Below are 72,089 nucleotides of genomic sequence, written 5' to 3' on the forward strand. Positions count from 1 at the left end.
TGATTTTCGAAACTGACGTTAGGAAAATTCTGCGAAATGTGAGTAAATGTTTCTAGGTGAAAACATGTCTTGTAAGGTGGATGAAAATTTGATAATCCACATGCTCACACTCATTAAAGGATGATTGTCGAATCCTTGATGCATGTAACATGTTCAGAACACGGAATGTCACGGTGAGTGAACTACTTAAATTACATATCTTTTGGGTAGAACTGGCTCCAAGAACATTTTCTGTGAAATCAGCCTCATTTTCCAAACTGGCTTTAGGAAAAACCTGAGAAATCTGAGAAAATGCTTCTAAGTGTGAATATGCCTTGAACGGGGAATTTAAGTCTGGTAATCCACGTAACCAACTATGAAGGGAATACTTTTCGAATCCGTGACTTATTTAGCGTGTTTGGAACATGGAAATTTATGGTAATGAAACTACGTAAATTAAAATTCTATTGGGTAGAACTAGCTTGAATAGAATTTTTCTGAACAAATTGCATGATTTTCGAATTTGACGTTTGGACAAAATTTGAAATGAGAGTAAATACTTGTAGGTGTAAATATGCCTTGTATGGTGGATGAAAGTTTGGTAATCCAAATGCTAACATCTCTGTAGTGAATATTTGTCGAAACCGAGATACATGAAATGTGTTCAGATCACAAAATGTCATGATGAGCACATCAATGTAAATTAAATGTCTATTGGGTAGAACTCGCTCCAAGAGAATTTTTCTGCAAAATCTGCCTCATTTTCAAATCTGGTGTTAGGAAAAATCTTCGAAATATGAGAAAATGCTTCTAAGTGCCAATATGACTTGATTGGTGGATGAAAGTCCGGTAATCCATATGTTAACAAGTGTGTAGTAATATTTTTCAAACTGTGATTTTTGTAGCGCATTCAGAGGACAGAATTTCATGGTAAAGAAACCATGTAAATTAGAATTCTATTGGGTAGAACTAGCTAGAATAGAATTTTTCGGCGAAAATTGCTTGATACTCAAATGTGATATTTGGATAAAGCTGCAAAATGTGAGAAAATATTTGTAGGTGTAAAGATGCCTTTATGTAGGAAGAAAGTTTGGTAATCCACTTTTTCACAACATATTAAAGAATCTTTTTTCTAACCCGTGATGCATGTAACATGTTCGGAACGTGCAATTTCACGGTGATTGAAACAATGTAAACTACTTGTCTATTTGGTAGAACTCACTTCAATAGAATTTTTCTGTGAAAACTGCTTCATTTTTGAAACTGGCGCTTGGAAAACGCTGCAAAATCTGAGAAAATACTTCTAAGTATCAATATTCAACGTTTTGTGATGAAAGTTCGGTAATCCAAATGCTAACAAATCTGTAGTGAATATTTTTCGAATCCGTTATGCATGTAGAACGTTTGGAACACGGAATGTCACGGCGAGGAAATTTATGTAAATTACATTTCCCTAGGTTAGAAATCGCTCCAAGAGTTTTTTCCTGAGATAACCGCCTGATTTTTGAAACTGGCATTAGGAATAAGCTGCGAACTCAGATTAATCAATTGTAGGTGTTAATATGCCTTGTATGGTGGATGAAAGTTCGGAAATCCGCATACTAACAACTCTGAAGAGAATATTTGTCGAATCCGAGATACATGGAGAGTGTTCAGAACATAGAATATCACGGTGAACGTATGTCGGTAAAATACATGTCTCTTGGGTAGAACTCAATCCAAGAGTTTTTTCTGCGAAATCTGCCTCATTTTCGAAACTGGCATTTGGAAATTCCTTCAAAATCAGAGAAAATGCTTCAAAGTGTCAATATGCATTGTATTGGGATGGAAGTTCATAAAGCCACATGCAAACAAACCTGATGTGAATAATTGTAGAAAGCCTATGCATGTAGCGTGATCGTATGATGGAAATTTCCGGAGATGGAATCTATGTAAATTTCATGTCTATTGGGAAGAAATCGCTCCAAAAATTTTTTCTGGAGAAAACGGCCTGATTTTCGAAACTGGCATTAGGAAAAGGCTGTAAATTCAGAGTTAATGTTTCTAGGTTTAAATATGCCTTGTATGGTGGATGAAAGTTCTGTAATACACATGTACATAACTCATTAAAAATGTTTGTCAAATCCGTGAAGTATGTAGAGTGTTCGGAAATTGGAATGTCACTGTGAGGGAAGCTATGTAAATTACATTTCTATGGGAAGTACTTGCTCCAAGAGAATTTTTTGTTAATCTGCCTCATTTTCAAACCTGGCATTAGGAAAACATTTTGAAATATGGGAAAGTGCTTCAAAATGTCAATATGGCATTTATGGTGGGTGAATGTTCGGTAATCCTTATGCTACCAACTCTGTAGTGAATGTTTGTCGAATCCGTGATGCATGTAACGTGTTCAGAACATGGAATGTCACGGTGAGTAAAACTAGGTAAATTACATATCTTTTGTGTATAACTCGCTCCAAGAGCATTTTTTTTGCCAAATCTGCCTCATTTTCTTATCTGGCATTAAAACTAACCTGTGAAATCTGAGAAAATTCTTCAAAGTGTCAGTAAGCTTTGTATGGTGGATGAAAGTGCTGTAATCCACATGCTAACCACAATGTAGTGAATATTTGTCGAGTCCGAGATGCATGTATCGTGTTCAGAACACGGAATTTGACGGAGAGGGAATCCATGTTAATTACATGTCTATAGGTTAGAACCTGCTCCAAGAGGTTTTTGCCGTGAAATCTGCCTCATTTTCGAACCTGGCATTTGGAAAGCTCTGTGAAATCAGAGAATATGCTTCTAAGCATCAATATGCCTTGTATTGTGATGAAAGTCCTGTCATCCTCATGCAAACAACTCTATAGTTTATTTTTGTCGAATCTTTTCTGCATTTAATGTGTTCGAAACATGTAATTTCACAGTGGGGGAATCTATGTAATTTACGTACCTATTGGGTAGAACACGCTCCAACAGTTTTTCCTTTGAAACCTGCCTGATATTCGAAACTGCTATTAGGAAAAAGCTGCGAACTCAGAGTTAATGTTTCTATGTGTCAATATGCCTTGTATGGTGGATGAAAGATCTGTAATACACATGTACATAACTCATTAAAAATGTTTCTCCAATCCTTGATGTATGTAGCCTGTTCGGAACACGGTCTTTCTCGGTGAGGGAAGCTATGCAAATTACATATCTATTGGTTAGAACCCTCTCCAGGAGAGTTTTACTGAAAAATCTGCCTCAGTTTCGAAACTGGTGTTATGAAACGCTGTGAAATCAGAGTAAATGCTTTAAGGTGACAATATGTCTTCAATGGTTTATTAAAGATTGGTAATTCACATGCTAACAACTCAGCAGTGAATATTTGTTGAATCCTTGGTGCATGAACCGTTTTTTAGGAACACGGAATGTTACGGTGATGGTATCTATGAAAATGAGATGTCTATTGGATGGAACATGCAACAAGAGGATTTTTCTGCGAAAACTGCCTGATTTTCGAAACTGACGTTAGGAAAATTCTGCGAAATGTGAGTAAATGTTTCTAGGTGAAAACATGTCTTGTAAGGTGGATGAAAATTTGATAATCCACATGCTCACACTCATTAAAGGATGATTGTCGAATCCTTGATGCATGTAACATGTTCAGAACACGGAATGTCACGGTGAGTGAACTACTTAAATTACATATCTTTTGGGTAGAACTGGCTCCAAGAACATTTTCTGTGAAATCAGCCTCATTTTCCAAACTGGCTTTAGGAAAAACCTGAGAAATCTGAGAAAATGCTTCTAAGTGTGAATATGCCTTGAACGGGGAATTTAAGTCTGGTAATCCACGTAACCAACTATGAAGGGAATACTTTTCGAATCCGTGACTTATTTAGCGTGTTTGGAACATGGAAATTTATGGTAATGAAACTACGTAAATTAAAATTCTATTGGGTAGAACTAGCTTGAATAGAATTTTTCTGAACAAATTGCATGATTTTCGAATTTGACGTTTGGACAAAATTTGAAATGAGAGTAAATACTTGTAGGTGTAAATATGCCTTGTATGGTGGATGAAAGTTTGGTAATCCAAATGCTAACATCTCTGTAGTGAATATTTGTCGAAACCGAGATACATGAAATGTGTTCAGATCACAAAATGTCATGATGAGCACATCAATGTAAATTAAATGTCTATTGGGTAGAACTCGCTCCAAGAGAATTTTTCTGCAAAATCTGCCTCAGTTTCAAATCTGGTGTTAGGAAAAATCTTCGAAATATGAGAAAATGCTTCTAAGTGCCAATATGACTTGATTGGTGGATGAAAGTCCGGTAATCCATATGTTAACAAGTGTGTAGTAATATTTTTCAAACTGTGATTCTTGTAGCGCATTCAGAGGACAGAATTTCATGGTAAAGAAACCATGTAAATTAGAATTCTATTGGGTAGAACTAGCTAGAATAGAATTTTTCGGCGAAAATTGCTTGATACTCAAATGTGATATTTGGATAAAGCTGCAAAATGTGAGAAAATATTTGTAGGTGTAAAGATGCCTTTATGTAGGAAGAAAGTTTGGTAATCCACTTTTTCACAACATATTAAAGAATCTTTTTTCTAACCCGTGATGCATGTAACATGTTCGGAACGTGCAATTTCACGGTGATTGAAACAATGTAAACTACTTGTCTATTTGGTAGAACTCACTTCAATAGAATTTTTCTGTGAAAACTGCTTCATTTTTGAAACTGGCGCTTGGAAAACGCTGCAAAATCTGAGAAAATACTTCTAAGTATCAATATTCAACGTTTTGTGATGAAAGTTCGGTAATCCAAATGCTAACAAATCTGTAGTGAATATTTTTCGAATCCGTTATGCATGTAGAACGTTTGGAACACGGAATGTCATGGCGAGGAAATTTATGTAAATTACATTTCCCTAGGTTAGAAATCGCTCCAAGAGTTTTTTCCTGAGATAACCGCCTGATTTTTGAAACTGGCATTAGGAATAAGCTGCGAACTCAGATTAATCAATTGTAGGTGTTAATATGCCTTGTATGGTGGATGAAAGTTCGGAAATCCGCATACTAACAACTCTGAAGAGAATATTTGTCGAATCCGAGATACATGGAGAGTGTTCAGAACATAGAATATCACGGTGAACGTATGTCGGTAAAATACATGTCTCTTGGGTAGAACTCACTCCAAGAGTTTTTTCTGCGAAATCTGCCTCATTTTCGAAACTGGCATTTGGAAATTCCTTCAAAATCAGAGAAAATGCTTCAAAGTGTCAATATGCATTGTATTGGGATGGAAGTTCATAAAGCCACATGCAAACAAACCTGATGTGAATAATTGTAGAAAGCCTATGCATGTAGCGTGATCGTATGATGGAAATTTCCGGAGATGGAATCTATGTAAATTTCATGTCTATTGGGAAGAAATCGCTCCAAAAATTTTTTCTGGAGAAAACGGCCTGATTTTCGAAACTGGCATTAGGAAAAGGCTGTAAATTCAGAGTTAATGTTTCTAGGTTTAAATATGCCTTGTATGGTGGATGAAAGTTCTGTAATACACATGTACATAACTCATTAAAAATGTTTGTCAAATCCGTGAATTATGTAGAGTGTTCGGAAATTGGAATGTCACTGTGAGGGAAGCTATGTAAATTACATTTCTATGGGAAGTACTTGCTCCAAGAGAATTTTTTGTTAATCGGCCTCATTTTCAAACCTGGCATTAGGAAAACATTTTGAAATATGGGAAAGTGCTTCAAAATGTCAATATGGCATTTATGGTGGGTGAATGTTCGGTAATCCTTATGCTACCAACTCTGTAGTGAATGTTTGTCGAATCCGTGATGCATGTAACGTGTTCAGAACACGGAATGTCACGGTGAGTAAAACTAGGTAAATTACATATCTTTTGTGTATAACTCGCTCCAAGAGCATTTTTTTTGCCAAATCTGCCTCATTTTCTTATCTGGCATTAAAACTAACCTGTGAAATCTGAGAAAATTCTTCAAAGTGTCAGTAAGCTTTGTATGGTGGATGAAAGTGCTGTAATCCACATGCTAACCACAATGTAGTGAATATTTGTCGAGTCCGAGATGCATGTATCGTGTTCAGAACACGGAATTTGACGGAGAGGGAATCCATGTTAATTACATGTCTATAGGTTAGAACCTGCTCCAAGAGGTTTTTGCCGTGAAATCTGCCTCATTTTCGAACCTGGCATTTGGAAAGCTCTGTGAAATCAGAGAATATGCTTCTAAGCATCAATATGCCTTGTATTGTGATGAAAGTCCTGTCATCCTCATGCAAACAACTCTATAGTTTATTTTTGTCGAATCTTTTCTGCATTTAATGTGTTCGAAACATGTAATTTCACAGTGGGGGAATCTATGTAATTTACGTACCTATTGGGTAGAACACGCTCCAACAGTTTTTCCTTTGAAACCTGCCTGATATTCGAAACTGCTATTAGGAAAAAGCTGCGAACTCAGAGTTAATGTTTCTATGTGTCAATATGCCTTGTATGGTGGATGAAAGATCTGTAATACACATGTACATAACTCATTAAAAATGTTTCTCCAATCCTTGATGTATGTAGCCTGTTCGGAACACGGTCTTTCTCGGTGAGGGAAGCTATGCAAATTACATATCTATTGGTTAGAACCCTCTCCAGGAGAGTTTTACTGAAAAATCTGCCTCAGTTTCGAAACTGGTGTTATGAAAACGCTGTGAAATCAGAGTACATGCTTTAAGGTGACAATATGTCTTCAATGGTTTATTAAAGATTGGTAATTCACATGCTAACAACTCAGCAGTGAATATTTGTTGAATCCTTGGTGCATGAACCGTTTTTTAGGAACACGGAATGTTACGGTGATGGTATCTATGAAAATGAGATGTCTATTGGATGGAACATGCAACAAGAGGATTTTTCTGCGAAAACTGCCTGATTTTCGAAACTGACGTTAGGAAAATTCTGCGAAATGTGAGTAAATGTTTCTAGGTGAAAACATGTCTTGTAAGGTGGATGAAAATTTGATAATCCACATGCTCACACTCATTAAAGGATGATTGTCGAATCCTTGATGCATGTAACATGTTCAGAACACGGAATGTCACGGTGAGTGAACTACTTAAATTACATATCTTTTGGGTAGAATTGGCTCCAAGAACATTTTCTGTGAAATCAGCCTCATTTTCCAAACTGGCTTTAGGAAAAACCTGAGAAATCTGAGAAAATGCTTCTAAGTGTGAATATGCCTTGAACGGGGAATTTAAGTCTGGTAATCCACGTAACCAACTATGAAGGGAATACTTTTCGAATCCGTGACTTATTTAGCGTGTTTGGAACATGGAAATTTACGGTAATGAAACTACGTAAATTAAAATTCTATTGGGTAGAACTAGCTTGAATAGAATTTTTCTGAACAAATTGCATGATTTTCGAATTTGACGTTTGGACAAAATTTGAAATGAGAGTAAATACTTGTAGGTGTAAATATGCCTTGTATGGTGGATGAAAGTTTGGTAATCCAAATGCTAACATCTCTGTAGTGAATATTTGTCGAAACCGAGATACATGAAATGTGTTCAGATCACAAAATGTCATGATGAGCACATCAATTTAAATTAAATGTCTATTGGGTAGAACTCGCTCCAAGAGAATTTTTCTGCAAAATCTGCCTCATTTTCAAATCTGGTGTTAGGAAAAATCTTCGAAATATGAGAAAATGCTTCTAAGTGCCAATATGACTTGATTGGTGGATGAAAGTCCTGTAATCCATATGTTAACAAGTGTGTAGTAATATTTTTCAAACTGTGATTCTTGTAGCGCATTCAGAGGACAGAATTTCACGGTAAAGAAACCATGTAAATTAGAATTCTATTGGGTAGAACTAGCTAGAATAGAATTTTTCGGCGAAAATTGCTTGATACTCAAATGTGATATTTGGATAAAGCTGCAAAATGTGAGAAAATATTTGTAGGTGTAAAGATGCCTTTATGTAGGAAGAAAGTTTGGTAATCCACTTTTTCACAACATATTAAAGAATCTTTTTTCTAACCCGTGATGCATGTACCATGTTCGGAACGTGCAATTTCACGGTGATTGAAACAATGTAAACTACTTGTCTATTTGGTAGAACTCACTTCAATAGAATTTTTCTGTGAAAACTGCTTCATTTTTGAAACTGGCGCTTGGAAAACGCTGCAAAATCTGAGAAAATACTTCTAAGTATCAATATTCAACGTTTTGTGATGAAAGTTCGGTAATCCAAATGCTAACAAATCTGTAGTGAATATTTTTCGAATCCGTTATGCATGTAGAACGTTTGGAACACGGAATGTCACGGCGAGGAAATTTATGTAAATTACATTTCCCTAGGTTAGAAATCGCTCCAAGAGTTTTTTCCTGAGATAACCGCCTGATTTTTGAAACTGGCATTAGGAATAAGCTGCGAACTCAGATTAATCAATTGTAGGTGTTAATATGCCTTGTATGGTGGATGAAAGTTCGGAAATCCGCATACTAACAACTCTGAAGAGAATATTTGTCGAATCCGAGATACATGGAGAGTGTTCAGAACATAGAATATCACGGTGAACGTATGTCGGTAAAATACATGTCTCTTGGGTAGAACTCACTCCAAGAGATTTTTCTGAGAAACCTGCCTCATTTTCGAAACTGGCATTTGGAAATTCCTTCAAAATCAGAGAAAATGCTTCAAAGTGTCAATATGCATTGTATTGTGATGGAAGTTCATAAAGCCACATGCAAACAAACCTGATGTGAATAATTGTAGAAAGCCTATGCATGTAGCGTGATCGTATGATGGAAATTTCCGGAGATGGAATCTATGTAAATTTCATGTCTATTGGGAAGAAATCGCTCCAAAAATTTTTTCTGGAGAAAACGGCCTGATTTTCGAAACTGGCATTAGGAAAAGGCTGCAAATTCAGAGTTAATGTTTCTAGGTTTAAATATGCCTTGTATGGTGGATGAAAGTTCTGTAATACACATGTACATAACTCATTAAAAATGTTTGTCAAATCCGTGAAGTATGTAGAGTGTTCGGAAATTGGAATGTCACTGTGAGGGAAGCTATGTAAATTACATTTCTATGGGAAGTACTTGCTCCAAGAGAATTTTTTGTTAATCTGCCTCATTTTCAAACCTGGCATTAGGAAAACATTTTGAAATATGGGAAAGTGCTTCAAAATGTCAATATGGCATTTATGGTGGGTGAATGTTCGGTAATCCTTATGCTACCAACTCTGTAGTGAATGTTTGTCGAATCCGTGATGCATGTAACGTGTTCAGAACACGGAATGTCACGGTGAGTAAAACTAGGTAAATTACATATCTTTTGTGTATAACTCGCTCCAAGAGCATTTTTTTTGCCAAATCTGCCTCATTTTCTTATCTGGCATTAAAACTAACCTGTGAAATCTGAGAAAATTCTTCAAAGTGTCAGTAAGCTTTGTATGGTGGATGAAAGTGCTGTAATCCACATGCTAACCACAATGTAGTGAATATTTGTCGAGTCCGAGATGCATGTATCGTGTTCAGAACACGGAATTTGACGGAGAGGGAATCCATGTTAATTACATGTCTATAGGTTAGAACCTGCTCCAAGAGGTTTTTGCCGTGAAATCTGCCTCATTTTCGAACCTGGCATTTGGAAAGCTCTGTGAAATCAGAGAATATGCTTCTAAGCATCAATATGCCTTGTATTGTGATGAAAGTCCTGTCATCCTCATGCAAACAACTCTATAGTTTATTTTTGTCGAAACTTTTCTGCATGTAATGTGTTCGAAACATGTAATTTCACAGTGGGGGAATCTATGTAATTTACGTACCTATTGGGTAGAACACGCTCCAACAGTATTTCCTTTGAAAACTGCCTGATTTTCAAAACTGCTTTTAGGAAAAAGATGCGAACTCAGAGTTAATGTTTCTATGTGTCAATATGCCTTGTATGGTGGATGAAAGATCTGTAATACACATGTACATAACTCATTAAAAATGTTTCTCAAATCCTTGATGTATGTAGCCTGTTAGGAACACGGTCTTTCTCGGTGAGGGAAGCTATGCAAATTACATATCTATTGGTTAGAACCCTCTCCAGGAGAGTTTTACTGAAAAATCTGCCTCAGTTTCGAAACTGGTGTTATGAAAACGCTGTGAAATCAGAGTACATGCTTTAAGGTGACAATATGTCTTCAATGGTTTATTAAAGATTGGTAATTCACATGCTAAATACTCAGCAGTGAATATTTGTTGAATCCTTGGTGCATGAACCGTTTTTTAGGAACACGGAATGTTACGGTGATGGTATCTATGAAAATGAGATGTCTATTGGATGGAACATGCAACAAGAGGATTTTTCTGCGAAAACTGCCTGATTTTCGAAACTGACGTTAGGAAAATTCTGCGAAATGTGAGTAAATGTTTCTAGGTGAAAACATGTCTTGTAAGGTGGATGAAAATTTGATAATCCACATGCTCACACTCATTAAAGGATGATTGTCGAATCCTTGATGCATGTAACATGTTCAGAACACGGAATGTCACGGTGAGTGAACTACTTAAATTACATATCTTTTGGGTAGAATTGGCTCCAAGAACATTTTCTGTGAAATCAGCCTCATTTTCCAAACTGGCTTTAGGAAAAACCTGAGAAATCTGAGAAAATGCTTCTAAGTGTGAATATGCCTTGAACGGGGAATTTAAGTCTGGTAATCCACGTAACCAACTATGAAGGGAATACTTTTCGAATCCGTGACTTATTTAGCGTGTTTGGAACATGGAAATTTATGGTAATGAAACTACGTAAATTAAAATTCTATTGGGTAGAACTAGCTTGAATAGAATTTTTCTGAACAAATTGCATGATTTTCGAATTTGACGTTTGGACAAAATTTGAAATGAGAGTAAATACTTGTAGGTGTAAATATGCCTTGTATGGTGGATGAAAGTTTGGTAATCCAAATGCTAACATCTCTGTAGTGAATATTTGTCGAAACCGAGATACATGAAATGTGTTCAGATCACAAAATGTCATGATGAGCACATCAATTTAAATTAAATGTCTATTGGGTAGAACTCGCTCCAAGAGAATTTTTCTGCAAAATCTGCCTCATTTTCAAATCTGGTGTTAGGAAAAATCTTCGAAATATGAGAAAATGCTTCTAAGTGCCAATATGACTTGATTGGTGGATGAAAGTCCGGTAATCCATATGTTAACAAGTGTGTAGTAATATTTTTCAAACTGTGATTCTTGTAGCACATTCAGAGGACAGAATTTCACGGTAAAGAAACCATGTAAATTAGAATTCTATTGGGTAGAACTAGCTAGAATAGAATTTTTCGGCGAAAATTGCTTGATACTCAAATGTGATATTTGGATAAAGCTGCAAAATGTGAGAAAATATTTGTAGGTGTAAAGATGCCTTTATGTAGGAAGAAAGTTTGGTAATCCACTTTTTCACAACATATTAAAGAATCTTTTTTCTAACCCGTGATGCATGTACCATGTTCGGAACGTGCAATTTCACGGTGATTGAAACAATGTAAACTACTTGTCTATTTGGTAGAACTCACTTCAATAGAATTTTTCTGTGAAAACTGCTTCATTTTTGAAACTGGCGCTTGGAAAACGCTGCAAAATCTGAGAAAATACTTCTAAGTATCAATATTCAACGTTTTGTGATGAAAGTTCGGTAATCCAAATGCTAACAAATCTGTAGTGAATATTTTTCGAATCCGTTATGCATGTAGAACGTTTGGAACACGGAATGTCACGGCGAGGAAATTTATGTAAATTACATTTCCCTAGGTTAGAAATCGCTCCAAGAGTTTTTTCCTGAGATAACCGCCTGATTTTTGAAACTGGCATTAGGAATAAGCTGCGAACTCAGATTAATCAATTGTAGGTGTTAATATGCCTTGTATGGTGGATGAAAGTTCGGAAATCCGCATACTAACAACTCTGAAGAGAATATTTGTCGAATCCGAGATACATGGAGAGTGTTCAGAACATAGAATATCACGGTGAACGTATGTCGGTAAAATACATGTCTCTTGGGTAGAACTCACTCCAAGAGTTTTTTCTGAGAAACCTGCCTCATTTTCGAAACTGGCATTTGGAAATTCCTTCAAAATCAGAGAAAATGCTTCAAAGTGTCAATATGCATTGTATTGTGATGGAAGTTCATAAAGCCACATGCAAACAAACCTGATGTGAATAATTGTAGAAAGTCTATGCATGTAGCGTGATCGTATGATGGAAATTTCCGGAGATGGAATCTATGTAAATTTCATGTCTATTGGGAAGAAATCGCTCCAAAAATTTTTTCTGGAGAAAACGGCCTGATTTTCGAAACTGGCATTAGGAAAAGGCTGCAAATTCAGAGTTAATGTTTCTAGGTTTAAATATGCCTTGTATGGTGGATGAAAGTTCTGTAATACACATGTACATAACTCATTAAAAATGTTTGTCAAATCCGTGAAGTATGTAGAGTGTTCGGAAATTGGAATGTCACTGTGAGGGAAGCTATGTAAATTACATTTCTATGGGAAGTACTTGCTCCAAGAGAATTTTTTGTTAATCTGCCTCATTTTCAAACCTGGCATTAGGAAAACATTTTGAAATATGGGAAAGTGCTTCAAAATGTCAATATGGCATTTATGGTGGGTGAATGTTCGGTAATCCTTATGCTACCAACTCTGTAGTGAATGTTTGTCGAATCCGTGATGCATGTAACGTGTTCAGAACACGGAATGTCACGGTGAGTAAAACTAGGTAAATTACATATCTTTTGTGTATAACTCGCTCCAAGAGCTTTTTTTTTTGCCAAATCTGCCTCATTTTCTTATCTGGCATTAAAACTAACCTGTGAAATCAGAGAAAATGCTTCTAAGCATCAATATGCCTTGTATTGTGATGAAAGTCATGTCATCCTCATGCAAACAACTCTATAGTTTATTTTTGTCGAATCTTTTCTGCATGTAATGTGTTCGAAACATGTAATTTCTCAGTGGGGGAATCTATGTAATTTACGTACCTATTGGGTAGAACACGCTCCAAAAGTTTTTCCTTAGAAAACTGCCTGATTTTCGAAACTGCTATTAGGAAAATGCTGCGAACTCAGAGTTAATGTTTCTATGTGTCAATATGCCTTGTATGGTGGATGAAAGATCTGTAATACACATGTACATAACTCATTAAAAATGTTTCTCAAATCCTTGATGTATGTAGCCTGTTCGGAACACGGTCTTTCTCGGTGAGGGAAGCTATGCAAATTGCATATCTATTGGTTAGAACCCTCTCCAGGAGAGTTTTACTGAAAAATCTGCCTCAGTTTCGAAACTGGTGTTATGAAAACGCTGTGAAATCAGAGTAAATGCTTTAAGGTGACAATATGTCTTCAATGGTTTATTAAAGATTGGTAATTCACATGCTAACAACTCAGCAGTGAATATTTGTTGAATCCTTGGTGCATGAACCGTTTTTTAGGAACACGGAATGTTACGGTGATGGTATCTATGAAAATGAGATGTCTATTGGATGGAACATGCAACAAGAGGATTTTTCTGCGAAAACTGCCTGATTTTCGAAACTGACGTTAGGAAAATTCTGCGAAATGTGAGTAAATGTTTCTAGGTGAAAACATGTCTTGTAAGGTGGATGAAAATTTGATAATCCACATGCTCACACTCATTAAAGGATGATTGTCGAATCCTTGATGCATGTAACATGTTCAGAACACGGAATGTCACGGTGAGTGAACTACTTAAATTACATATCTTTTGGGTAGAATTGGCTCCAAGAACATTTTCTGTGAAATCAGCCTCATTTTCCAAACTGGCTTTAGGAAAAACCTGAGAAATCTGAGAAAATGCTTCTAAGTGTGAATATGCCTTGAACGGGGAATTTAAGTCTGGTAATCCACGTAACCAACTATGAAGGGAATACTTTTCGAATCCGTGACTTATTTAGCGTGTTTGGAACATGGAAATTTATGGTAATGAAACTACGTAAATTAAAATTCTATTGGGTAGAACTAGCTTGAATAGAATTTTTCTGAACAAATTGCATGATTTTCGAATTTGACGTTTGGACAATACTTTGAAATGAGAGTAAATACTTGTAGGTGTAAATATGCCTTGTATGGTGGATGAAAGTTTGGTAATCCAAATGCTAACATCTCTGTAGTGAATATTTGTCGAAACCGAGATACATGAAATGTGTTCAGATCACAAAATGTCATGATGAGCACATCAATGTAAATTAAATGTCTATTGGGTAGAACTCGCTCCAAGAGAATTTTTCTGCAAAATCTGCCTCATTTTCAAATCTGGTGTTAGGAAAAATCTTCGAAATATGAGAAAATGCTTCTAAGTGCCAATATGACTTGATTGGTGGATGAAAGTCCGGTAATCCGTATTTTAACAAGTGTGTAGTAATATTTTTCAAACTGTGATTCTTGTAGCGCATTCAGAAGACAGAATTTCACGGTAAAGAAACCATGTAAATTAGAATTCTATTGGGTAGAACTAGCTAGAATAGAATTTTTCGGCGAAAATTGCTTGATACTCAAATGTGATATTTGGATAAAGCTGCAAAATGTGAGAAAATATTTGTAGGTGTAAAGATGCCTTTATGTAGGAAGAAAGTTTGGTAATCCACTTTTTCACAACATATTAAAGAATCCTTTTTCTAACCCGTGATGCATGTACCATGTTCGGAACGTGCAATTTCACGGTGATTGAAACAATGTAAACTACTTGTCTATTTGGTAGAACTCACTTCAATAGAATTTTTCTGTGAAAACTGCTTCATTTTTGAAACTGGCGCTTGGAAAACGCTGCAAAATCTGAGAAAATACTTCTAAGTATCAATATTCAATGTTTTGTGATGAAAGTTAGGTAATCCACATGCTAACAAATCTGTAGTGAATATTTTTCGAATCCGTTATGCATGTAGAACGTTTGGAACACGGAATGTTACGGCGAGAAAATTTATGTAAATTACATTTCATTAGGTTAGAAATCGCTCCAAGAGTTTTTTCCTGAGATAACCGCCTGATTTTTGAAACTGGCATTAGGAATAAGCTGCGAACTCAGATTAATCAATTGTAGGTGTAAATATGCCTTGTATGGTGGATGAAAGTTCGGCAATCCGCATACTAACAACTCTGAAGAGAATATTTGTCGAATCCGAGATACATGGAGAGTGTTCAGAACATAGAATATCACGGAGAGTGTATCTCGGTAAAATACATGTCTCTTGGGTAGAACTCACTCCAAGAGTTTTTTCTGCGAAACCTGCCTCATTTTTGAAACTGGCATTTGGAAATTCCTTCAAAATCAGAGAAAATGCTTCAAAGTGTCAATATGCATTGTATTGTGATGGAAGTTCATAAAGCCACATGCAAACAAACCTGATGTGAATAATTGTAGAAAGCCTATGCATGTAGCGTGATCGTATGACGGAAGTTTCCGGAGATGGAATCTATGTAAATTTCATGTCTATTGGGAAGAAATCGCTCCAAAAATTTTTTCTGGAGAAAACGGCCTGATTTTCGAAACTGGCATTAGGAAATGGCTGCAAATTCAGAGTTAATGTTTCTAGGTTTAATATGCCTTGTATGGTGGATGAAAGTTCTGTAATACACATGTACATAACTCATTAAAAATGTTTGTCAAATCCGTGAAGTATGTAGAGTGTTCGGAAATTGGAATGTCACTGTGAGGGAAGCTATGTAAATTACATTTCTATGGGAAGTACTTGCTCCAAGAGAATTTTTTGTTAATCTGCCTCATTTTCAAACCTGGCATTAGGAAAACATTTTGAAATATGGGAAAGTGCTTCAAAATGTCAATATGGCATTTATGGTGGGTGAATGTTCGGTAATCCTTATGCTACCAACTCTGTAGTGAATGTTTGTCGAATCCGTGATGCATGTAACGTGTTCAGAACACGGAATGTCACGGTGAGTAAAACTAGGTAAATTACATATCTTTTGTGTATAACTCGCTCCAAGAGCTTTTTTTTTTGCCAAATCTGCCTCATTTTCTTATCTGGCATTAAAACTAACCTGTGAAATCAGAGAAAATGCTTCTAAGCATCAATATGCCTTGTATTGTGATGAAAGTCATTTCATCCTCATGCAAACAACTCTATAGTTTATTTTTGTCGAATCTTTTCTGCATGTAATTTGTTCGAAACATGTAATTTCTCAGTGGGGGAATCTATGTAATTTACGTACCTATTGGGTAGAACACGCTCCAAAAGTTTTTCCTTAGAAAACTGCCTGATTTTCGAAACTGCTATTAGGAAAATGCTGCGAACTCAGAGTTAATGTTTCTATGTGTCAATATGCCTTGTATGGTGGATGAAAGATCTGTAATACACATGTACATAACTCATTAAAAATGTTTCTCATATCCTTGATGTATGTAGCCTGTTCGGAACACGGTCTTTCTCGGTGAGGGAAGCTATGCAAATTGCATATCTATTGGTTAGAACCCTCTCCAGGAGAGTTTTACTGAAAAATCTGCCTCAGTTTCGAAACTGGTGTTATGAAAACGCTGTGAAATCAGAGTAAATGCTTTAAGGTGACAATATGTCTTCAATGGTTTATTAAAGATTGGTAATTCACATGCTAACAACTCAGCAGTGAATATTTGTTGAATCCTTGGTGCATGAACCGTTTTTTAGGAACACGGAATGTTACGGTGATGGTATCTATGAAAATGAGATGTCTATTGGATGGAACATGCAACAAGAGGATTTTTCTGCGAAAACTGCCTGATTTTCGAAACTGACTTTAGGAAAATTCTGCGAAATGTGAGTAAATGTTTCTAGGTGAAAACATGTCTTGTAAGGTGGATGAAAATTTGATAATCCACATGCTCACACTCATTAAAGGATGATTGTCGAATCCTTGATGCATGTAACATGTTCAGAACACGGAATGTCACGGTGAGTGAACTACTTAAATTACATATCTTTTGGGTAGAATTGGCTCCAAGAACATTTTCTGTGAAATCAGCCTCATTTTCCAAACTGGCTTTAGGAAAAACCTGAGAAATCTGAGAAAATGCTTCTAAGTGTGAATATGCCTTGAACGGGGAATTTAAGTCTGGTAATCCACGTAACCAACTATGAAGGGAATACTTTTCGAATCCGTGACTTATTTAGCGTGTTTGGAACATGGAAATTTATGGTAATGAAACTACGTAAATTAAAATTCTATTGGGTAGAACTAGCTTGAATAGAATTTTTCTGAACAAATTGCATGATTTTCGAATTTGACGTTTGGACAAAATTTGAAATGAGAGTAAATACTTGTAGGTGTAAATATGCCTTGTATGGTGGATGAAAGTTTGGTAATCCAAATGCTAACATCTCTGTAGTGAATATTTGTCGAAACCGAGATACATGAAATGTGTTCAGATCACAAAATGTCATGATGAGCACATCAATGTAAATTAAATGTCTATTGGGTAGAACTCGCTCCAAGAGAATTTTTCTGCAAAATCTGCCTCATTTTCAAATCTGGTGTTAGGAAAAATCTTCGAAATATGAGAAAATGCTTCTAAGTGCCAATATGACTTGATTGGTGGATGAAAGTCCGGTAATCCGTATGTTAACAAGTGTGTAGTAATATTTTTCAAACTGTGATTCTTGTAGCGCATTCAGAAGACAGAATTTCACGGTAAAGAAACCATGTAAATTAGAATTCTATTGGGTAGAACTAGCTAGAATAGAATTTTTCGGCGAAAATTGCTTGATACTCAAATGTGATATTTGGATAAAGCTGCAAAATGTGAGAAAATATTTGTAGGTGTAAAGATACCTTTATGTAGGAAGAAAGTTTGGTAATCCACTTTTTCACAACATATTAAAGAACCTTTTTTCTTACCCGTTATGCATGTACCATGTTCGGAACGTGCAATTTCACGGTGATTGAAACAATGTAAACTACTTGTCTATTTGGTAGAACTCACTTCAATAGAATTTTTCTGTGAAAACTGCTTCATTTTTGAAACTGGCGCTTGGAAAACGCTGCAAAATCTGAGAAAATACTTCTAAGTATCTATATTCAATTTTTTGTGATGAAAGTTAGGTAATCCACATGCTAACAAATCTGTAATGAATATTTTTCGAATCTGTTATGCATGTAGAACGTTTGGAACACGGAATGTCACGGCGAGAAAATTTATGTAAATTACATTTCCCTAGGTTAGAAATCGCTCCAAGAGTTTTTTCCTGAGATAACCACCTGATTTTTGAAACTGGCATTAGGAATAAGCTGCGAACTCAGATTAATCAATTGTAGGTGTAAATATGCCTTGTATGGTGGATGAAAGATCGGCAATCCGCATACTAACAACTCTGAAGAGAATATTTGTCGAATCTGAGATACATGGAGAGTGTTCAGAACATAGAATATCACGGTGAGTGTATCTCGGTAAAATACATGTCTCTTGGGTAGAACTCACTCCAAGAGTTTTTTCTGCGAAACCTGCCTCATTTTTGAAACTGGCATTTGGAAATTCCTTCAAAATCAGAGAAAATGCTTCAAAGTGTCAATATGCATTGTATTGTGATGGAAGTTCATAAAGCCACATGCAAACAAACCTGATGTGAATAAGTGTAGAAAGCCTATGCATGTAGCGTGATCGTATGACGGAAGTTTCCGGAGATGGAATCTATGTAAATTTCATGTCTATTGGGAAGAAATCGCTCCAAAAATTTTTTCTGGAGAAAACGGCCTGATTTTCGAAACTGGCATAAGGAAACGGCTGCAAATTCAGAGTTAACGTTTCTAGGTTTAAATATGCCTTGTATGGTGGATGAAAGTTCTGTAATACACATGTACATAACTCATTAAAAATGTTTGTCAAATCCGTGAAGTATGTAGAGTGTTCGGAAATTGGAATGTCACTGTGAGGGAAGCTATGTAAATTACATTTCTATTGGGAAGTACTTGCTCCAAGAGAATTTTTTGTTAATCTGCCTCATTTTCAAACCTGGCATTAGGAAAACATTTTGAAATATGGGAAAGTGCTTCAAAATGTCAATATGGCATTTATGGTGGGTGAATGTTCGGTAATCCTTATGCTACCAACTCTGTAGTGAATGTTTGTCGAATCCGTGATGCATGTAACGTGTTCAGAACACGGAATGTCACGGTGAGTAAAACTAGGTAAATTACATATCTTTTGTGTATAACTCGCTCCAAGAGCATTTTTTTTGCCAAATCTGCCTCATTTTCTTATCTGGCATTAAAACTAACCTGTGAAATCTGAGAAAATTCTTCAAAGTGTCAGTAAGTTTGTATGGTGGATGAAAGTGCTGTAATCCACATGCTAACCACAATGTAGTGAATATTTGTCGAGTCCGAGATGCATGTATCGTGTTCAGAACACGGAATTTCACGGAGAGCGAATCCATGTTAATTTCATGTCTATTGGTTAGAACCTGCTCCAAGAGGTTTTTGCCGTGAAATCTGCCTCATTTTCGAAACTGGCGTTTGGAAAGCTCTGTGAAATCAGAGAAAATGCTTCTAAGCATCAATATGCCTTGTATTGTGATGAAAGTCCTGTTATCCTCATGCAAACAACTCTATAGTTTATTTTTGTCGAATCTTTTCTGCATTTAATGTGTTCGAAACATGTAATTTCACAGTGGGGGAATCTATGTAATTTACGTACCTATTGGGTAGAACACGCTCCAACAGTTTTTCCTTTGAAAACTGCCTGATTTTCGAAACTGCTATTAGGAAAAAGCTGCGAACTCAGTGTTAATGTTTCTATGTGTCAATATGCCTTGTATGGTGGATGAAAGATCTGTAATACACATGTACATAACTCATTAAAAATGTTTCTCAAATCCTTGATGTATGTAGCCTGTTCGGAACACGGTCTTTCTCGGTGAGGGAAGCTATGCAAATTACATATCTATTGGTTAGAACCCTCTCCAGGAGAGTTTTACTGAAAAATCTGCCTCAGTTTCGAAACTGGAGTTATGAAAACGCTGTGAAATCAGAGTAAATGCTTTAAGGTGACAATATGTCTTCAATGGTTTATTAAAGATTGGTAATTCACATGCTAACAACTCAGCAGTGAATATTTGTTGAAACCTTGGTGCATGAACCGTTTTTTAGGAACACGGAATGTTACGGTGATGGTATTTATGAAAATGAGATGTCTATTGGATGGAACATGCAACAAGAGGATTTTTCTGTGAAAACTGCCTGATTTTCGAAACTGACGTTAGGAAAATACTGCGAAATGAGAGTAAATGTTTCTAGGTGAAAACATGTCTTGTAAGGTGGATGAAAATTTGATAATCCACATGCTCACACTCATTAAAGGATGATTGTCGAATCCTTGATGCATGTAACATGTTCAGAACACGGAATGTCACGGTGAGTGAACTAGTTAAATTACATATCTTTTGGGTAGAATTGGCTCCAAGTACATTTTCTGTGAAATCAGCCTCATTTTCCAAACTGGCTTTAGGAAAAACCTGAGAAATCTGAGAAAATGCTTCTAAGTGTGAATATGCCTTGAACGGGGAATTTAAGTCTGGTAATCCACGTAACCAACTATGAAGGGAATACTTTTCGAATCCGTGACTTATTTAGCGTGTTTGGAACATGGAAATTTATGGTAATGAAACTACGTAAATTAAAATTCTATTGGGTAGAACTAGCTTGAATAGAATTTTTCTGAACAAATTGCATGATTTTCGAATTTGACGTTTGGACAAAATTTGAAATGAGAGTAAATACTTCTAGGTGTAAATATGCCTTGTATGGTGGATGAAAGTTTGGTAATCCAAATGCTAACATCTCTGTAGTGAATATTTGTCGAAACCGAGATACATGAAATGTGTTCAGATCACAAAATGTCATGATGAGCACATCTATGTAAATTAAATGTCTATTGGGTAGAACTCGCTCCAAGAGAATTTTTCTGCAAAATCTGCCTCATTTTCAAACCTGGTGTTAGGAAAAATCTTCGAAATATGAGAAAATGCTTCTAAGTGCCAATATGAGTTGATTGGTGGATGAAAGTCCGGTAATCCATATGTTAACAAGTGTGTAGTAATATTTTTCAAACTGTGATTCTTGTAGCGCGTTCGGAAGACAGAATTTCACGGTAAAGAAACCATGTAAATTAGAATTCTATTGGGTAGAACTAGCTAGAATAGAATTTTTTGGCGAAAATTGTTTGATACTCAAATGTGATATTTGGATAAAGCTGCAAAATGTGAGAAAATATTTGTAGGTGTAAAGATGCCTTTATGTAGGAAGAAAGTTTGGTAATCCACTTTTTCACAACATATTAAAGAATCTTTTTTCTAACCCGTGATGCATGTACCATGTTCGGAACGTGCAATTTCACGGTGATTGAAACAATGTAAACTACTTGTCTATTTGGTAGAATTCACTTCAATAGAATTTTTCTGTGAAAACTGCTTCATTTTGAAACTGGCGCTTGGAAAACGCTGCAAAATCTGAGAAAATACTTCTAAGTATCAATATTCAATGTTTTGTGATGAAAGTTCGGTAATCCACATGCTAACAAATCTGTAGTGAATATTTTTCGAATCCGTTATGCATGTAGAACGTTTGGAAAACGGAATGTCACGGCGAGGAAATTTATGTAAATTACATTTCCCTAGGTTAGAAATCGCTCCAAGAGATTTTTCCTGAGATAACAGCCTGATTTTTGAAACTGGCGTTAGGAATAAGCTGCGAACTCAGATTAATCAATTGTAGGTGTAAATATGCCTTGTATGGTGGATGAAAGTTCGGCAATCCGCATACTAACAACTCTGAAGAGAATATTTGTCGAATCCGAGATACATGGAGAGTGTTCAGAACATAGAATATCACGGTGAGTGTATCTCGGTAAACTACATGTCTCTTGGGTAGAACTCAATCCAAGAGTTTTTTCTGCGAAACCTGCCTCATTTTTGAAACTGGCATTTGGAAATTCCTTCAAAATCAGAGAAAATGCTTCAAAGTGACAATATGCATTGTATTGTGATGGAAGTTCATAAAGCCACATGCAAACAAACCTGATGTGAATAAGTGTAGAAAGCCTATGCATGTAGCGTGATCGTATGACGGAAGTTTCCGGAGATGGAATCTATGTAAATTTCATGTCTATTGGGAAGAAATCGCTCCAAAAATTTTTTCTGGAGAAAACGGCCTGATTTTCGAAACTGGCATTAGGAAAAGGCTGCAAATTCAGAGTTAATGTTTCTAGGTTTAAATATGCCTTGTATGGTGGATGAAAGTTCTGTAATACACATGTACATAACTCATTAAAAATGTTTGTCAAATCCGTGAAGTATGTAGAGTGTTCGGAAATTGGAATGTCACTGTGCGGGGAGCTATGTAAATTACATTTCTATGGGAAGAACTTGCTCCAAGAGAATTTTTTGTTAATCTGCCTCATTTTCAAACCTGGCATTAGGAAAACATTTTGAAATATGGGAAAGTGCTTCAAAATGTCAATATGGCATTTATGGTGGGTGAATGTTCGGTAATGCTTATGCTACCAACTCTGTACTGAATGTTTGTCGAATCCGTGATGCATGTAACGTGTTCAGAACACGGAATGTCACGGTGAGTAAAACTAGGTAAATTACATATCTTTTGTGTATAACTCGCTCCAAGAGCATTTTTTTGCCAAATCTGCCTCATTTTCTTATCTGGCATTAAAACTAACCTGTGAAATCTGAGAAAATTCTTCAAAGTGTCAGTAAGCTTTGTATGGTGGATGAAAGTGCTGAAATCCACATACTAACCACAGTGTAGTGAATATTTGTCGAGTCCGAGATGCATGTATCGTGTTCAGAACACGGAATTTCACGGAGAGCGAATCCATGTTAATTACATGTCTATAGGTTAGAACCTGCTCCAAGTGGTTTTTGCCGTGAAATCTGCCTCATTTTCGAAACTGGCGTTTGGAAAGCTCTGTGAAATCAGAGAAAATGCTTCTAAGCATCAATATGCCTTGTATTGTGATGAAAGTCCTGTCATCCTCATGCAAACAACTCTATAGTTTATTTTTGTCGAATATTTTCTGCATGTAATGTGTTCGAAACATGTAATTTCACAGTGGGGGAATCTATGTAATTTACGTACCTATTGGGTAGAACACGCTCCAACAGTTTTTTCCTTTGAAAACTGCCTGATTTTCGAAACTGCTATTAGGAAAAAGCTGTGAGCTCAGAGTTAATGTTTCTATGTGTCAATATGCCTTGTATGGTGGATGAAAGATCTGTAATACACATGTACATAACTCATTAAAAATGTTTCTCAAATCGTTGATGTATGTAGCCTGTTCGGAACACGGTCTTTCTCGGTGAGGGAAGCTATGCAATTTACATATCTATTGGTTAGAACCCTCTCCAGGAGAGTTTTACTGAAAAATCTGCCTCAGTTTCGAAACTGGTGTTATGAAAACGCTGTGAAATCAGAGTAAATGCTTTAAGGTGACAATATGTCTTCAATGGTTTATTAAAGATTGGTAATTCACATGCTAACAACTCAGCAGTGAATATTTGTTGAAACCTTGGTGCATGAACCGTTTTTTAGGAACACGGAATGTTACGGTGATGGTATCTATGAAAATGAGATGTCTATTGGATGGAACATGCAACAAGAGGATTTTTCTGCGAAAACTGCCTGATTTTCGAAACTGACGTTAGGAAAATCCTGCGAAATGTGAGTAAATGTTTCTAGGTGAAAACATGTCTTGTAAGGTGGATGAAAATTTGATAATCCACATGCTCACACTCATTAAAGGATGATTGTCGAATCCTGGATGCATGTAACATGTTCAGAACACGGAATGTCACGGTGAGTGAACTACTTAAATTACATATCTTTTGGGTAGAACTGGCTCCAAGAACATTTTCTGTGAAATCAGCCTCATTTTCCAAACTGGCTTTAGGAAAAACCTGAGAAATCTGAGAAAATGCTTCTAAGTGTGAATATGCCTTGAACGGGGAATTTAAGTCTGGTAATCCACGTAACCAACTAAGAAGGGAATACTTTTCGAATTCGTGACTTATTTAGCGTGTTTGGAACATGGAAATTTATGGTAATGAAACTACGTAAATTAAAATTCTATTGGGTAGAACTAGCTTGAATAGAATTTTTCTGAACAAATTGCATGATTTTCGAATTTGACGTTTGGACAAAACTTTGAAATGAGAGTAAATACTTGTAGGTGTAAATATGCCTTGTATGGTGAATGTAAGATTGGTAATCCAAATGCTAACATCTCTGTAGTGAATAATTGTCGAAACCGAGATACATGAAATGTGTTCAGATCACAAAATGTCATGATGAGCACATCTATGTAAATTAAATGTCTATTGGGTAGAACTCGCTCCAAGAGAATTTTTCTGCAAAATCTGCCTCATTTTCAAATCTGGTGTTAGGAAAAATCTTCGAAATATGAGAAAATGCTTCTAAGTGCCAATATGACTTGATTGGTGGATGAAAGTCCTGTAATCCATATGTTAACAAGTGTGTAGTAATATTTTTCAAACTGTGATTCTTGTAGCGCGTTCGGAAGACAGAATTTCACGGTAAAGAAACCATGTAAATTAGAATTCTATTGGGTAGAAGTAGCTAGAATAGAATTTTTCGGCGAAAATTGCTTGATACTCAAATTTGGTATTTGGATATAGCTGCAAAATGTGAGAAAATATTTGTAGGTGTAAAGATGCCTTTATGTAGGAAGAAAGTTTGGTAATCCACTTTTTCACAACATATTAAAGAATCTTTTTTCTAACCCGTGATGCATGTACCATGTTGGGAACGTGCAATTTCACGGTGATTGAAACAATGTAAACTACTTGTCTATTTGGTAGAACTCACTTCAATAGAATTTTTCTGTGAAAACTGCTTCATTTTTGAAACTGGCGCTTGGAAAACGCTGCAAAATCTGAGAAAATACTTCTAAGTATCAATATTCAATATTTTGTGATGAAAGTTCGGTAATCCACATGCTAACAAATCTGTAGTGAATATTTTTCGAATCCGTTATGCATGTAGAACGTTTGGAACACGGAATGTCACGGCGAGGAAATTTATGTAAATTACATTTCCCTAGGTTAGAAACCGCTCCAAGAGATTTTTCCTGAGATAACAGCCTGATTTTTGAAACTGGCGTTAGGAATAAGCTGCGAACTCAGATTAATCAATTGTAGGTGTAAATATGCCTTGTATGGTGGATGAAAGATCGGCAATCCGCATACTAACAACTCTGAAGAGAATATTTGTCGAATCCGAGATACATGGAGAGTGTTCAGAACATAGAATATCACGGTGAGTGTATCTCGGTAAACTACATGTCTCTTGGGTAGAACTCAATCCAAGAGTTTTTTCTGCGAAACCTGCCTCATTTTTAAACTGGCATTTGGAAATTCCTTCAAAATCAGAGAAAATGCTTCAAAGTGTCAATATGCATTGTATTGTGATGGAAGTTCATAAAGCCACATGCAAACAAACCTGATGTGAATAAGTGTAGAAAGCCTATGCATGTAGCGTGATCGTATGACGGAAGTTTCCGGAGATGGAATCTATGTAAATTTCATGTCTATTGGGAAGAAATCGCTCCAAAAATTTTTTCTGGAGAAAACGGCCTGATTTTCGAAACTGGCATTAGGAAAAGGCTGCAAATTCTGAGTTAATGTTTCTAGGATTAAATATGCCTTGTATGGTGGATGAAAGTTCTGTAATACACATGTACATAACTCATTAAAAATGTTTGTCAAATCCGTGAAGTATGTAGAGTGTTCGGAAATTGGAATGTCACTGTGAGGGAAGCTATGTAAATTACATTTCTATGGGAAGTACTTGCTCCAAGAGAATTTTTTGTTAATCGGCCTCATTTTCAAACCTGGCATTAGGAAAACATTTTGAAATATGGGAAAGTGCTTCAAAATGTCAATATGGCATTTATGGTGGGTGAATGTTCGGTAATCCTTATGCTACCAACTCTGTAGTGAATGTTTGTCGAATCCGTGATGCATGTAACGTGTTCAGAACACGGAATGTCACGGTGAGTAAAACTAGGTAAATTACATATCTTTTGTGTATAACTCGCTCCAAGAGCATTTTTTTTGCCAAATCTGCCTCATTTTTTTATCTGGCATTAAAACTAACCTGTTAAATCTGAGAAAATCCTTCAAAGTGTCAGTAAGCTTTGTATGGTGGATGAAAGTGCTGTAATCCACATGCTAACCACAATGTAGTGAATATTTGTCGAGTCCGAGATGCATGTATCGTGTTCAGAACACGGAATTTCACGGAGAGCAAATCCATGTTAATTACATGTCTATAGGTTAGAACCTGCTCCAAGAGGTTTTTGCCGTGAAATCTGCCTCATTTTCGAAACTGGCATTTGGAAAGCTCTGTGAAATCAGAGAAAATACTTCTAAGCATCAATATGCCTTGTATTGTGATGAAAGTCCTGTCATCCTCATGCAAACAACTCTATAGTTTATTTTTGTCGAATCTTTTCTGCATGTAATGTGTTCGAAACATGTAATTTCACAGTGGGGGAATCTATGTAATTTACGTACCTATTGGGTAGAACACGCTCCAACAGTTTTTCCTTTGAAAACTGCCTGATTTTCGAAACTGCTATTAGGAAAATGCTGCGAACTCAGAGTTAATGTTTCTATGTGTCAATATGCCTTGTATGGTGGATGAAAGATCTGTAATACACATGTACATAACTCATTAAAAATGTTTCTCAAATCCTTGATGTATGTAGCCTGTTCGGAGCACGGTCTTTCTCGGTGAGGGAAGCTATGCAAATTACATATCTATTGGTTAGAACCCTCTCCAGGAGAGTTTTACTGAAAAATCTCCCTCAGTTTCAAAACTGGTGTTATGAAAATGCTGTGAAATCAGAGTAAATGCTTTAAGGTGACAATATGTCTTCAATGGTTTATTAAAGATTGGTAATTCACATGCTAACAACTCAGCAGTGAATATTTGTTGAATCCTTGGTGCATGAACCGTTTTTTAGGAACACGGAATGTTACGGTGATGGTATCTATGAAAATGAGATGTCTATTGGATGGAACATGCAACAAGAGGATTTTTCTGCGAAAACTGCCTGATTTTCGAAACTGACGTTAGGAAAATTCTGCGAAATGTGAGTAAATGTTTCTAGGTGAAAACATGTCTTGTAAGGTGGATGAAAATTTGATAATCCACATGCTCACACTCATTAAAGGATGATTGTCGAATCCTTGATGCATGTAACATGTTCAGAACACGGAATGTCACGGTGAGTGAACTACTTAAATTACATATCTTTAAGGTAGAACTGGCTCCAAGAACATTTTCTGTGAAATCAGCCTCATTTTCCAAACTGGCTTTAGGAAAAACCTGAGAAATCTGAGAAAGTGCTTCTAAGTGTGAATATGCCTTGAACGGGGAATTTAAGTCTGGTAATCCAAGTAACCAACTATGAAGGGAATACTTTTCGAATCCGTGACTTATTTATCGTGATTGGAACATGGAAATTTACGGTAATGAAACTACGTAAATTAAAATTCTATTGGGTAGAACTAGCTTGAATAGAATTTTTCTGAACAAATTGCATGATTTTCGAATTTGACGTTTGGACAAAACTTTGAATTGAGAGTAAATACTTGTAGGTGTAATTATGCCTTGTATGGTGGATGTAAGATTGGTAATCCAAATGCTAACATCTCTGTAGTGAATATTTGTCGAAACCGAGATACATGAAATGTGTTCAGATCACAAAATGTCATGATGAGCACATCTATGTAAGTTAAATGTCTATTGGGTAGAACTCGCTCCAAGAGAATTTTTCTGCAAAATCTGCCTCATTTTCAAATCTGGTGTTAGGAAAAATCTTCGAAATATGAGAAAATGCTTCTAAGTGCCAATATGACTTGATTGGTGGATGAAAGTCCGGTAATCCATATGTTAACAAGTGTGTAGTAATATTTTTCAAACTGTGATTCTTGTAGCGCGTTCGGAAGACAGAATTTCACGGTAAAGAAACCATGTAAATTAGAATTCTATTGGGTAGAACTAGCTAGAATAGAATTTTTCGGCGAAAATTGCTTGATACTCAAATTTGGTATTTGGATATAGCTGCAAAATGTGAGAAAATATTTGTAGGTGTAAAGATGCCTTTATGTAGGAAGAAAGTTTGGTAATCCACTTTTTCACAACATATTAAAGAATCTTTTTTCTAACCCGTGATGCATGTACCATGTTGGGAACGTGCAATTTCACGGTGATTGAAACAATGTAAACTACTTGTCTATTTGGTAGAACTCACTTCAATAGAATTTTTCTGTGAAAACTGCTTCATTTTTGAAACTGGCGCTTGGAAAACGCTGCAAAATCTGAGAAAATACTTCTAAGTATCAATATTCAATGTTTTGTGATGAAAGTTCGGTAATCCACATGCTAACAAATCTGTAGTGAATATTTTTCGAATCCGTTATGCATGTAGAACGTTTGGAACACGGAATGTCACGGCGAGGAAATTTATGTAAATTAAATTTCCCTAGGTTAGAAATCGCTCCAAGAGTTTTTTCCTGAGATAACCGCCTGATTTTTGAAACTGGCATTAGGAATAAGCTGCAAACTCAGATTAATCAATTGTAGGTGTAAATATGCCTTGTATGGTGGATGAAAGTTCGGCAATCCGCATACTAACAACTCTGAAGAGAATATTTGTCGAATCCGAGATACATGGAGAGTGTACAGAACATAGAATATCACGGTGAGTGTATCTCGGTAAAATACATGTCTCTTGGGTATAACTCAATCCAAGAGTTTTTTCTGCGAAACCTGCCTCATTTTTGAAACTGGCATTTGGAAATTTCTTCAAAATCAGAGAAAATGCTTCAAAGTGTCAATATGCATTGTATTGTGATGGAAGTTCATAAAGCCACATGCAAACAAACCTGATGTGAATAATTGTAGAAAGCCTATGCATGTAGCGTGATCGTATGACGGAAGTTTCCGGAGATGAAATCTATGTAAATTTCATGTCTATTGGGAAGAAGCCGCTCCAAAAATTTTTTCTGGAGAAAACGGCCTGATTTTCGAAACTGGCATTAGGAAAAGGCTGCAAATTCAGAGTTAATGTTTCTAGGTTTAAATATGCCTTGTATGGTGGATGAAAGTTCTGTAATACACATGTACATAACTCATTAAAAATGTTTGTCAAATCCGTGAAGTATGTAGAGTGTTCGGAAATTGGAATGTCACTGTGAGGGAAGCTATGTAAATTACATTTCTGTGGGAAGTACTTGCTCCAAGAGAATTTTTTGTTAATCTGCCTCATTTTCAAACCTGGCATTAGGAAAACATTTTGAAATATGGGAAAGTGCTTCAAAATGTCAATATGGCATTTATGGTGGGTGAATGTTCGGTAATCCTTATGCTATCAACTCTGTAGTGAATGTTTGTCGAATCCGTGATGCATGTAACGTGTTCAGAACACGGAATGTCACGGTGAGTAAAACTAGGTAAATTACATATCTTTTGTGTATAACTCGCTCCAAGAGCATTTTTTTGCCAAATCTGCCTCATTTTCTTATCTGGCATTAAAACTAACCTGTGAAATCTGAGAAAATTCTTCAAAGTGTCAGTAAGCTGTGTATGGTGGATGAAAGTGCTGTAATCCACATGCTAACCACAGTGTAGTGAATATTTGTCGAGCCCGAGATGCATGTATCGTGTTCAGAACACGGAATTTCACGGAGAGCGAATCCATGTTAATTACATGTCTATAGGTTAGAACCTGCTCCATGAGGTTTTTGCCGTGAAATCTGCCTTATTTTCGAAACTGGCGTTTGGAAAGCTCTGTGAAATCAGAGAAAATGCTTCTAAGCATCAATATGCCTTGTATTGTGATGAAAGTCCTGTCATCCTCATGCAAACAACTCTATAGTTTATTTTTGTCGAATCTTTTCTGCATGTAATGTGTTCGAAACATGTAATTTCACAGTGGGGGAATCTATGTAATTTACGTACCTATTGGGTAGAACACGCTCCAACAGTTTTTCCTTTGAAAACTGCCTGATTTTCGAAACTGCTATTAGGAAAAAGCTGCGAACTCAGAGTTAATATTTCTATGTGTCAATATGCCTTGTATGGTGGATGAAAGATCTGTAATACACATGTACATAACTCATTAAAAATGTTTCTCAAATCCTTGATGTATGTAGCCTGTTCGGAACACGGTCTTTCTCGGTGAGGGAAGCTATGCAAATTACATATCTATTGGTTAGAACCCTCTCCAGGAGAGTTTTACTGAAAAATCTGCCTCAGTTTCGAAACTGGTGTTATGAAAACGCTGTGAAATCAGAGTAAATGCTTTAAGGTGACAATATGTCCTCAATGGTTTATTAAAGATTGGTAATTCACATGCTAACAACTCAGCAGTGAATATTTGTTGAATCCTTGGTGCATGAACCGTTTTTTAGGAACACGGAATGTTACGGTGATGGTATCTATGAAAATGAGATGTCTATTGGATGGAACATGCAACAAGAGGGTTTTTCTGCGAAAACTGCCTGATTTTTGAAACTGACGTTAGGAAAATTCTGCGAAATGTGAGTAAATGTTTCTAGGTGAAAACATGTCTTGTAAGGTTGATGAAAATTTGATAATCCACATGCTCACACTCATTAAAGGATGATTGTCGAATCCTGGATGCATGTAACATGTTCAGAACACGGAATGTCACGGTGAGTGAACTACTTAAATCAGATATCTTTTGGGTAGAATTGGCTCCAAGAACATTTTCTGTGAAATCAGCCTCATTTTCCAAACTGGCTTTAGGAAAATCCTGAGAAATCTGAGAAAATGCTTCTAAGTGTGAATATGCCATGAACGGGGAATTTAAGTCTGATCATCCACGTAACCAACTATGAAGGGAATACTTTTCGAATCCGTGACTTATTTAGCGTGTTTGGAACATGGAAATTTACGGTAATGAAACTACGTAAATTAAAATTCTATTGGGTAGAACTAGCTTGAATAGAATTTTTCTGAACAAATTGCATGATTTTCGAATTTGACGTTTGGACAAAACTTTGAAATGAGAGTAAATACTTTTAGGTGTAAATATGACTTGTATGGTGAATGTAAGATTGGTAATCCAAATGCTAACATCTCTGTAGTGAATATTTGTCGAAACCGAGATACATGAAATGTGTTCAGATCACAAAATGTCATGATGAGCACATCTATGTAAATTAAATGTCTATTGGGTAGAACTCGCTCCAAGAGAATTTTTCTGCAAAATCTGCCTCATTTTCATATCTGGTGTTAGGAAAAATCTTCGAAATATGAGAAAATGCTTCTAAGTGCCAATATGACTTGATTGCTGGATGAAAGTCCGGTAATCCATATGTTAACAAGTGTGTAGTAATATTTTTCTAACTGTTATTCTTGTAGCGCGTTTGGAAGTCAGAATTTCACGGTAAAGAATCTACGTAAATTAGAATTCTATTGGGTAGAACTAGCTAGAATAGAATTTTTCGGCGAAAATTCCTTGATACTCAAATGTGATATTTGGATAAAGCTGCAAAATGTGAGAAAATATTTGTAGGTGTAAAGATGCCTTTATGTAGGAAGAAAGTTTGGTAATCCACTTTTTCACAACATATTAAAGAATCTTTTTTCTAACCCGTGATGCATGTACCATGTTCAGAACGTGCAATTTCACGGTGATTGAAACAATGTAAACTACTTGTCTATTTGGTAGAACTCACTTCAATAGAATTTTTCTGTGAAAACTGCTTCATTTTTGAAACTGGCGCTTGGAAAACGCTGCAAAATCCGAGAAAATACTTCTAAGTATCAATATTCAAAGTTTTGTGATGAAAGTTCGGTAATCCACATGCTAACAAATCTGTAGTGAATATTTTTCGAATCCGTTATGCATGTAGAACGTTTGGAACACGGAATGTCACGGCGAGGAAATTTATGTAAATTACATTTCCCTAGGTTAGAAATCGCTCCAAGAGTTTTTTCCTGAGATAACAGCCTGATTTTTAAAACTGGCGTTAGGAATAAGCTGCGAACTCAGATTAATCAATTGTAGGTGTAAATATGCCTTGTATGGTGGATGAAAGTTCGGAAATCCGCATACAAACAACTCTGAAGTGAATATTTGTCGAATCCGAGATACATGGAGAGTGTTCAGAACATAGAATATCACGGTGAGTGTATCTCGGTAAAATACATGTCTCTTGGGTAGAACTCAATCCAAGAGTTTTTTCTGCGAAACCTGCCTCATTTTTGAAACTGGCATTTGGAAATTCCTTCAAAATCAGAGAAAATGCTTCAAAGTGTCAATATGCATTGTATTGTGATGGAAGTTCATTAAGCCACATGCAAACAAACCTGATGTGAATAAGTGTAGAAAGCCTATGCATGTAGCGTGATCGTATGACGGAAGTTTAAGGAGATGGAATCTATGTAAATTTCATGTCTACTGGGAAGAAATCGCTCCAAAAATTTTTTCTGGAGAAAACGGCCTGATTTTCGAAACTGGCATTAGGAAAAGGCTGCAAATTCAGAGTTAATATTTCTAGGTTTAAATATGCCTTGTATGGTGGATGAAAGTTCTGTAATACACATGTACATAACTCATTAAAAATATTTGTCAAATCCGTGAAGTATGTAGAGTGTTCGGAAATTGGAATGTCACTGTGAGGGAAGCTATGTAAATTACATTTCTATGGGAAGTACTTGCTCCAAGAGAATTTTTTGTTAATCTGCCTCATTTTCAAACCTGGCATTAGGAAATCATTTTGAAATATGGGAAAGTGCTTCAAAATGTCAATATGGCATTTATGGTGGGTGAATGTTCGGTAATCCTTATGCTACCAACTCTGTAGTGAATGTTTGTCGAATCCGTGATGCATGTAACGTGTTCAGAACACGGAATGTCACGGTGAGTAAAACTAGGTAAATTACATATCTTTTGTGTATAACTCGCTCCAAGAGCATTTTTTTGCCAAATCTGCCTCATTTTCTTATCTGGCATTAAAACTAACCTGTGAAATCTGAGAAAATTCTTCAAAGTGTCAGTAAGCTTTGTATGGTGGATGAAAGTGCTGTAATCCACATGCTATCCACAATGTAGTGAATATTTGTCGAGTCCGAGATGCATGTATCGTGTTCAGAACACGGAATTTCACGGAGAGCGAATCCATGTTAATTACATGTCTATAGGTTAGAACCTGCTCCAAGAGGTTTTTGCCGTGAAATCTGCCTCATTTTCGAAACTGGCATTTGGAAAGCTCTGTGAAATCAGAGAAAATGCTTCTAAGCATCAATATGCCTTGTATTGTGATGAAAGTCCTGTCATTCTCATGCAAACAACTCTATAGTTTCTTTTTGTCGAATCTTTTCTGCATGTAATGTGTTCGAAACATGTAATTTCACAGTGGGGGAATCTATGTAATTTACGTAACTATTGGGTAGAACACGCTCCAACAGTTTTTCCTTTGAAATCTGCCTGATTTTCAAAACTGCTATTAGGAAAATGCTGCGAACTCAGAGTTAATGTTTCTATGTGTCAATATGCCTTGTATGGTGGATGAAAGATCTGTAATACACATGTACATAACTCATTAAAAATGTTTCTCAAATCCTTGATGTATGTAGCCTGTTCAGAACACGGTCTTTCTCGGTGAGGGAAGCTATGCAAATTACATATCTATTGGTTAGAACACTCTCCAGGAGAGTTTTACTGAAAAATCTGCCTCAGTTTCGAAACTGGTCTTATGAAAACGCTGTGAAATCAGAGTAAATGTTTAAGGTGACAATATGTCTTCAATGGTTTATTAAAGATTGGTAATTCACATGCTAACAACTCAGCAGTGAATATTTGTTGAATCCTTGGTGCATGAACCGTTTTTTAGGAACACGGAATGTTACGGTGATGGTATCTATGAAAATGAGATGTCTATTGGATGGAACATGCAACAAGAGGATTTTTCTGCGAAAACTGCCTGATTTTCGAAACTGACGTTAGGAAAATTCTGCGAAATGTGAGTAAATGTTTCTAGGTGAAAACATGTCTTGTAAGGTGGATGAAAATTTGATAATCCACATGCTCACACTCATTAAAGGATGATTGTCGAATCCTTGATGCATGTAACATGTTCAGAACACGGAATGTCACGGTGAGTGAACTACTTAAATTACATATCTTTTGGGTAGAACTGGCTCCAAGAACATTTTCTGTGAAATCAGCCTCATTTTCCAAACTGGCTTTAGGAAAATCCTGAGAAATCTGAGAAAATGCTTCTAAGTGTGAATATGCCTTGAACGGGGAATTTAAGTCTGGTAATCCACGTAACCAACTATGAAGGGAATACTTTTCGAATCCGTGACTTATTTAGCGTGTTTGGAACATGGAAATTTACGGTAATGAAACTACGTAAATTAAATTCTATTGGGTAGAACTAGCTTGAATAGAATTTTTCTGAACAAATTGCATGATTTTCGAATTTGACGTTTGGACAATACTTTGAAATGAGATTAAATACTTGTAGGTGTAAATATGCCTTGTATGGTGGATGTAAGATTGGTAATCCAAATGCTAACATCTGTGTAGTGAATATTTTTCGAAACCGAGATACATGAAATGTGTTCAGATCACAAACTGTCATGATGAGCACATCTATGTAAGTTAAATGTCTATTGGGTAGAACTCGCTCCAAGAGAATTTTTCTGCAAAATCTGCCTCATTTTCAAATCTGGTGTTAGGAAAAATCTTCGAAATATGAGAAAATCTTCTAAGTGCCAATATGACTTGATTGGTGGATGAAAGTCCTGTAATCCATATGTTAACAAGTGTGTAGTAATATTTTTCAAACTGTGATTCTTGTAGCGCGTTCACAAGACAGAATTTAATGGTAAAGAAACAATGTAAATTAGAATTCTATTGGGTAGAACTAGCTAGAATAGAATATTTCGGCGAAAATTGCTTGATACTCAAATGTGATATTTGGATAAAGCTGCAAAATATGAGAAAATATTTGTAGGTGTAAAGATGCCTTTATGTAGGAAGAAAGTTTGGTGATCCACTTTTTCACAACATATTAAAGAATCTTTTTTCTAATCCGTGATGCATGTACCATGTTTGGAACGTGCAATTTCACGGTGATTGAAACAATGTAAACTAATTGTCTATTTGGTAGAACTCACTTCAATAGGATTTTTCTGTGAAAACTGCTTCATTTTTGAAACTGGCGCTTGGAAAATGCTGCAAAATCTGAGAAAATACTTCTAAGTATCAATATTCAATGTTTTGTGATGAAAGTTCGGTAATCCACATGCTAACAAATCTGTAGTGAATATTTTTCGAATCCGTTATGCATGTAGAACGTTTGGAACACGGAATGTCACGGCGAGGAAATTTATGTAAATTATATTTCCCTAGGTTAGAAATCGCTCCAAGAGTTTTTTCCTGAGATAACCGCCGGTTTTTTGAAACTGGGATTAGGAATAAGCTGCGAACTCAGATTAATCAATTGTAGGTGTAAATATGCCTTGTATGGTGGATGAAAGTTCGGCAATCCGCATACTAACAACTCTGAAGAGAATATTTGTCGAATCCGAGATACATGGAGAGTGTTCAGAACATAGAATATCACGGTGAGTGTATCTCTGTAAACTACATGTCTCTTGGGTAGAACTCAATCCAAGAGTTTTTTCTGCGAAACCTGCCTCATTTTTGAAACTGGCATTTGGAAATTCCTTCAAAATCAGAGAAAATGCTTCAAAGTGTCAATATGCATTGTATTGTGATGGAAGTTCATAAAGCCACATGCAAACAAACCTGATGTGAATAAGTGTAGAAAGCCTATGCATGTAGCGTGATCGTATGACGGAAGTTTCCGGAGATAGAATCTATGAAAATTTCATGTCTATTGGGAAGAAATCGCTCCAAAAATTTTTTCTGGAAAAAACGGCCTGATTTTCGAAACTGGCATTAGGAAAAGGCTGCAAATTCAGAGTTAATGTTTCTAGGTTTAAATATGCCTTGTATGGTGGATGAAAGTTCTGTAATACACATGTACATAACTCATTAAAAATGTTTGTCAAATCCGTGAAGTATGTAGAGTGTTCGGAAATTGGAATGTCACTGTGAGGGAAGCTATGTAAATTACATTTCTATGGGAAGTACTTGCTCCAAGAGAATTTTTTGTTACTCTGCCTCATTTTCAAACCTGGCATTAGGAAAACATTTTGAAATATGGGAAAGTGCTTCAAAATGTCAATATGGCATTTATGGTGGGTGAATGTTCGGTAATCCTTATGCTACCAACTCTGTAGTGAATGTTTGTCGAATCCGTGATGCATGTAACGTGTTCAGAACACGGAATGTCACGGTGAGTAAAACTAGGTAAATTACATATCTTTTGTGTATAACTCGCTCCAAGAGCATTTTTTTGCCAAATAAGCCTCATTTTCTTATCTGGCATTAAAACTAACCTGTGAAATCTGAGAAAATTCTTCAAAGTGTCAGTAAGCTTTGTATGGTGGATGAAAGTGCTGTAATCCACATGCTAACCACAATGTAGTGAATATTTGTCGAGTCCGAGATGCATGTATCGTGTTCAGAACACGGAATTTCATGGAGAGCGAATCCATGTTAATTACATGTCTATAGGTTAGAACCGGCTCCAAGAGGTTTTTGCCGTAAAATCTGCCTCATTTTCGAAACTGGCGTTTGGAAAGCTCTGTGAAATCAGAGAAAATGCTTCTAAGCATCAATATGCCTTGTATTGTGATGAAAGTCCTGTCATCCTCATGCAAACAACTATATAGTTTCTTTTTGTCGAATCTTTTCTGCATGTAATGTGTTCAAAACATATAATTTCACAGTGGGGGAATCTATGTAATTTACGTACCTATTGGGTAGAACACGCTCCAACAGTTTTTTCCTTTGAAAACTGCCTGATTTTCGAAACTGCTATTAGGAAAAAGCTACGAACTCAGAGTTAATGTTTCTATGTGTCAATATGCCTTGTATGGTGGATGAAAGATCTGTAATACACATGTACATAACTCATTAAAAATGTTTCTCAAATCCTTGATGTATGTAGCCTGTTTGGAACACGGTCTTTCTCGGTGAGGGAAGCTATGCAAATTAAATATCTATTGGTTAGAACCCTCTCCAGGAGAGTTTTACTGAAAAATCTGCCTCAGTTTTGAAACTGGTGTTATGAAAACGCTGTGAAATCAGAGTAAATGCTTTAAGGTGACAATATGTCTTCAATGGTTTATTAAAGATTGGTAATTCACATGCTAACAACTCAGCAGTGAATATTTGTTGAATCCTTGGTGCATGAACCGTTTTTTAGGAACACGGAATGTTACGGTGATGGTATCTATGAAAATGAGATGTCTATTGGATGGAACATGCAACAAGAGGATTTTTCTGCGAAAACTGCCTGATTTTCGAAACTGACGTTAGGAAAATTCTGCGAAATGTGAGTAAATGTTTCTAGGTGAAAACATGTCTTGTAAGGTGGATGAAAATTTGATAATCCACATGCTCACACTCATTAAAGGATGATTGTCGAATCCTTGATGCATGTAACATGTTCAGAACACGGAATGTCACGGTGAGTGAACTCGTTAAATTACATATCTTTTGGGTAGAACTGGCTCCAAGAACATTTTCTGTGAAATCAGCCTCATTTTCCAAACTGGCTTTAGGAAAAACCTGAGAAATCTGAGAAAATGCTTCTAAGTGTGAATATGCCTTGAACGGGGAATTTAAGTCTGGTAATCCACGTAACCAACTATGAAGGGAATACTTTTCGAATCCGTGACTTATTTAGCGTGTTTGGAACATGGAAATTTACGGTAATGAAACTACGTAAATTAAAATTCTATTGGGTAGAACTAGCTTGAATAGAATTTTTCTGAACAAATTGCATGATTTTCGAATTTGACGTTTGGACAAAACTTTGAAATGAGAGTAAATACTTGTAGGTGTAAATATGCCTTGTATGGTGGATGTAAGATTGGTAATCCAAATGCTAACATCTGTGTAGTGAATATTTGTCGAAACCGAGATACATGAAATGTGTTCAGATCACAAAATGTCATGATGAGCACATCTATGTAAATTAAATGTCTATTGGGTAGAACTCGCTCCAAGAGAATTTTTCTGCAAAATCTGCCTCATTTTCAAATCTGGTGTTAGGAAAGATCATCGAAATATGAGAAAATGCTTCTAAGTGCCAATATGACTTGATTGGTGGATGAAAGTCCGGTAATCCATATGTTAACAAGTGTGTAGTAATATTTTTCAAACTGTGATTCTTGTAGCGCGTTCGGAAGACAGAATTTCACGGTAAAGAAACCATGTAAATTAGAATTCTATTGGGTAGAACTATCTAGAATAGTATATTTCGGCGAAAATTGCTTGATACTCAAATGTGATATTTGGATAAAGCTGCAAAATGTGAGAAAATATTTGTAGGTATAAAGATGCCTTTATGTAGGAAGAAAGTTTGGTAATCCACTTTTTCACAACATATTAAAGAATCTTTTTCCTAATCCGTGATGCATGTACCATGTTTGGAACGTGCAATTTCACGGTGATTGAAACAATGTAACTACTTGTCTATTTTGTAGAACTCACTTCAATAGAATTTTTCTGTAATAACTGCTTCATTTTTGAAACTGGCGCTTGGAAAACGCTGCAAAATCTGAGAAAATACTTCTAAGTATCAATATTCAATGTTTTGTGATGAAAGTTCGGTAATCCACATGCTAACAAATCTGTAGTGAATATTTTTCGAATCCGTTATGCATGTAGAACGTTTGGAACAAGGAATGTCACGGCGAGGAAATTTATGTAAATTACATTTCCCTAGGTTAGAAATCGCTCCAAGAGTTTTTTCCTGAGATAACAGCCTGATTTTTGAAACTGGCGTTAGGAATAAGCTGCGAACTAAGATTAATCAATTGTAGGTGTAAATATGCCTTGTATGGTGGATGAAAGTTCGGCAATCTGCATACTAACAACTCTGAAGAGAATATTTGTCGAATCCGAGATACATGGAGAGTGTTCAGAACATAGAATGTCACGGTGAGCGTATGTCGGTAAAATACATGTCTCTTGGGTAGAACTCACTCCAAGAGTTTTTTTTCTGCGAAACCTGCCTCATTTTCGAAACTGGCATTTGGAAATTCCTTCAAAATCAGAGAAAATGCTTCAAAGTGTCAATATGCATTGTATTGTGATGGAAGTTCATAAAGCCACATGCAAACAAACCTGATGTGAATAATTGTAGAAAGCCTATGCATGTAGCGTGATCGTATGATGGAAATTTCCGGAGATGGAATCTATGTAAATTTCATGTCTATTGGGAGGAAATCGCTCCAAAAATTTTTTCTGGAGAAAACGGCCTGATTTTCGAAACTGGCATTAGGAAATGGCTGCAAATTCAGAGTTAATGTTTCTAGGTTTAAATATGCCTTGTATGGTGGATGAAAGTTCTGTAATACACATGTACATAACTCATTAAAAATGTTTGTCAAATCCGTGAAGTATGTAGAGTGTTCGGAAATTGGAATGTCACTGTGAGGGAAGCTATGTAAATTACATTTGTATGGGAAGTACTTGCTCCAAGAGAATTTTTTGTTAATCTGCCTCATTTTCAAACCTGGCATTAGGAAAACATTTTGAAATATGGGAAAGTGCTTCAAAATGTCAATATGGCATTTATGGTGGGTGAATGTTCGGTAATCCTTATGCTACCAACTCTGTAGTGAATGTTTGTCGAATCCGTGATGCATGTAACGTGTTCAGAACACGGAATGTCACGGTGAGTAAAACTAGGTAAATTACATATCTTTTGTGTATAACTCGCTCCAAGAGCATTTTTTTGCCAAATCTGCCTCATTTTCTTATCTGGCATTAAAACTAACCTGTGAAATCTGAGAAAATCCTTCAAAGTGTCAGTAAGCTTTGTATGGTGGATGAAAGTGCTGTAATCCACATGCTAACCACAATGTAGTGAATATTTGTCGAGTCCGAGATGCATGTATCGTGTTCAGAACACGGAATTTCACGGAGAGCGAATCCATTTTAATTACATGTCTATAGGTTAGAACCTGCTCCAAGAGGTTTTTGCCGTGAAATCTGCCTCATTTTCGAAACTGGCGTTTGGAAAGCTCTGTGAAATCAGAGAAAATGCTTCTAAGCATCAATATGCCTTGTATTGTGATGAAAGTCCTGTCATTCTCATGCAAACAACTCTATAGTTTATTTTTGTCGAATATTTTCTGCATGTAATGTGTTCGAAACATGTAATTTCACAGTGGGGGAATCTATGTAATTTACGTACCTATTGGGTAGAACACGCTCCAACAGTTTTTCCTTTGAAATCTGCCTGATTTTCGAAACTGCTATTAGGAAAATGCTGCGAACTCAGAGTTAATGTTTCTATGTGTCAATATGCCTTGTATGGTGGATGAAAGATCTGTAATACACATGTACATAACTCATTAAAAATGTTTCTCAAATCCTTGATGTATGTAGCCTGTTCAGAACACGGTCTTTCTCGGTGAGGGAAGCTATGCAAATTACATATCTATTGGTTAGAACCCTCTCCAGGAGAGTTTTACTGAAAAATCTGCCTCAGTTTCGAAACTGGTCTTATGAAAACGCTGTGAAATCAGAGTAAATGCTTTAAGGTGACAATATGTCTTCAATGGTTTATTAAAGATTGGTAATTCACATGCTAACAACTCAGCAGTGAATATTTGTTGAATCCTTGGTGCATGAACCGTTTTTTAGGAACACGGAATGTTACGGTGAAGGTATCTATGAAAATGAGATGTCTATTGGATGGAACATGCAACAAGAGGATTTTTCTGCGAAAACTGCCTGATTTTCGAAACTGACGTTAGGAAAATTCTGCGAAATGTGAGTAAATGTTTCTAGGTGAAAACATGTCTTGTAAGGTGGATGAAAATTTGATAATCCACATGCTCACACTCATTAAAGGATGATTGTCGAATCCTTGATGCATGTAACATGTTCAGAACACGGAATGTCACTGTGAGTGAACTCGTTAAATTACATATCTTTTGGGTAGAACTGGCTCCAAGAACATTTTCTGTGAAATCAGCCTCATTTTCCAAACTGGATTTAGGAAAACCTGAGAAATCTGAGAAAATGCTTCTAAGGGTGAATATGCATTGAACGGGGAATTTAAGTCTGGTAATCCACGTAACCAACTATGAAGGGAATACTTTTCGAATCCGTGACTTATTTAGCGTGTTTGGAACATGGAAATTTATGGTAATGAAACTACTTAAATTAAAATTCTATTGGGTAGAACTAGCTTGAATAGAATTTTTCTGAACAAATTGCATGATTTTCGAATTTGGCGTTTGGACAAAACTTTGAAATGAGAGTAAATACTTGTAGGTGTAAATATGCCTTGTATGGTGGATGTAAGATTGGTAATCCAAATGCTAACATCTCTGTAGTGAATATTTGTCGAAACCAAGATACATGAAATGTGTTCAGATCACAAAATGTCATGATGAGCACATCTATGTAAATTAAATGTCTATTGGGTAGAACTCGCTCCAAGAGAATTTTTCTGCAAAATCTGCCTCATTTTCAAATCTGGTGTTAGGAAAAATCTTCGAAATATGAGAAAATGCTTCTAAGTGCCAATATGACTTGATTGGTGGATGAAAGTCCGGTAATCCATATGTTAACAAGTGTGTAGTAATATTTTTCAAACTGTGATTCTTGTAGCGCGTTCGGAAGACAGAATTTCACGGTAAAGAAACCATGTAAATTAGAATTCTATTGGGTAGAACTGTCTAGAATAGTATATTTCGGCGAAAATTGCTTGATACTCAAATGTGATATTTGGATAAAGCTGCAAAATGTGAGAAAATATTTGTAGGTATAAAGATGCCTTTATGTAGGAAGAAAGTTTGGTAATCCAATTTTTCACAACATATTAAAGAATCTTTTTCCTAATCCGTGATGCATGTACCATGTTTGGAACGTGCAATTTCACGGTGATTGAAACAATGTAACTACTTGTCTATTTTGTAGAACTCACTTCAATAGAATTTTTCTGTAATAACTGCTTCATTTTTGAAACTGGCGCTTGGAAAACGCTGCAAAATCTGAGAAAATACTTCTAAGTATCAATATTCAATGTTTTGTGATGAAAGTTCGGTAATCCACATGCTAACAAATCTGTAGTGAATATTTTTCGAATCCGTTATGCATGTAGAACGTTTGGAACAAGGAATGTCACGGCGAGGAAGTTTATGTAAATTACATTTCCCTAGGTTAGAAATCGCTCCAAGAGTTTTTTCCTGAGATAACAGCCTGATTTTTGAAACTGGCGTTAGGAATAAGCTGCGAACTCAGATTAATCAATTGTAGGTGTAAATATGCCTTGTATGGTGGATGAAAGTTCGGCAATCCGCAAACTAACAACTCTGAAGAGAATATTTGTCGAATCCGAGATACATGGAGAATGTTCAGAACATACAATGTCACGGTGAGCGTATGTCGGTAAAATACATGTCTCTTGGGTAGAACTCACTCCAAGAGTTTTTTCTGCGAAACCTGCCTCATTTTCGAAACTGGCATTTGGAAATTCCTTCAAAATCAGAGAAAATGCTTCAAAGTGTCAATATGCATTGTATTGTGATGGAAGTTCATAAAGCCACATGCAAACAAACGTGATGTGAATAATTGTAGAAAGCCTATGCATGTAGCGTGATCGTATGATGGAAATTTCCGGAGATGGAATCTATGTAAATTTCATGTCTATTGGGAAGAAATCGCTCCAAAATTTTTTTCTGGAGAAAACGGCCTGATTTTCGAAACTGGCATTAGGAAATGGCTGCAAATTCAGAGTTAATGTTTCTAGGTTTAAATATGCCTTGTATGGTGGATGAAAGTTCTGTAATACACATGTACATAACTCATTAAAAATGTTTGTCAAATCCGTGAAGTATGTAGAGTGTTCGGAAATTGGAATGTCACTGTGAGGGAAGCTATGTAAATTACATTTCTATGGGAAGTACTTGCTCCAAGAGAATTTTTTGTTAATCTGCCTCATTTTCAAACCTGGCATTAGGAAAACATTTTGAAATATGGGAAAGTGCTTCAAAATGTCAATATGGCATTTATGGTGGGTGAATGTTCGGTAATCCTTATGCTACCAACTCTGTAGTGAATGTTTGTCGAATCCGTGATGCATGTAACGTGTTCAGAACACGGAATGTCACGGTGAGTAAAACTAGGTAAATTACATATCTTTTGTGTATAACTCGCTCCAAGAGCATTTTTTTGCCAAATCTGCCTCATTTTCTTATCTGGCATTAAAACTAACCTGTGAAATCTGAGAAAATCCTTCAAAGTGTCAGTAAGCTTTGTATGGTGGATGAAAGTGCTGTAATCCACATGCTAACCACAATGTAGTGAATATTTGTGGAGTCCGAGATGCATGTATCGTGTTCAGAACACGGAATTTCACGGAGAGCGAATCCATGTTAATTACATGTCTATAGGTTAGAACCTGCTCCAAGAGGTTTTTGCCGTGAAATCTGCCTCATTTTCGAAACTGGCATTTGGAAAGCTCTGTGAAATCAGAGAAAATGCTTCTAAGCATCAATATGCCTTGTATTGTGATGAAAGTCCTGTCATTCTCATGCAAACAACTCTATAGTTTATTTTTGTCGAATATTTTCTGCATGTAATGTGTTCGAAACATGTAATTTCACAGTGGGGGAATCTATGTAATTTACGTACCTATTGGGTAGAACACGCTCCAACAGTTTTTTCCTTTGAAAACTGCCTGATTTTCGAAACTGCTATTAGGAAAAAGCTACGAACTCAGAGTTAATGTTTCTATGTGTCAATATGCCTTGTATGGTGGATGAAAGATCTGTAATACACATGTACATAACTCATTAAAAATGTTTCTCAAATCCTTGATGTATGTAGCCTGTTCGGAACACGGTCTTTCTCGGTGAGGGAAGCTATGCAAATTACATATCTATTGGTTAGAACACTCTCCAGGAGAGTTTTACTGAAAAATCTGCCTCAGTTTCGAAACTGGTGTTATGAAAACGCTGTGAAATCAGAGTAAATGCTTTAAGGTGACAATATGTCTTCAATGGTTTATTAAAGATTGGTAATTCACATGCTAACATCTCAGCAGTGAATATTTGTTGAATCCTTGGTGCATGAACCGTTTTTTAGGAACACGGAATGTTACGGTGATGGTATCTATGAAAATGAGATGTCTATTGGATGGAACATGCAACAAGAGGATTTTTCTGCGAAAACTGCCTGATTTTCGAAACTGATGTTAGGAAAATTCTGCGAAATGTGAGTAAATGTTTCTAGGTGAAAACATGTCTTGTAAGGTGGATGAAAATTTGATAATCCACATGCTCACACTCATTAAAGGATGATTGTCGAATCCTTGATGCATGTAACATGTTCAGAACACGGAATGTCACGGTGAGTGAACTCGTTAAATTACATATCTTTTGGGTAGAACTGGCTCAAAGAACATTTTCTGTGAAATCAGCCTCATTTTCCAAACTGGCTTTAGGAAAAACCTGAGAAATCTGAGAAAATGCTTCTAAGTGTGAATATGCCTTGAACGGGGAATTTAAGTCTGGTAATCCACGTAACCAACTATGAAGGGAATACTTTTCGAATCCGTGACTTATTTAGCGTGTTTGGAACATGGAAATTTACGGTAATGAAACTACGTAAATTAAAATTCTATTGGGTAGAACTAGCTTGAATAGAATTTTTCTGAACAAATTGCATGATTTTCGAATTTGACGTTTGGACAAAACTTTGAATTGAAAGTAAATACTTGTAGGTGTAAATATGCCTTGTATGGTGGATGTAAGATTGGTAATCCAAATGCTAACATCTCTGTAGTGAATATTTGTCGAAACCAAGATACATGAAATGTGTTCAGATCACAAAATGTCATGATGAGCACATCTATGTAAATTAAATGTCTATTGGGTAGAACTCGCTCCAAGAGAATTTTTCTGCAAAATCTGCCTCATTTTCAAATCTGGTGTTAGGAAAGATCATCGAAATATGAGAAAATGCTTCTAAGTGCCAATATGACTTGATTGGTGGATGAAAGTCCGGTAATCCATATGTTAACAAGTGTGTAGTAATATTTTTCAAACTGTGATTCTTGTAGCGCGTTCGGGAGACAGAATTTCACGGTAAAGAAACCATGTAAATTAGAATTCTATTGGGTAGAACTATCTAGAATAGTATATTTCGGCGAAAATTGCTTGATACTCAAATGTGATATTTGGATAAAGCTGCAAAATGTGAGAAAATATTTGTAGGTATAAAGATGCCTTTATGTAGGAAGAAAGTTTGGTAATCCACTTTTTCACAACATATTAAAGAATCTTTTTCCTAATCCGTGATGCATGTACCATGTTTGGAACGTGCAATTTCACGGTGATTGAAACAATGTAACTACTTGTCTATTTTGTAGAACTCACTTCAATAGAATTTTTCTGTAATAACTGCTTCATTTTTGAAACTGGCGCTTGGAAAACGCTGCAAAATCTGAGAAAATACTTCTAAGTATCAATATTCAATGTTTTGTGATGAAAGTTCGGTAATCCACATGCTAACAAATCTGTAGTGAATATTTTTCGAATCCGTTATGCATGTAGAACGTTTGGAACAAGGAATGTCACGGCGAGGAAATTTATGTAAATTACATTTCCCTAGGTTAGAAATCGCTCCAAGAGTTTTTTCCTGAGATAACAGCCTGATTTTTGAAACTGGCGTTAGGAATAAGCTGCGAACTAAGATTAATCAATTGTAGGTGTAAATATGCCTTGTATGGTGGTTGAAAGTTCGGCAATCTGCATACTAACAACTCTGAAGAGAATATTTGTCGAATCCGAGATACATGGAGAGTGTTCAGAACATAGAATGTCACGGTGAGCGTATGTCGGTAAAATACATGTCTCTTGGGTAGAACTCACTCCAAGAGTTTTTTTTCTGTGAAACATGCCTCATTTTCGAAACTGGCATTTGGAAATTCCTTCAAAATCAGAGAAAATGCTTCAAAGTGTCAATATGCATTGTATTGTGATGGAAGTTCATAAAGCCACATGCAAACAAACCTGATGTGAATAATTGTAGAAAGCCTATGCATGTAGCGTGATCGTATGATGGAAATTTCCGGAGATGGAATCTATGTAAATTTCATGTCTATTGGGAGGAAATCGCTCCAAAATTTTTTTCTGGAGAAAACGGCCTGATTTTCGAAACTGGCATTAGGAAATGCCTGCAAATTCAGAGTTAATGTTTCTAGGATTAAATATGCCTTGTATGGTGGATGAAAGTTCTGTAATACACATGTACATAACTCATTAAAAATGTTTGTCAAATCCGTGAAGTATGTATAGTGTTCGGAAATTGGAATGTCACTGTGAGGGAAGCTATGTAAATTACATTTCTATGGGAAGTACTTGCTCCAAGAGAATTTTTTGTTAATCTGCCTCATTTTCAAACCTGGCATTAGGAAAACATTTTGAAATATGGGAAAGTGCTTCAAAATGTCAATATGGCATTTATGGTGGGTGAATGTTCGGTAATCCTTATGCTACCAACTCTGTAGTGAATGTTTGTCGAATCCGTGATGCATGTAACGTGTTCAGAACACGGAATGTCACGGTGAGTAAAACTAGGTAAATTACATATCTTTTGTGTATAACTCGCTCCAAGAGCATTTTTTTGCCAAATCTGCCTCATTTTCTTATCTAGCATTAAAACTAACCTGTGAAATCTGAGAAAATCGTTCAAAGTGTCAGTAAGCTTTGTATGGTGGATGAAAGTGCTGTAATCCACATGCTAACCACAATGTAGTGAATATTTGTCGAGTCCGAGATGCATGTTTCGTGTTCAGAACACGGAATTTCACGGAGAGCGAATCCATGTTAATTACATGTCTATAGGTTAGAACCTGCTCCAAGAGGTTTTTGCCGTGAAATCTGCCTCATTTTCGAAACTGGCGTTTGGAAAGCTCTGTGAAATCAGAGAAAATGCTTCTAAGCATCAATATGCCTTGTATTGTGATGAAAGTCCTGTCATCCTCATGCAAACATCTCTATAGTTTATTTTTGTCGAATCTTTTCTGCATGTAATGTGTTCGAAACATGTAATTTCACAGTGGGGGAATCTATGTAATTTACGTACCTATTGGGTAGAACACGCTCCAACAGTTTTTTCCTTTGAAAACTGCCTGATATTCGAAACTGCTATTAGGAAAAAGCTACGAACTCAGAGTTAATGTTTCTATGTGTCAATATGCCTTGTATGGTGGATGAAAGATCTGTAATACACATGTACATAACTCATTAAAAATGTTTCTCAAATCCTTGATGTATGTAGCCTGTTCGGAACACGGTCTTTCTCGGTGAGGGAAGCTATGCAAATTACATATCTATTGGTTAGAACCCTCTCCAGGAGAGTTTTACTGAAAAATCTGCCTCAGTTTCGAACCTGGTCTTATGAAAACGCTGTGAAATCAGAGTAAATGCTTTAAGGTGACAATATGTCTTCAATGGTTTATTAAAGATTGGTAATTCACATGCTAACAACTCAGCAGTGAATATTTGTTGAATCCTTGGTGCATGAACCGTTTTTTAGGAACACGGAATGTTACGGTGATGGTATCTATGAAAATGAGATGTCTATTGGATGGAACATGCAACAAGAGGATTTTTCTGCGAAAACTGCCTGATTTTCGAAACTGACGTTAGGAAAATTCTGCGAAATGTGAGTAAATGTTTCTAGGTGTAAACATGTCTTGTAAGGTGGATGAAAATTTGATAATCCACATGCTCACACTCATTAAAGGATGATTGTCGAATCCTTGATGCATGTAACATGTTCAGAACACGGAATGTCACGGTGAGTGAACTCGTTAAATTACATATCTTTTGGGTAGAACTGGCTCCAAGAACATTTTCTGTGAAATCAGCCTCATTTTCCAAACTGGCTTTAGGAAAATCCTGAGAAATCTGAGAAAATGCTTCTAAGTGTGAATATGCCTTGAACGGGGAATTTAAGTCTGGTAATCCACGTAACCAACTATGAAGGGAATACTTTTCGAATCCGTGACTTATTTAGCGTGTTTGGAACATGGAAATTTACGGTAATGAAACTACTTAAATTAAAATTCTATTGGGTAGAACTAGCTTGAATAGAATTTTTCTGAACAAATTGCATGATTTTCGAATTTGGCGTTTGGACAAAACTTTGAAATGAGAGTAAATACTTGTAGGTGTAAATATGCCTTGTATGGTGGATGTAAGATTGGTAATCCAAATGCTAACATCTCTGTAGTGAATATTTGTCGAAACCAAGATACATGAAATGTGTTCAGATCACAAAATGTCATGATGAGCACATCTATGTAAATTAAATGTCTATTGGGTAGAACTCGCTCCAAGAGAATTTTTCTGCAAAATCTGCCTCATTTTCAAATCTGGTGTTAGGAAAAATCTTCGAAATATGAGAAAATGCTTCTAAGTGCCAATATGACTTGATTGGTGGATGAAAGTCCGGTAATCCATATGTTAACAAGTGTGTAGTAATATTTTTCAAACTGTGATTCTTGTAGCGCGTTCGGAAGACAGAAATTCACGGTAAAGAAACTATGTAAATTAGAATTCTATTGGGTAGAACTACCTAGAATAGTATATTTCGGCGAAAATTGCTTGATACTCAAATGTGATATTTGGATAAAGCTGCAAAATGTGAGAAAATATTTGTAGGTATAAAGATGCCTTTATGTAGGAAGAAAGTTTGGTAATCCACTTTTTCACAACATATTAAAGAATCTTTTTTCTAACCCGTGATGCATGTACCATGTTTGTAACGTGCAATTTCACGGTGATTGAAACAATGTAACTACTTGTCTATTTTGTAGAACTCACTTCAATAGAATATTTCTGTAATAACTGCTTCATTTTTGAAACTGGCGCTTGGAAAACGCTGCAAAATCTGAGAAAATACTTCTAAGTATCAATATTCAATGTTTTGTGATGAAAGTTCGGTAATCCACATGCTAACAAATCTGTAGTGAATATTTTTCGAATCCGTTATGCATGTAGAACGTTTGGAACACGGAATGTCACGGCTAGGAAATTTATGTAAATTACATTTCCCTAGGTTAGAAATAGCTCCAAGAGTTTTTTCCTGAGATAACAGCCTGATTTTTGAAACTGGCGTTAGGAATAAGCTGCGAACTCAGATTAATCAATTGTAGGTGTAAATATGCCTTGTATGGTGGATGAAAGTTCGGCAATCCGCATACTAACAACTCTGAAGAGAATATTTGTCGAATCCTAGATACATGGAGAGTGTTCAGAACATAGAATATCACGGTGAGCGTATGTCGGTAAAATACATGTCTCTTGGGTAGAACTCACTCCAAGAGTTTTTTCTGCGAAATCTGCCTCATTTTCGAAACTGGCATTTGGAAATTCCTTCAAAATCAGAGAAAATGCTTCAAAGTGTCAATATGCATTGTATTGTGATGGAAGTTCATAAAGCCACATGCAAACAAACCTGATGTGAATAATTGTAGAAAGCCTATGCATGTAGCGTGATCGTATGATGGAAATTTCCGGAGATGGAATCTATGTAAATTTCATGTCTATTGGGAAGAAATCGCTCCAAAAATTTTTTCTGGAGAAAACGGCCTGATTTTCGAAACTGGCATTAGGAAAAGGCTGCAAATTCAGAGTTAATGTTTCTAGGTTTAAATATGCCTTGTATGGTGGATGAAAGTTCTGTAATACACATGTACATAACTCATTAAAAATGTTTGTCAAATCCGTGAAGTATGTAGAGTGTTCGGAAATTGGAATGTCACTGTGAGGGAAGCTATGTAAATTACATTTCTATGGGAAGTACTTGCTCCAAGAGAATTTTTTGTTAATCTGCCTCATTTTCAAACCTGGCATTAGGAAAACATTTTGAAATATGGGAAAGTGCTTCAAAATGTCAATATGGCATTTATGGTGGGTGAATGTTCGGTAATCCTTATGCTACCAACTCTGTAGTGAATGTTTGTCGAATCCGTGATGCATGTAACGTGTTCAGAACACGGAATGTCACGGTGAGTAAAACTAGGTAAATTACATATCTTTTGTGTATAACTCGCTCCAAGAGCATTTTTTTGCCAAATCTGCCTCATTTTCTTATCTGGCATTAAAACTAACCTGTGAAATCTGAGAAAATCGTTCAAAGTGTCAGTAAGCTTTGTATGGTGGATGAAAGTGCTGTAATCCACATGCTAACCACAATGTAGTGAATATTTGTCGAGTCTGAGATGCATGTATCGTGTTCAGAACACGGAATTTCACGGAGAGCGAATCCATGTTAATTACATGTCTATAGGTTAGAACCTGCTCCAAGAGGTTTTTGCCATGTAATCTGCCTCATTTTCGAAACTGGCGTTTGGAAAGCTCTGTGAAATCAGAGAAAATGCTTCTAAGCATCATTATGCCTTGTATTGTGATGAAAGTCCTGTCATCCTCATGCAAACAACTATATAGTTTATTTTTGTCGAAACTTTTCTGCATGTAATGTGTTCGAAACATGTAAATTCACAGTGGGGGAATCTATGTAATTTACGTACCTATTGGGTAGAACACGCTCCAACAGTTTTTTCCTTTGAAAACTGCCTGATATCGAAACTGCTAGTAGGAAAAAGCTACGAACTCAGAGTTAATGTTTCTATGTGTCAATATGCCTTGTATGGTGGATGAAAGATCTGTAATACACATGTACATAACTCATTAAAAATGTTTCTCAAATCCTTGATGTATGTAGCCTGTTCGGAACACGGTATTTCTCGGTGAGGGAAGCTATGCAAATTACATGTCTATTGGTTAGAACACTCTCCAGGAGAGTTTTACTGAAAAATCTGCCTCAGTTTCGAACCTGGTCTTATGAAAACGCTGTGAAATCAGAGTAAATGCTTTAAGGTGACAATATGTCTTCAATGGTTTATTAAAGATTGGTAATTCACATGCTAACAACTCAGCAGTGAATATTTGTTGAATCCTTGGTGCATGAACCGTTTTTTAGGAACACGGAATGTTACGGTGATGGTATCTATGAAAATGAGATGTCTATTGGATGGAACATGCAACAAGAGGATTTTTCTGCGAAAACTGCCTGATTTTCGAAACTGACGTTAGGAAAATTCTGCGAAATGTGAGTAAATGTTTCTAGGTGAAAACATGTCTTGTAAGGTGGATGAAAATTTGATAATCCACATGCTCACACTCATTAAAGGATGATTGTCGAATCCTTGATGCATGTAACATGTTCAGAACACGGAATGTCACGGTGAGTGAACTCGTTAAATTACATATCTTTTGGGTAGAACTGGCTCCAAGAACATTTTCTGTGAAATCAGCCTCATTTTCCAAACTGGCTTTAGGAAAATCCTGAGAAATCTGAGAAAATGCTTCTAAGTGTGAATATGCCTTGAACGGGGAATTTAAGTCTGGTAATCCACGTAACCAACTATGAAGGGAATACTTTTCGAATCCGTGACTTATTTAGCGTGTTTGGAACATGGAAATTTACGGTAATGAAACTACTTAAATTAAAATTCTATTGGGTAGAACTAGCTTGAATAGAATTTTTCTGAACAAATTGCATGATTTTCGAATTTGACGTTTGGACAAAACTTTGAAATGAGAGTAAATACTTGTAGGTGTAAATATGCCTTGTATGGTGGATGTAAGATTGGTAATCCAAATGCTAACATCTCTGTAGTGAATATTTGTCGAAACCGAGATACATGAAATGTGTTCAGATCACAAAATGTCATGATGAGCACATCTATGTAAATTAAATGTCTATTGGGTAGAACTCGCTCCAAGAGAATTTTTCTGCAAAATCTGCCTCATTTTCAAATCTGGTGTTAGGAAAAATCTTCGAAATATGAGAAAATGCTTCTAAGTGCCAATATGACTTGATTGGTGGATGAAAGTCCGGTAATCCATATGTTAACAAGTGTGTAGTAATATTTTTCAAACTGTGATTCTTGTAGCACGTTCGGAAGACAGAAATTCACGGTAAAGAAACTATGTAAATTAGAATTCTATTGGGTAGAACTACCTAGAATAGAATATTTCGGCGAAAATTGCTTGATACTCAAATGTGATATTTGGATAAAGCTGCAAAATGTGAGAAAATATTTGTAGGTATAAAGATGCCTTTATGTATGAAGAAAGTTTGGTAATCCAATTTTTCACAACATATTAAAGAATCTTTTTCCTAATCCGTGATGCATGTACCATGTTTGGAACATGCAATTTCACGGTGATTGAAACAATGTAACTACTTGTCTATTTGGTAGAACTCACTTCAATAGAATTTTTCTGTAATAACTGCTTCATTTTTGAAACTGGCGCTTGGAAAACGCTGCAAAATCTGAGAAAATACTTCTAAGTATCAATATTCAATGTTCTGTGATGTAAGTTCGGTAATCCACATGCTAACAAATCTGTAGTGAATATTTTTCGAATCCGTTATGCATGTAGAACGTTTGGAACAAGGAATGTCACGCCGAGGAAATTTATGTAAATTACATTTCCCTAGGTTAGAAATCGCTCCAAGAGTTTTTTCCTGAGATAACAGCCTGATTTTTGAAACTGGCGTTAGGAATAAGCTGCGAACTCAGATTAATCAATTGTAGGTGTAAATATGCCTTGTATGGTGGATGAAAGTTCGGCAATCCGCATACTAACAACTCTGTAGAGAATATTTGTCGAATCCGAGATACATGGAGAGTGTTCAGAACATAGAATATCACGGTGAGCGTATGTCGGTAAAATACATGTCTCTTGGGTAGAACTCACTCCAAGAGTTTTTTCTGCGAAACCTGCCTCATTTTCGAAACTGGCATTTGGAAATTCCTTCAAAATCAGAGAAAATGCTTCAAAGTGTCAATATGCATTGTATTGTGATGGAAGTTCATAAAGCCACATGCAAACAAACCTGATGTGAATAATTGTAGAAAGCCTATGCATGTAGCATGATCGTATGATGGAAATTTCCGGAGATGGAATCTATGTAAATTTCATGTCTATTGGGAAGAAATCGCTCCAAAAATTTTTTCTGGAGAAAACGGCCTGATTTTCGAAACTGGCATTAGGAAAAGGCTGCAAATTCAGAGTTAATGTTTCTAGGTTTAAATATGCCTTGTATGGTGGATGAAAGTTCTGTAATACACATGTACATAACTCATTAAAAATGTTTGTCAAATCCGTGAAGTATCTAGAGTGTTCGGAAATTGGAATGTCACTGTGAGGGAAGCTATGTAAATTACATTTCTATGGGAAGTACTTGCTCCAAGAGAATTTTTTGTTAATCTGCCTCATTTTCAAACCTGGCATTAGGAAAACATTTTGAAATATGGGAAAGTGCTTCAAAATGTCAATATGGCATTTATGGTGGTTGAATGTTCGGTAATCCTTATGCTACCAACTCTGTAGTGAATGTTTGTCGAATCCGTGATGCATGTAACGTGTTCAGAACACGGAATGTCACGGTGAGTAAAACTAGGTAAATTACATATCTTTTGTGTATAACTCGCTCCAAGAGCATTTTTTTGCCAAATCTGCCTCATTTTCTTATCTGGCAAAAACTAACCTGTGAAATCTGAGAAAATCGTTCAAAGTGTCAGTAAGCTTTGTATGGTGGATGAAAGTGCTGTAATCCACATGCTAACCACAATGTAGTGAATATTTGTCGAGTCCGAGATGCATGTATCGTGTTCAGAACACAGAATTTCACGGAGAGCGAATCCATGTTAATTACATGTCTATAGGTTAGAACCTGCTGCAAGAGGTCTTTGCCATGTAATCTGCCTCATTTTCGAAACTGGCATTTGGAAAGCTCTGTGAAATCAGAGAAAATGCTTCTAAGCATCAATATGCCTTGTATTGTGATGAAAGTCCTGTCATCCTCATGCAAACAACTCTATAGTTTATTTTTGTCGAATCTTTTCTGCATGTAATGTGTTCGAAACATGTAAATTCACAGTGGGGGAATCTATGTAATTTACGTACCTATTGGGTAGAACACGCTCCAACAGTTTTTTCCTTTGAAAACTGCCTGATTTTCGAAACTGCTATTAGGAAAAAGCTACGAACTCAGAGTTAATGTTTCTATGTGTCAATATGCCTTGTATGGTGGATGAAAGATCTGTAATACACATGTACATAACTCATTAAAAATGTTTCTCAAATCCTTGATGTATGTAGCCTGTTCGGAACACGGTCTTTCTCGGTGAGGGAAGCTATGTAAATTACATATCTATTTGTTAGAACCCTCTCCAGGAGAGTTTTACTGAAAAATCTGCCTCAGTTTCGAACCTGGTGTTATGAAAACGCTGTGAAATCAGAGTAAATGCTTTAAGGTGACAATATGTCTTCAATGGTTTATTAAAGATTGGTAATTCACATGCTAACAACTCAGCAGTGAATATTTGTTGAATCCTTGGTGCATGAACCGTTTTTTAGGAACACGGAATGTTACGGTGATGATATCTATGAAAATGAGATGTCTATTGGATGGAACATGCAACAAGAGGATTTTTCTGCGAAAACTGCCTGATTTTCGAAACTGACGTTAGGAAAATTCTGCGAAATGTGAGTAAATGTTTCTAGGTGAAAACATGTCTTGTAAGGTGGATGAAAATTTGATAATCCACATGCTCACACTCATTAAAGGATGATTGTCGAATCCTTGATGCATGTAACATGTTCAGAACACGGAATGTCACGGTGAGTGAACTAGTTAAATTACATATCTTTTGGGTAGAACTGGCTCCAAGAACATTTTCTGTGAAATCAGCCTCATTTTCCAAACTGGCTTTAGGAAAAACCTGAGAAATCTGAGAAAATGCTTCTAAGTGTGAATATGCCTTGAACGGGGAATTTAAGTCTGGTAATCCACGTAACCAACTATGAAGGGAATACTTTTCGAATCCGTGACTTATTTAGCGTGTTTGGAACATGGAAATTTACGGTAATGAAACTACGTAAATTAAAATTCTATTGGGTAGAACTAGCTTGAATAGAATTTTTCTGAAAAAATTGCATGATTTTCGAATTTGACGTTTGGACAAAACTTTGAAATGAGAGTAAATACTTGTAGGTGTAAATATGCCTTGTATGGTGGATGTAAGATTGGTAATCCAAATGCTAACATCTCTGTAGTGAATATTTGTCGAAACCGAGATACATGAAATGTGTTCAGATCACAAAATGTCATGATGATCACATCTATGTAAATTAAATGTCTATTGGGTAGAACTCGCTCCAAGAGAATTTTTCTGCAAAATCTGCCTCATTTTCAAATCTGGTGTTAGGAAAAATCTTCGAAATATGAGAAAATGCTTCTAAGTGCCAATATGACTTGATTGGTGGATGAAAGTCCGGTAATCCATATGTTAACAAGTGTGTAGTAATATTTTTCAAACTGTGATTCTTGTAGCACGTTCGGAAGACAGAAATTCACGGTAAAGAAACTATGTAAATTAGAATTCTATTGGGTAGAACTACCTAGAATAGAATATTTCGGCGAAAATTGCTTGATACTCAAATGTGATATTTGGATAAAGCTGCAAAATGTGAGAAAATATTTGTAGGTGTAAAGATGCCTTTATGTAGGAAGAAAGTTTGGTAATCCACTTTTTCACAACATATTAAAGAATCTTTTTCCTAATCCGTGATGCATGTAACATGTATGGAATGTGCAATTTCACGGTGATTGAAACAATGTAACTACTTGTCTATTTTGTAGAACTCACTTCAATAGAATTTTTCTGTAATAACTGCTTCATTTTTGAAACTGGCGCTTGGAAAACGCTGCAAAATCTGAGAAAATACTTCTAAGTATCAATATTCAATGTTTTGTGATGAAAGTTCGGTAATCCACATGCTAACAAATCTGTAGTGAATATTTTTCGAATCCGTTATGCATGTAGAACGTTTGGAACACGGAATGTCACGGCTAGGAAATTTATGTAAATTACATTTCCCTAGGTTAGAAATCGCTCCAAGAGTTTTTTCCTGAGATAACAGCCTGATTTTTGAAACTGGCGTTAGGAATAAGCTGCGAACTCAGATTAATCAATTGTAGGTGTAAATATGCCTTGTATGGTGGATGAAAGTTCGGCAATCCGCATACTAACAACTCTGAAGAGAATATTTGTCGAATCCGAGATACATGGAGAGTGTTCAGAACATAGAATATCACGGTGAGCGTATGTCGGTAAAATACATGTCTCTTGGGTAGAACTCACTCCAAGAGTTTTTTCTGCGAAACCTGCCTCATTTTCGAAACTGGCATTTGGAAATTCCTTCAAAATCAGAGAAAATGCTTCAAAGTGTCAATATGCATTGTATTGTGATGGAAGTTCATAAAGCCACATGCAAACAAACCTGATGTGAATAATTGTAGAAAGCCTATGCATGTAGCGTGATCGTATGATGGAAATTTCCGGAGATGGAATCTATGTAAATTTCATGTCTATTGGGAAGAAATCGCTCCAAAAATTTTTTCTGGAGAAAACGGCCTGATTTTCGAAACTGGCATTAGGAAAAGGCTGCAAATTCAGAGTTAATGTTTCTAGGTTTAAATATGCCTTGTATGGTGGATGAAAGTTCTGTAATACACATGTACATAACTCATTAAAAATGTTTGTCAAATCCGTGAAGTATGTAGAGTGTTCGGAAATTGGAATGTCACTGTGAGGGAAGCTATGTAAATTACATTTCTATGGGAAGTACTTGCTCCAAGAGAATTTTTTGTTAATCTGCCTCATTTTCAAACCTGGCATTAGGAAAACATTTTGAAATATGGGAAAGTGCTTCAAAATGTCAATATGGCATTTATGGTGGGTGAATGTTCGGTAATCCTTATGCTACCAACTCTGTAGTGAATGTTTGTCGAATCCGTGATGCATGTAACGTGTTCAGAACACGGAATGTCACGGTGAGTAAAACTAGGTAAATTACATATCTTTTGTGTATAACTCGCTCCAAGAGCATTTTTTTGCCAAATCTGCCTCATTTTCTTATCTGGCATTAAAACTAACCTGTGAAATCTGAGAAAATCGTTCAAAGTGTCAGTAAGCTTTGTATGGTGGATGAAAGTGCTGTAATCCACATGCTAACCACAATGTAGTGAATATTTGTCGAGTCCGAGATGCATGTATCGTGTTCAGAACACGGAATTTCACGGAGAGCGAATCCATGTTACTTACTTGTCTATAGGTTAGAACCTGCTCCAAGAGGTTTTTGCCATGTAATCTGCCTCATTTTCGAAACTGGCGTTTGGAAAGCTCTGTGAAATCAGAGAAAATGCTTCTAAGCATCATTATGCCTTGTATTGTGATGAAAGTCCTGTCATCCTCATGCAAACAACTATATAGTTTATTTTTGTCGAAACTTTTCTGCATGTAATGTGTTCGAAACATGTAATTTCACAGTGGGGGAATCTATGTAATTTACGTACCTATTGGGTAGAACACGCTCCAACAGTTTTTTCCTTTGAAAACTGCCTGATTTTCGAAACTGCTATTAGGAAAAAGCTACGAACTCAGAGTTAATATTTCTATGTGTCAATATGCCTTGTATGGTGGATGAAAGATCTGTAATACACATGTACATAACTCATTAAAAATGTTTCTCAAATCCTTGATGTATGTAGCCTGTTCGGAACACGGTCTTTCTCGGTGAGGGAAGCTATGCAAATTACATGTCTATTGGTTAGAACACTCTCCAGGAGAGTTTTACTGAAAAATCTGCCTCAGTTTCGAAACTGGTCTTATGAAAACGCTGTGAAATCAGAGTAAATGCTTTAAGGTGACAATATGTCTTCAATGGTTTATTAAAGATTGGTAATTCACATGCTAACAACTCAGCAGTGAATATTTGTTGAATCCTTGGTGCATGAACAGTTTTTTAGGAACACGGAATGTTACGGTGATGATATCTATGAAAATGAGATGTCTATTGGATGGAACATGCAACAAGAGGATTTTTCTGCGAAAACTGCCTGATTTTCGAAACTGACGTTAGGAAAATTCTGCGAAATGTGAGTAAATGTTTCTAGGTGAAAACATGTCTTGTAAGGTGGATGAAAATTTGATAATCCACATGCTCACACTCATTTAAGGATGATTGTCGAATCCTTGATGCATGTAACATGTTCAGAACACGGAATGTCACGGTGAGTGAACTCGTTAAATTACATATCTTTTGGGTAGAACTGGCTCCAAGAACATTTTCTGTGAAATCAGCCTCATTTTCCAAACTGGCTTTAGGAAAAACCTGAGAAATCTGAGAAAATGCTTCTAAGTGTGAATATGCTTGAACGGGGAATTTAAGTCTGGTAATCCACGTAACCAACTATGAAGGGAATACTTTTCGAATCCGTGACTTATTTAGCGTGTTTGGAACATGGAAATTTACGGTAATGAAACTACGTAAATTAAAATTCTATTGGGTAGAACTAGCTTGAATAGAATTTTTCTGAACAAATTGCATGATTTTCGAATTTGACGTTTGGACAAAACTTTGAAATGAGAGTAAATACTTGTAGGTGTAAATATGCCTTGTATGGTGGATGTAAGATTGGTAATCCAAATGCTAACATCTCTGTAGTGAATATTTGTCGAAACCGAGATACATGAAATGTGTTCAGATCACAAAATGTCATGATGAGCACATCTATGTAAATTAAATGTCTATTGGGTAGAACTCGCTCCAAGAGAATTTTTCTGCAAAATCTGCCTCATTTTCAAATCTGGTGTTAGGAAAAATCTTCGAAATATGAGAAAATGCTTCTAAGTGCCAATATGACTTGATTGGTGGATGAAAGTCCGGTAATCCATATGTTAACAAGTGTGTAGTAATATTTTTCAAACTGTGATTCTTGTAGCACGTTCGGAAGACAGAAATTCACGGTAAAGAAACTATGTAAATTAGAATTCTATTGGGTAGAACTACCTAGAATAGAATATTTCGGCGAAAATTGCTTGATACTCAAATGTGATATTTGGATAAAGCTGCAAAATGTGAGAAAATATTTGTAGGTATAAAGATGCCTTTATGTATGAAGAAAGTTTGGTAATCCAATTTTTCACAACATATTAAAGAATCTTTTTCCTAATCCGTGATGCATGTACCATGTTTGGAACGTGCAATTTCATGGTGATTGAAACAATGTAACTACTTGTCTATTTGGTAGAACTCACTTCAATAGAATTTTTCTGTAATAACTGCTTCATTTTTGAAACTGGCGCTTGGAAAACGCTGCAAAATCTGAGAAAATACTTCTAAGTATCAATATTCAATGTTCTGTGATGTAAGTTCGGTAATCCACATGCTAACAAATCTGTAGTGAATATTTTTCGAATCCGTTATGCATGTAGAACGTTTGGAACAAGGAATGTCACGGCGAGGAAATTTATGTAAATTACATTTCCCTAGGTTAGAAATCGCTCCAAGAGTTTTTTCCTGAGATAACAGCCTGATTTTTGAAACTGGCGTTAGGAATAAGCTGCGAACTCAGATTAATCAATTGTAGGTGTAAATATGCCTTGTATGGTGGATGAAAGTTCGGCAATCCGCATACTAACAACTCTGTAGAGAATATTTGTCGAATCCGAGATACATGGAGAGTGTTCAGAACATAGAATATCACGGTGAGCGTATGTCGGTAAAATACATGTCTCTTGGGTAGAACTCACTCCAAGAGTTTTTTCTGCGAAACCTGCCTCATTTTCGAAACTGGCATTTGGAAATTCCTTCAAAATCAGAGAAAATGCTTCAAAGTGTCAATATGCATTGTATTGTGATGGAAGTTCATAAAGCCACATGCAAACAAACCTGATGTGAATAATTGTAGAAAGCCTATGCATGTAGCGTGATCTTATGATGGAAATTTCCGGAGATGGAATCTATGTAAATTTCATGTCTATTGGGAAGAAATCGCTCCAAAAATTTTTTCTGGAGAAAACGGCCTGATTTTCGAAACTGGCATTAGGAAAAGGCTGCAAATTCAGAGTTAATGTTTCTAGGTTTAAATATGCCTTGTATGGTGGATGAAAGTTCTGTAATACACATGTACATAACTCATTAAAAATGTTTGTCAAATCCGTGAAGTATGTAGAGTGTTCGGAAATTGGAATGTCACTGTGAGGGAAGCTATGTAAATTACATTTCTATGGGAAGTACTTGCTCCAAGAGAATTTTTTGTTAATCTGCCTCATTTTCAAACCTGGCATTAGGAAAACATTTTGAAATATGGGAAAGTGCTTCAAAATGTCAATATGGCATTTATGGTGGGTGAATGTTCGGTAATCCTTATGCTACCAACTCTGTAGTGAATGTTTGTCGAATCCGTGATGCATGTAACGTGTTCAGAACACGGAATGTCACGGTGAGTAAAACTAGGTAAATTACATATCTTTTGTGTATAACTCGCTCCAAGAGCATTTTTTTGCCAAATCTGCCTCATTTTCTTATCTGGCAAAACCTAAACTGTGAAATCAGAGAAAATCGTTCAAAGTGTCAGTAAGCTTTGTATGGTGGATGAAAGTGCTGTAATCCACATGCTAACCACAATGTAGTGAATATTTGTCGAGTCCGAGATGCATGTATCGTGTTCAGAACACAGAATTTCACGGAGAGCGAATCCATGTTAATTACATGTCTATAGGTTAGAACCTGCTCCAAGAGGTTTTTGCCGTGAAATCTGCCTCATTTTCGAAACTGGCGTTTGGAAAGCGCTGTGAAATCAGAGAAAATGCTTCTAAGCATCAATATGCCTTGTATTGTGATGAAAGTACTGTCATCCTCATGCAAACAACTCTATAGTTTCTTTTTGTCGAATCTTTTCTGCATGTAATGTGTTCGAAACATGTAATTTCACAGTGGGGGAATCTATGTAATTTACGTACCTATTGGGTAGAACACGCTCCAACAGTTTTTTCCTTTGAAAACTGCCTGATTTTCGAAACTGCTATTAGGAAAAAGCTGTGAGCTCAGAGTTAATGTTTCTATGTGTCAATATGCCTTGTATGGTGGATGAAAGATCTGTAATACACATGTACATAACTCATTAAAAATGTTTCTCAAATCCTTGATGTATGTAGCCTGTTCGGAACACGGTATTTCTCGGTGAGGGAAGCTATGCAAATTACATATCTATTGGTTAGAACCCTCTCCAGGAGAGTTTTACTGAAAAATCTGCCTCAGTTTCGAAACTGGTGTTATGAAAACGCTGTGAAATCAGAGTAAATGCTTTAAGGTGACAATATGTCTTCAATGGTTTATTAAAGATTGGTAATTCACATGCTAACAACTCAGCAGTGAATATTTGTTGAATCCTTGGTGCATGAACCGTTTTTTAGGAACACGGAATGTTACGGTGATGGTATCTATGAAAATGAGATGTCTATTGGATGGAACATGCAACAAGAGGATTTTTCTGCGAAAACTGCCTGATTTTCGAAACTGACGTTAGGAAAATTCTGTGAAATGTGAGCAAATGTTTCTAGGTGAAAACATGTCTTGTAAGGTGGATGAAAATTTGATAATCCACATGCTCACACTCATTAAAGGATGATTGTCGAATCCTTGATGCATGTAACATGTTCAGAACACGGAATGTCACGGTGAGTGAACTAGTTAAATTACATATCTTTTGGGTAGAACTGGCTCCAAGAACATTTTCTGTGAAATCAGCCTCATTTTCCAAACTGGCTTTAGGAAAAACCTGAGAAATCTGAGAAAATGCTTCTAAGTGTGAATATGCCTTGAACGGGGAATTTAAGTCTGGTAATCCACGTAACCAACTATGAAGGGAATACTTTTCGAATCCGTGACTTATTTAGCGTGTTTGGAACATGGAAATTTACGGTAATGAAACTACGTAAATTAAAATTCTATTGGGTAGAACTAGCTTGAATAGAATTTTTCTGAACAAATTGCATGATTTTCGAATTTGACGTTTGGACAAAACTTTGAATTGAGAGTAAATACTTGTAGGTGTAAATATGCCTTGTATGGTGGATGTAAGATTGGTAATCCAAATGCTAACATCTGTGTAGTGAATATTTGTCGAAACCGAGATACATGAAATGTGTTCAGATCACAAAATGTCATGATGAGCACATCTATGTAAATTAAATGTCTATTGGGTAGAACTCGCTCCAAGAGAATTTTTCTGCAAAATCTGCCTCATTTTCAAATCTGGTGTTAGGAAAAATCTTCGAAATATGAGAAAATGCTTCTAAGTGCCAATATGACTTGATTGGTGGATGAAAGTCCGGTAATCCATATGTTAACAAGTGTGTAGTAATATTTTTCAAACTGTGATTCTTGTAGCGCGTTGGGAAGACAGAAATTCACGGTAAAGAAACTATGTAAATTAGAATTCTATTGGGTAGAAATAGCTAGAATAGAATATTTCGGCGAAAATTGCTTGAAACTCAAATGTGATATTTGGATAAAGGTGCAAAATGTGAGAAAATATTTGAAGGTATAAAGATGCCTTTATGTAGGAAGAAAGTTTGGTAATCCAATTTTTCACAACATATTAAAGAATCTTTTTCCTAATCCGTGATGCATGTACCATGTTTGGAACGTGCAATTTCACGGTGATTGAAACAATGTAACTACTTGTCTATTTTGTAGAACTTACTTCAATAGAATTTTTCTGCGAAAACTGCATCATATTTGAAACTAGCCCTTGGAAAACGCTGCAAAATCTGAGAAAATACTTCTAAGTATCAATATTCAATGTTTTGTGATGTAAGTTCGGTAATCCACATGCTAACAAATCTGTAGTGAATATTTTTCGAATCCGTTATGCATGTAGAACGTTTGGAACACGGAATGTCACGGCGAGGAAATTTATGTAAATTACATTTCCCTAGGTTAGAAATCGCTCCAAGAGTTTTTTCCTGAGATAACAGCCTGATTTTTGAAACTGGCGTTAGGAATAAGCTGCGAACTCAGATTAATCAATTGTAGGTGTAAATATGCCTTGTATGGTGGATGAAAGTTCGGCAATCCGCATACTAACACCTCTGTAGAGAATATTTGTCGAATCCTAGATACATGGTGAGTGTTCAGAACATAGAATATCACGGTGAGCGTATGTCGGTAAAATACATGTCTCTTGGGTAGAACTCACTCCAAGAGTTTTTTCTGCAAAATCTGCCTCATTTTTGAAACTGGCATTTGGAAATTCCTTCAAAATCAGAGAAAATGCTTCAAAGTGTCAATATGCATTGCATTGTGATGGAAGTTCATAAAGCCACATGCAAACAAACCTGATGTGAATAATTGTAGAAAGCCTATGTATGTAGCGTGATCGTATGACGGAAATTTCTGGAGATGGAATCTATGTAATTTCATGTCTATTGGGAAGAAATCGCTCCAAAAATTTTTTCTGGAGAACACGGCCTGATTTTCGAAACTGGCATTAGGAAAAGGCTGCAAATTCAGAGTTAACGTTTCAAGGTTTAAATATGCCTTGTATGGTGGATGAAAGTTCTGTAATACACATGTACATAACTCATTAAAAATGTTTGTCATATCCGTGAAGTATGTAGAGTGTTCGGAAATTGGAATGTCACTGTGAGGGAAGCTATGTAAATTACATTTCTATGGGAAGTACTTGCTCCAAGAGAATTTTTTGTTACTCTGCCTCATTTTCAAACCTGGCATTAGGAAAACATTTTGAAATATGGGAAAGTGCTTCAAAATGTCAATATGGCATTTATGGTGGGTGAATGTTCGGTAATCCTTATGCTACCAACTCTGTAGTGAATGTTTGTCGAATCCGTGATGCATGTAACGTGTTCAGAACACGGAATGTCACGGTGAGTAAAACTAGGTAAATTACATATCTTTTGTGTATAACTCGCTCCAAGAGCATTTTTTTGCCAAATCTGCCTCATTTTCTTATCTGGCATTAAAACTAACCTGTGAAATCTGAGAAAATTCTTCAAAGTGTCAGTAAGCTTTGTATGGTGGATGAAAGTGCTGTAATCCACATGCTAACCACAATGTAGTGAATATTTGTCGAGACCGAGATGCATGTATCGTGTTCAGAACACGGAATTTGACGGAGAGCGAATCCATGTTAATTACATGTCTATAGGTTAGAACCTGCTCCAAGAGGTTTTTGCCGTGAAATCTGCCTCATTTTCGAAACTGGCGTTTGGAAAGCGCTGTGAAATCAGAGAAAATGCTTCTAAGCATCAATATGCCTTGTATTGTGATGAAAGTCCTGTCATCCTCATGCAAACAACTCTATAGTTTATTTTTGTCGAATCTTTTCTGCATGTAATGTGTTCGGAACATGTAATTTCACAGTGGGGGTATCTATGTAATTTACGTACCTATTGGGTAGAACATGCTCCAACAGTTTTTTCCTTTGAAAACTACCTGATTTTCGAAACTGCTATTAGGAAAAAGCTGTGAGCTCAGAGTTAATGTTTCTATGTGTCAATATGCCTTGTATGGTGGATGAAAGATCTGTAATACACATGTACATAACTCATTAAAAATGTTTCTCAAATCCTTGATGTATGTAGCCTGTTCGGAACACGGTCTTTCTCGGTGAGGGATGCTATGCAAATTACATATCTATTGGTTAGAACCCTCTCCAGGAGAGTTTTACTGAAAAATCTGCCTCAGTTTTGAAACTGGTGTTATGAAAACGCTGTGAAATCAGAGTAAATGCTTTAAGGTGACAATATGTCTTCAATGGTTTATTAAAGATTGGTAATTCACATGCTAACAACTCAGCAGTGAATATTTGTTGAATCCTTGGTGCATGAACCGTTTTTTAGGAACACGGAATGTTACGGTGATGGTATCTATGAAAATGAGATGTCTATTGGATGGAACAGGCAACAAGAGGATTTTTCTGCGAAAACTGCCTGATTTTCGAAACTGATGTTAGGAAAATTCTGCGAAATGTGAGTAAATGTTTCTAGGTGAAAACATGTCTTGTAAGGTGGATGAAAATTTGATAATCCACATGCTCACACTCATTAAAGGATGATTGTCGAATCCTTGATGCATGTAACATGTTCAGAACACGGAATGTCACGGTGAGTGAACTAGTTAAATTACATATCTTTTGGGTAGAACTGGCTCCAAGAACATTTTCTGTGAAATCAGCCTCATTTTCCAAACTGGCTTTAGGAAAAACCTGAGAAATCTGAGAAAATGCTTCTAAGTGTGAATATGCCTTGAACGGGGAATTTAAGTCTGGTAATCCACGTAACCAACTATGAAGGGAATAATTTTCGAATCCGTGACTTATTTAGCGTGTTTGGAACATGGAAATTTACGGTAATGAAACTACGTAAATTAAAATTCTATTGGGTAGAACTAGCTTGAATAGAATTTTTCTGAACAAATTGCATGATTTTCGAATTTGACGTTTGGACAAAACTTTGAAATGAGAGTAAATACTTGTAGGTGTAAATATGCCTTGTATGGTGGATGTAATATTGGTAATCCAAATGCTAACATCTCTGTAGTGAATATTTGTTGAAACCGAGATACATGAAATGTGTTCAGATCTCAAAATGTCATGATGAACACATCTATGTAAGTTAAATGTCTATTGGGTAGAACTCGTTCCAAGAGAATTTTTCTGCAAAATCTGCCTCATTTTCAAATCTGGTGTTAGGAAATATCTTCGAAATATGAGAAAATGCTTCTAAGTGCCAATATGACTTGATTGGTGGATGAAAGTCCGGTAATCCATATGTTAACAAGTGTGTAGTAATATTTTTCAAACTGTGATTCTTGTAGCGCGTTCGGAAGACAGAATTTCACGGTAAAGAAACTATGTAAATTAGAATTATTTTGGGTAGAACTAGCTAGAATAGAAATTTTCGGCGAAAATTGCTTGATACTCAAATGTGATATTTGGATAAAGCTGCAAAATGTGAGAAAATATTTGTAGGTGTAAAGATGCCTTTATGTAGGAAGAAAGTTTGGTAATCCACTTTTTCACAACATATTAAAGAATCTTTTTTCTAATCCGTGATGCATGTACCAAGATCGGAACGTGCAATTTCACGGTGATTGAAACAATGTAAACTACTTGTCTATTTGGTAGAACTCACTTCAATAGAATTTTTCTGTGAAAACTGCTTCATTTTTGAAACTGGCGCTTGGAAAACGCTGCAAAATCTGAGAAAATACTTCTAAGTATCAATATTCAATGCTTTGTGATGAAAGTTCGGTAATCCACATGCTAACAAATCTGTAGTGAATATTTTTCAAATCCGTTAGGCATGTAGAACGTTTGGAACACGGAATGTAACGGCGAGGAAATTTATGTAAATTAAATTTCCTTAGGTTAGAAATCGCTGCAAGAGTTTTTTCCTGAGATAACAGCCTGATTTTTGAAACTGGCGTTAGGAATAAGCTGCGAACTCAGATTAATCAATTGTAGGTGTAAATATGCCTTGTATGGTGGATGAAAGTTCGGCAATCCGCATACTAACAACTCTGTAGAGAATATTTGTCGAATCCGAGATACATGGAGAGTGTTCAGAACATAGAATATCACGGTGAGTGTATCTCGGTAAAATACATGTCTCTTGGGTAGAACTCACTCCAAGAGTTTTTTCTGCGAAACCTGCCTCATTTTTGAAACTGGCATTTGGAAATTCCTTCAAAATCAGAGAAAATGCTTCAAAGTGTCAATATGCATTGTATTGGGATGGAAGTTCATAAAGCCACATGCAAACAAACCTGATGTGAATAATTGTAGAAAGCCTATGCATGTAGCGTGATCGTATGACGGAAGTTTCCGGAGATGGAATCTATGTAAATTTCATGTCTATTGGGAAGAAATCGCTCCAAAAATTTTTTCTGGAGAAAACGGCCTGATTTTCGAAACTGGCATTAGGAAAAGGCTGCAAATTCAGAGTTAATGTTTCTAGGTTTAAATATGCCTCGTATGGTGGATGAAAGTTCTGTAATACACATGTACATAACTCATTAAAAATGTTTGTCAAATCCGTGAAGTATGTAGAGTGTTCGGAAATTGGAATGTCACTGTGAGGGAAGCTATGTAAATTACATTTCTATGGGAAGTACTTGCTCCAAGAGAATTTTTTGTTAATCTGCCTCATTTTCAAACCTGGCATTAGGAAAACATTTTGAAATATGGGAAAGTGCTTCAAAATGTCAATATGGCATTTATGGTGGGTGAATGTTCGGTAATCCTTATGCTACCAACTCTGTAGTGAATGTTTGTCGAATCCGTGATGCATGTAACGTGTTCAGAACACGGAATGTCACGGTGAGTAAAACTAGGTAAATTACATATCTTTTGTGTATAACTCGCTCCAAGAGCATTTTTTTGCCAAATCTGCCTCATTTTCTTATCTGGCATTAAAACTAACCTGTGAAATCTGAGAAAATTCTTCAAAGTGTCAGTAAGCTTTGTATGGTGGATGAAAGTGCTGTAATCCACATGCTAACCACAATGTAGTGAATATTTGTGGAGTCCGAGATGCATGTATCGTGTTCAGAACACGGAATTTGACGGAGAGGGAATCCATGTTAATTACATGTCTATAGGTTAGAACCTGCTCCAAGAGGTTTTTGCCGTGAAATCTGCCTCATTTTCGAAACTGGCGTTTGGAAAGCGCTGTGAAATCAGAGAAAATGCTTCTAAGCATCAATATGCCTTGTATTGTGATGAAAGTACTGTCATCCTCATGCAAACAACTCTATAGTTTCTTTTTGTCGAATCTTTTCTGCATGTAATGTGTTCGAAACATGTAATTTCACAGTGGGGGAATCTATGTAATTTACGTACCTATTGGGTAGAACACGCTCCAACAGTTTTTTCCTTTGAAAACTGCCTGATTTTCGAAACTGCTATTAGGAAAAAGCTGTGAGCTCAGAGTTAATGTTTCTATGTGTCAATATGCCTTGTATGGTGGATGAAAGATCTGTAATACACATGTACATAACTCATTAAAAATGTTTCTCAAATCCTTGATGTATGTAGCCTGTTCGGAACACGGTATTTCTCGGTGAGGGAAGCTATGCAAATTACATATCTATTGGTTAGAACCCTCTCCAGGAGAGTTTTACTGAAAAATCTGCCTCAGTTTCGAAACTGGTGTTATGAAAACGCTGTGAAATCAGAGTACATGCTTTAAGGTGACAATATGTCTTCAATGGTTTATTAAAGATTGGTAATTCACATGCTAACAACTCAGCAGTGAATATTTGTTGAATCCTTGGTGCATGAACCGTTTTTTAGGAACGCGGAATGTTACGGTGATGGTATCTATGAAAATGAGATGTCTATTGGATGGAACATGCAACAAGAGGATTTTTCTGCGAAAACTGCCTGATTTTCGAAACTGACGTTAGGAAAATTCTGTGAAATGTGAGTAAATGTTTCTAGGTGAAAACATGTCTTGTAAGGTGGATGAAAATTTGATAATCCACATGCTCACACTCATTAAAGGATGATTGTCGAATCCTTGATGCATGTAACATGTTCAGAACACGGAATGTCACGGTGAGTGAACTAGTTAAATTACATATCTTTTGGGTAGAACTGGCTCCAAGAACATTTTCTGTGAAATCAGCCTCATTTTCCAAACTGGCTTTAGGAAAAACCTGAGAAATCTGAGAAAATGCTTCTAAGTGTGAATATGCCTTGAACGGGGAATTTAAGTCTGGTAATCCATGTAACCAACTATGAAGGGAATACTTTTCGAATCCGTGACTTATTTAGCGTGTTTGGAACATGGAAATTTACGGTAATGAAACTACGTAAATTAAAATTCTATTGGGTAGAACTAGCTTGAATAGAATTTTTCTGAACAAATTGCATGATTTTCGAATTTGACGTTTGGACAAAACTTTGAATTGAGAGTAAATACTTGTAGGTGTAAATATGCCTTGTATGGTGGATGTAAGATTGGTAATCCAAATGCTAACATCTCTGTAGTGAATATTTGTCGAAACCGAGATACATGAAATGTGTTCAGATCACAAAATGTCATGATGAGCACATCTATGTAAATTAAATGTCTATTGGGTAGAACTCTCTCCAAGAGAATTTTTCTGCAAAATCTGCCTCATTTTCAAATCTGGTGTTAGGAAAAATCTTCGAAATATGAGAAAATGCTTCTAAGTGCCAATATGACTTGATTGGTGGATGAAAGTCCGGTAATCCATATGTTAACAAGTGTGTAGTAATATTTTTCAAACTGTGATTCTTATAGCGCGTTGGGAAGACAGAAATTCACGGTAAAGAAACTATGTAAATTAGAATTCTATTGGGTAGAACTAGCTAGAATAGAATATTTCGGCGAAAATTGCTTGAAACTCAAATGTGATATTTGGATAAAGGTGCAAAATGTGAGAAAATATTTGAAGGTATAAAGATGCCTTTATGTAGGAAGAAAGTTTGGTAATCCAATTTTTCACAACATATTAAAGAATATTTTTCCTAATCCGTGATGCATGTACCATGTTCGGAACGTGCAATTTCACGGTGATTGAAACAATGTAACTACTTGTCTATTTTGTAGAACTCACTTCAATAGAATTTTTCTGCGAAAACTGCATCATATTTGAAACTAGCCCTTGGAAAACGCTGCAAAATCTGAGAAAATACTTCTAAGTATCAATATTCAATGTTTTGTGATGTAAGTTCGGTAATCCACATGCTAACAAATCTGTAGTGAATATTTTTCGAATCCGTTATGCATGTAGAACGTTTGGAACACGGAATGTCACGGCGAGGAAATTTATGTAAATTACATTTCCCTAGGTTAGAAATCGCTCCAAGAGTTTTTTCCTGAGATAACAGCCTGATTTTTGAAACTGGCGTTAGGAATAAGCTGCGAACTCAGATTAATCAATTGTAGGTGTAAATATGCCTTGTATGGTGGATGAAAGTTCGGCAATCCGCATACTAACAACTCTGTAGAGAATATTTGTCGAATCCGAGATACATGGAGAGTGTTCAGAACATAGAATATCACGGTGAGTGTATGTCGGTAAAGTACATGTCTCTTGGGTAGAACTCACTCCAAGAGTTTTTTCTGCGAAATCTGCCTCATTTTCGAAACTGGCATTTGGAAATTCCTTCAAAATCAGAGAAAATGCTTCAAAGTGTCAATATGCATTGTATTGGGATGGAAGTTCATAAAGCCACATGCAAACAAACCTGATGTGAATAATTGTAGAAAGCCTATGCATGTAGCGTGATCGTATGACGGAAGTTTCCGGAGATGGAATCTATGTAAATTTCATGTCTATTGGGAAGAAATCGCTCCAAAAATTTTTTCTGGAGAAAACGGCCTGATTTTCGAAACTGGCATTAGGAAAAGGCTGCAAATTCAGAGTTAATGTTTCTAGGTTTAAATATGCCTCGTATGGTGGATGAAAGTTCTGTAATACACATGTACATAACTCATTAAAAATGTTTGTCAAATCCGTGAAGTATGTAGAGTGTTCGGAAATTGGAATGTCACTGTGAGGGAAGCTATGTAAATTACATTTCTATGGGAAGTACTTGCTCCAAGAGAATTTTTTGTTAATCTGCCTCATTTTCAAACCTGGCATTAGGAAAACATTTTGAAATATGGGAAAGTGCTTCAAAATGTCAATATGGCATTTATGGTGGGTGAATGTTCGGTAATCTTTATGCTACCAACTCTGTAGTGAATGTTTGTCGAATCCGTGATGCATGAAACGTGTTCAGAACACGGAATGTCACGGTGAGTAAAACTAGGTAAATTACATATCTTTTGTGTATAACTCGCTCCAAGAGCATTTTTTTGCCAAATCTGCCTCATTTTCTTATCTGGCATTAAAACTAACCTGTGAAATCTGAGAAAATTCTTCAAAGTGTCAGTAAACTTTGTATGGTGGATGAAAGTGCTGTAATCCACATGCTAACCACAATGTAGTGAATATTTGTCGAGTCCGAGATGCATGTATCGTGTTCAGAACACGGAATTTGACGGAGGGCGAATCCATGTTAATTACATGTCTATAGGTTAGAACCTGCTCCAAGAGGTTTTTGCCGTGAAATCTGCCTCATTTTCGAAACTGGCGTTTGGAAAGCTCTGTGAAATCAGAGAAAATGCTTCTAAGCATCAATATGCCTTGTATTGTGATGAAAGTCCTGTCATCCTCATGCAAACAACTCTATAGTTTATTTTTGTCGAATATTTTCTGCATGTAATGTGTTAAAAACATGTAATTTCACAGTGGGTGAATGTATGTAATTTATGTACCTATTGGGTAGAACACGCTCCAACAGTTTTTTCCTTTGAAAACTGCCTGATTTTCGAAACTGCTATTAGGAAAAAGCTACGAACTCAGAGTTAATGTTTCTATGTGTCAATATGCCTTGTATGGTGGATGAAAGATCTGTAATACACATGTACATAACTCATTAAAAATGTTTCTCAAATCCTTGATGTATGTAGCCTGTTCGGAACACGGTCTTTCTCGGTGAGGGAAGCTATGTAAATTACATATCTATTGGTTAGAACCCTCTCCAGGAGAGTTTTACGGAAAAATCTGCCTCAGTTTCAAAACTGGTGTTATGAAAACGCTGTGAAATCAGAGTAAATGCTTTAAGGTGACAATATGTCTTCAATGGTTTATTAAAGATTGGTAATTCACATGCTAACAACTCAGCAGTGAATATTTGTTGAATCCTTGGTGCATGAACCGTTTTTTAGGAACACGGAATGTTATGGTGATGGTATCTATGAAAATGAGATGTCTATTTGATGGAACATGCAACAAGAGGATTTTTCTGCGAAAACTGCCTGATTTTCGAAACTGACGTTAGGAAAATTCTGCGAAATGTGAGTAAATGTTTCTAGG

The sequence above is a fragment of the Camelus bactrianus genome, chromosome 6, assembly GCF_048773025.1.
Source record: "Camelus bactrianus isolate YW-2024 breed Bactrian camel chromosome 6, ASM4877302v1, whole genome shotgun sequence".
Lineage (NCBI taxonomy): Eukaryota > Metazoa > Chordata > Mammalia > Artiodactyla > Camelidae > Camelus > Camelus bactrianus.